The following is a 72,089-nucleotide window of genomic DNA, read 5'->3' on the forward strand; positions in this document are numbered from 1 at the left end:
CGCAAAAGAAAATAGAGACATGAAGACAGGAAATTGTAGCGAAGTAAGGGACCTACATTCTCTTGAACTTGAACTACATCAAGCACTAACGCAAAAGAAAACAAGGACATGTAGACAAAAGGAATTGTAGCGCATTATGCTTTGAAGTCGTAGTTTCGCCAAAAAAAGCAGAAGAGGTGGAAATTATGAGTGGATAAAGCTTCCTAGAAGCAACCTGCAATAATTGAATGTTCAATCCTTGCGGTCTCCAGTCGAAGAAATAAGCTTCAGGGATTGCCCTTCGCGATCAGCTTGTTAAATCTTTTTCAACATAGCCAGCTCAATGAAACAAAATCAAGCAGCACCTTCTAGGATCCATACCATCGCTCCTCCCCCATGACGCAGAGCTTCCACAATGAACTTGCTTCTGGATTTTAAGACGAAATCAAAATACACAAGCAACGAGAGATCAATCCCTTTCTTCACTCATCCATTCCATAGCGAAAAAATCCCGTATCATTCGTACTAGACTCCACAACCCTCCCCTTCTAAATCAAAACGTTTGAAAAACGAGTTTGGTAGTTAAGCAAATCAAGCAAGCAAAGGAAGCTCAGTAAGAGGCTTCCACCCAAAGAGCTTCGCCATGAAGTGCACGTACCTCCTCTAATCCTCAAGTGCCAGAGCCTTTACCATAGCCATGGTTGCTTCCACTGCCTACGGTCTTGGTTTTTTCTTCTCTAGAGCCTTCATAGCAATGTAGCGCGGAAGTGCCACTACCCTCGATCGCAAACTAGAATTTTCGAAGCTCTTCATTTGCATAATGACAAAATGCAAAGCCTGCTCTCGAATCTGGCCCCTTTGATAAGTGTTGCCTCCCGTGCAGGTGAGGAGGACACTGGGGGCCAAGCAACTTGAAGAGATTGATTCCTGTATTCATTGGGTTACCATAGATAGGCTCGAGAACCGTCTTCATAGAAAGAAAAGAGGGAGAGGCTTTGAGACCCGTCATGCGCACCCTTGAGGGCCTTGAGTCTTGTTGTTGCATCCTCTTCACTCTGCATTTTGCTCACAAGAAACTAGTGCCAAGAAAGAAATCTTGCACATCCACGAGTCTCCTAAACCTCCGCCGCCGCCTGCATGATCTTACCCAACCCCCTCTCGTCTTGAAATATGTAGAATTACATTCAAACCAATTCGTCCATCCTGTTGTGCAACTCCACCACTGCTAGATCCGCATCAGGAAAGTAACCTTCCTAGAAAGCAAGAACCTAGAGAGATACAGCACAGGCGGATGAATGTATCTGCAGCTCGCATCATTCTAGCTTTCATGCAACTCCGCTTCGAGTATCTTATTCCTTGTTCTCGTCTTGTTCGAATACCAGAATTTTGCACGGGAATACAACAATATGTCATGTTGCTCGAATCCTACAGCTTCTTGTGAGATTTTCCTTTGAATCCGTTGTCGCTTGGTTTATTGAAGCTCTTTCTCTTTTGCCTCGAGTGGAGCAACCTGGCTCTACGCTCCATTTTGGACAACTCGTTTTCCGCAGCAAAGTCAAAAAGCTATTAACATTTCGTTTCTGACGTTTGCTCTACAAAAACAACACTGCATCACCTTCAGCAAAGAAACGCAACTACAAGTGTGTTTCTACCTATTCTTTTTTGAAGAAATATAGCCGTAAGCATCCAAGATTACGAAATTACAGACTACCCAAGTAGATAGGAAGGAAAAGGTGCTGCAAGAATACCCGACGTCAAAATCTGGAGAAGAGCAGAGTTGCAAAGGAAATTGCTGAAAACAAGAAACGAGCAAGGAAAGAGGAAGGAGCGTGAGGAACTCAAGCTGAGAGAAGCATGGAAGAGACGGGGGTGGAGCAATGGTGATGGCAATGGAAATGGCGATGACGAAGATGGGATGACGCCTTGAAACTACAGAGAATTGGATGCGCCACTAGAGAAGTTACATTAAGTTCAAAAGGATACAACATTTTCTTGCACTCCAAAAAAAAAGAAAAACATTATTGAGATTTAAAAATTGAATTTGAAATCATGACACGTGGCTCCACGAGAAGGAAGTATTCTATTTCATGACACAATGCTACCTGCCTAAAAATCTATAAGAAAGAACAAAACTTCAAATGTAGTGAGAATAAGGACATTCTATCAATGATTATGGAAGATGATGAAGGATACTAGTTTCAATGGGGAGAACCATCCAATACGACAAGGAACTGACATCACCTAAGACCTTGCCTTAGACAATAGATTTTGCCATTACATATTGCGGTTTGCAAATTGGAGCGTAGTGCAAGCATCGATAACTTATAAGCTCAAGTTTCTATCAATCTTGAACTTTTCATGAATTTCATACAATTTTATTCCGATTTATGAACAATCCATAATCCGATTCCCAATAGGAATCTCCTTGTTCCATCACAGATGACAGGCTGCTGAATCTTAGAGCTTTACTACTCCCAAATCTCTCGTCAACTGACAATTCGATAAATGTGAAAAATGTCAGGGCTCAAGAGGCACAATCGTGCTCCATACACCTGAGATTTTTGCCCAGCCTATGCTTCTTTTAGCCATTACTGCCCGTTGATACGGCCTAAGAGACATCCAAGATGCTTGACTGCTGTCTTTCACTCAACTCTCCTCGCCACAACGAGCACATTGAGAACACCTTCAAGAATCTATTGACAGATCTGTACAAGTTAGGTGAGCCCAGTACAGAAAATAGAGACAAATAGCTACAAAAAGCCCTCGGATAGGAAGCAGATTGGACTAAAATCTAGTATGAAAGCCAATTAGTTTTCATAATGATTTTTGCTTATGGAGGTCAGTTTTCGTTGATTCAGCTTTTTTGCTCGCTTTCTTGAGTTGTGACCAAATCAATCTAATGGTTTACATCTCGACACGTGGATCAATTTCAGCTCACCTTGCTTGAACTTGGCCTAGGCTGGCCGCTGGTCTGTAACACTCTTACAAATTTATCCTCAAATTTATCCTCACATGGTGCTCTCCTTTTTATTGTAAATATGCTTTCCTACAAGGGGAGAAGAGTTGGGGGGTTGGGGAATGCTCTATCAAAAGCCTCAAAATCAGCCAAGTCCAGTGAAAAGTAATTATTCCGAGTGGCATAAACAAATTGCTCCCTCAATCTCAACTTCATCATACTAATGATGAAGAGAGTGATGGAAAAATTTCAATACTTAATTACATTTGTGGTTGACTAATTTCTGCGATCACGCACCAGGAACTGTTCCAATCTTCCTTGGTTCTTCCATGGTTCTAGGCACATACAGCTCTTCTGCTTGGGAAAAGTTCATTCCACACAAATTGCTCATTTTGCCCATGCTACAGAATCAATTTCGTCACGGGCATTTCTGTAGAGCTCTAATCTCTTTGCACATGCAGCTCTGCGTTCCATAACAGCTGGATCTTCGTCGAGCAACTGTGCAAGTAGTTTTCCCTACTCAAAAACAATGGAGATTGAAAGATTATGTTGCACTGGCTAGGCAGAAACCAAGACAATGAAATCATCCCAATAGGGTCAGACTTATTGGAGAGGATCAACATACAAATCAAAACTGTGGCTAAGGCAAAGACAGAAGCGTATACCTCCTTTTTCCCAAGTTCTGTATAAAAATTGTCCATGAGGGTCCTCTTTGCCTCCCGGACTTGACAATGCACAACAGCTTTAGGCACAGAGTTTCTCAGTCCATCACAAACCATATTCACATATGCCAACACGTTGGATCCTGTACAAATGATATTAAACATGGATTCAAATCATAAACCATAAATACATAACAAAATGAAGTTGCACATCTCGGCAATTTACCTATACGACGGAGATGCGGGTCACCATAGCGGTCCAACGATGAAGCTGTTGGATTTCCTCCCTTTTCTAGTTCCTGGGGAAGCTTTCGGAAAAACTCCACTGTCAAGTAACTGGACTCCATGTCGACTAATCTAAGAGAAGTTTTTTTGCTGTCATCACGGAATCTCTCAAGAGCAGCGATAGCCGCTGCTCCTATTTCTCCTTGCAGAGTTGGAAATTGTCGCAACTCCTGAGAAACCAAAAAACATTCCAATTAAGCACTATACAAGGAATAGTACTTCATAACCATTACAACTCTGATGATTTTATAGTTGCGAACAGACTTACGTCAGTTTCTTTGACAGACTTTCGCACGAGCTCTTTAAGAATAAAATGCACCTGCACAGAGAAGTAGTTTGCAGAGATTTTTAAAATACTTCATTATGTGATAATCCTTGAAACACCCTACAGACTCATCTTTTCGGGATTTGCTTTCTGCAACAACGAAGAAAATCTAACTTCTTTACAGATGGATCAAGTAATATCTCAAGAATCAGAGAAAGACCCTACTGCATCAACAACAGCTTCTGCGGGCCCCCGAAGTAGAGATAAGGAGCCCTCAATGAGACGTCTGTATCCCTGCTCTGGTGCTATCAAGTGAGGCTGGTAGCCATCTGCTTCACTTATTAGCTTCCGTACATTTTGAATAGAAAGGTGCTTGTCAAATGCCAATTTCTTGAGAGCAGCAGGGAATTGGTTGTCAAAAACACCATAAACCTTCTCACCACCCGATCGCCTGTCATTGAAAATGGCTGATAATTACCTCCAAAATTTTAGTAAAACCATTAAACAATAACATAGTACTCACGTCATCCCATTTGAATTACGTAAGAATCCGTTTACCAACAAATAACTGTCAACGTGTATCTACAGACCAGCTTTTGATGTGTCGTGTGAAGGTGCAAGCATCCGAAAGCCCAAACCCCCACTCCTAACATTGTTTTAAATTTAACATCAAAGAGATTTTGAAAAACCCAAAGAACGGATTCAATTCGAGGTCCTACAAAACAGCTTAGGGAGGGTGGACTGAAGTGGGAACTAGTGCATGGAGGCCACTTCCCAAGAACCAGATCGAAGGGGAGCTGAATCATCTTAATGAGCCCCAAAGGAAACCCAATTGAGCACAAAGCATCACAGGTTCAACAAGACTGTTATGCCCTGCCCAGATGTCACAGAGTGCAACTAACATAACAGAGGCAACTGTTCGAACCATTGTATACTACTATTTTGAGCTCATTACATTCTGCTGAACTCGTACCCCTCCTTGTGCCTACCGCACCTCTTGGAGGAATCAAACTGAACTAATAAAGTGCAGCATCTTTGCTGCCCACATCTGTTCACAGTGTTTGCTGCTGTAACAATGTTTTAGAGCATCCAAATCTGCAGATCTGAATTAGTCCATTGGTATGAGAGCCATTTGAGAATCACGCTTACCATGATGGATAACCCAATCAGCCCATGCTCAAGATTACAGCTATAATTGAAGACACCTGAGGAGGGTGTAGGTCATAGCTCTACCTGTCCGGGAGCATGAGCAACATGCCTGCCTAGCAATTCATCTCCTCTCTTCCATCCCTCCTTCCCCCTTGTGCAACATGAGGGGTAATCCCACTCAGCCCATACCACTTGTGTAACATGAGGGTAAATCCCAACCCCCCCACCTTTCCCCCTTCCTTCCCTCCCTTCCCACAGCCACTTTCAGCCCAATCTCGAGACATTGATGTCCCAAGCTGCCCCTCAGGGGTAACCATTCAGGACCAAGTGTGCCCCCAGGCCCTGGGAATACAGCTGCCTGCAACACGCGTTGCTGATCCCACCAATCAGGATCTCATCCGTCCACCACCAGCCTAGAGGACACTACACAATGCTAGCTCAAGCATCATCCCTGGAAGACCAACGGGACCGCCATTACCTTTCTGACACAAACAGCCACCTCCGCACTGACGCAATCGCCACATGGGGACTTATGTTCTTAGCCTTTCAGGGTGAATTATGTATTTCTAGAGCTTCTTACTGACACTACAAGCTCACTTCGTATGCTAATGTAGCACACAGACGTGGCATGTTGCTGAAGTGTCATACACAAAAGATTTCTCCGTACAGAAAGTTTATCTACAATCGGTTGTAACAGTATCTGTCAAGCTGAGGCTCCACAGAAAAAGTTTATGTAGGCTGCTATAGACTATAGAACTGCAACATCAATTGAGGTTTCATTCCAACTTGGTTAAAATACTAAAAACTGATTGCTTGTATCTGACCATTTTGTCTATACTGACCAAGTTTCTGCCCCCTCAAAGTTGACTCCATTCCAAATCTCAAGTTCTGAACCTGACATCCATTCCTCTTGGTTTAAAGGTTGATAAAAATCATTGAAAATAACTTACACTCCATCCAAATGATCTTTGAAAACTTGATCATTTTGTCTATACTGACCAAGTTTCTGCCCCCTCAAAGTTGACTCCATTCCAAATCTTAAGTTCTGAACCTGACATCCATTCCTCTTGGTTTAAAGGTTGATAAAAATCATTGAAAATAACTTACACTCCATCCAAATGATCTTTGAAAACTTGATCAAAAGCCCGGCACAGCTCCAAGATGGAGTAAAGTTGGGCCTGCATCCATTTCAAAAGAATCACAAAGAGCCAAAGGCTCCAATCAATGCAATCTAAAACCATAAAAGAAAATAAATATAAAGTCAAAAGACACGGCATCCTACAGCCTCCAGGCAACAAATAGCCTGTCAGTGCACGAGTATGCTGGTGTCGTGGGTTTTTTCTTTTTTTTCAAAGACAAGAGGAGGGCGTGCACTCCACCCCCCCGAGCGCATGCACACACACACACACACACACACACACACACACACACACACACTGTGTGTGTGTGCGCGCGCGCACGCGCCTGTGTCCATATGAGGGTATGCTGCACTGCACACTTAGGGAACGTTACATTCCTGTTTCACATCCTGCACATTAGTAGTACTGTGGCATCCATCACTATATAAAGATGTATGTATAAACATGCACCTCAAGTGTCGTTTTAATGTATGCAAGTCATCAGCTCTCCCAATACTTTTCAACATACATAAGACAATTAACCTACTCATTAATCTTCTCTTAAAAACTGTGAATTATTGCATGATAACTTACCCCAGCATCTGTTGCTACAGGTCTACCAAGACTTTTCATCTCCATTTCAAGCTCATCAATACTTTTGTTGATAAGCATTTGAATGCTAGGAATACGTGACCTGATAACGGCCTCCAGATGCTATGGACATGACGAGCGAAATCATCATTTATAACATTTCCCCCCAAAAAAAACTACTATACTAACTGACATTTGGCACCAAAGACTGGCTGATAAATTGCAACTTTCAAAATAAGTAGATTTCACTAGAAGGATATCAAAAAGGCATAACGTGCAGATATTACCTTGGAAAGCATCTGCCCCAAGTATTCAGACCCCATGCGACCAGCCAGATGTTTATAATCAGGGCTAGATGCAAAATATTCACGTTCTCTTCGCCTAGCAGCAATCATGTCAACACTTTTATTAATATCTGCCTGAGATCTATTGACTACTCCCACCCATGGATGTTGTAGCTTATATGATCGACCTTCCAAAGTCTGGCAAAGAGAAAGAAATAAGCCCTCTCTCTCTCTGTCTCTCTCTCTCTCTCTCTCTCTCTCTGCTTTGTACTTTTATGACATATGATGATAGTGATGATAAGGAGGGCCATATTGATATGGACATTAAGTTATGGATTTGTATTGAGGTTCTTGCGACTATGTAGCATGTAGCATGTAGTATGGATGTTGATGCTCGTTTAGCAGCTCCACCCTTTCAGCTTGTTTGTATCTGGTTTGTCACAATCCATTGACCCATCGGTCTTTCGAAGACTCTAATAAACTCTCTCTCTCTCTCTCTCTCTCTCTCTCTCTCTCGCTCTCTCTCTCACACACACACACACATGCGAGCGCATGCATAAATACAAAATCCAAATACGTGTGTACGCACGTGCACACACACCGCGCACGCACACACATGCATGCACATACATATATGTCTACATGTATGTAAATGCGTGGTTTCATGTGCGTATGCATCTATGTACATATATGCATGTGGGCGCCCATCTATCTATCTATGCATGTTTGTGCATGTATATCTAGTATTTGCACCGAGCCCTTGAATCCTTCCACTCCATGCATTATAGAGTGGGGCAGGGGGGGGGGGGGGCTTGCGAGACCTAGAGATAGATGGGGTCCTAGACCTACTTGAATGACAAAGGATTAGAGTAGTCGGCCATTTGGGCAAATATCAGACCATCGACCCAACACCAGACACTTCGGGGCAAGACACCTCTAGTTGTGGAAGGGCCAGCCCTTTGGTGAGGTATAGTGTAATCTGAGCAAGTGGTTTTGTTCATCCTAAATAGGACGCTCGGAGAGATGCGTGGAGGTGCCCTTCTTCTCATACATGATGCGCATTGCTTGTTGCCTCCAGCAAGAGGCGCCCGCTAGGAATTTTCGAGAGTGACATTGGATTGAGTAGTAGATGCCCCAACCGCCAGCCACAGAAGATTACTTACTCTTTTGGATGGTTGCCCATGGGAGTCTACCCATCAACTCCCCGTTGGAGTAGATGCGCGTTGACAAGAGGTGCCATTGATGTGCGCATAGTTACCTTGAGACGATCCCGCATACCTATGGAGCTGCCCTGAACCATGAACTTTGAAGGCAAGGGCTCCGAATAGTGGCTAGGACACAGAGGATGCAGTGGGACTTCACTTGGTTGATTGACGAAGGGAGGTCAAGCCTTCTCCATTGACACAATCACCCCAACTTACAAGATACAAGGACCGGGGGTCTTCTTGATCGTGTGTGTGTGTGTGTGCGTGTGTGTGTGGGTGGGTCGGTGGGTACTTTTGGCAAGTTCTTCTGGTTATTTGGTTTTCATCCAGCTAGACAGGGTTTTGATTTATTTTTTGTTTGGGTGCGCTACTGGGCACTTTGGACTCTATGGATGGACAGAAATCATAAGAGTCTTTGGTGATCCTACTTTTCCATCTTTTGTTTTTTTCAAAAGATCTCTGCGGCAATCGTTTTATGATTGCTTTCAGACTCATTTGATTGACCATGATGTATATATGGCTTATACTGAGATTTCCAGTTGAGTAGTAGTTACTCCGCTTTTGGAGTACCTATGAATGTAATTATTTCACAACAATAAAATATTCTTCTCACCAAAAAAAGTGTGTGTGTGGGTGGGTGGGTGGGTGGGTGTGGGTGTGGGTGTGGGTGTGTGTGTGTGGGTGTAACAGTCAAAGATCTCTTGGGCCGTATTTCCCACTATCTTCAACTGTGTTTCCCTGGTCATCGTTTTGGGAAATATTTCTCGATCTTTGGCAGGCTTACAACAGTACAAGCCCAATACTCTCTTTTTTTCATTGGGTCAGATTCTGGGCACTCTAGACCATTTGGAAGCAGAGGAATCAGGTGTTCTTGGGGCAGCCATTGCTCCAACCTTATGAGTTTTTTAGAGCATCATTACAGCAATCTCTATATGATGCTTGTCATCAGGATGACTTGGATGTATCATCTTTAGAGGTGTTTTCCTACTGCTTTTGATTTTTCAGAGTAGTGTTTTCTTTCTCATTGTAAAAACTTTTCTTGATATAAATACAGTGGTTTCACTTTTTAGACTATTCTCATTGTAAAAACTTTTCTTGATATAAATATAGTGGTTTCACCCAAAATGTATGTGTGTGTGTGTGTGTGTGTGTGTGTTTGTGTGTGGGCCTCTATCTGATGGAGATGCAGCGGCACATAGTGACCCTATTGCACAGATCAGACAGCAGAAGGTGACAGCACCACAGGAGACAGATCGAGCACAACGATATGTCAACGACTTTTATGTCATCAAGTCAACCCCAGAACAGATTGGAGGTAGAGGAGGAGATAGCGGACACGAGGGAAGCATGGACCTGTTAGAGTTCCTCCCCTGTCGCCTTGAGTGAGGGTCTTGGTTGTGGGTCTGCCCGCCCATGTGAGGGAGAGCGAGGGCCTTGTTTGTGGGTTTGCCTGCCCCAGAGGCAAAGGGGGTTCATCATGGAGGCCTACATATGCACGGACCTGTACGGACCTTTCACTCCTGTTTTGAGGACGTGGAGGGGCCGGCATACATCACAGAGGGGCTGCCATCTGCCACACAAGGCACGGGGGTCTGCAGGGCCTGCTCGTCGGCTGTGTAGGGGGCGCCATCAGCCCGCCTAGGGGCTGCCACCAGGCCGCACGTGTGCGCATGGTTGGTGCCTTGTTTGGCAGGCCTTCAGGCCTCACACCAGCCCACAACAGCCGACCTTGCTGGTCGGTTTGTTGCAGACCAGGTCGGCCCTGGTGGTCGGCCACCTACCGCCCCTCTAGTCGGTTCATTTAGGGCAAGGGGCACGCAGCAGTGGAGAGACGGCACGCAGCAATGGAGCCAGAGACATGGAAACCACTGACCAGAGCATGCATGATAGAGGTCTGGCCCATCACTGCTTTACTTGGGAGGGGATTATCCGAGCCGAGGTGTCACCCTTGACATGGCCCACCGGATACAAAGATCACACAGACCACACCCCCCGCCACCACGAGAGATGGCTCGACAATCACAAATACAAGACATTTTCATGTCTCATTAGAGAGCCACCATGGCCCCACGATACGTATTTGGAGCACTAGCTTTTTATGTCTAAGTTTTGAGATTATTAGCTTAGCTTAGTACTCAGCAATGGCCTTAATGAGCCCTTTGCTTCAGCCCGTAGTGGCTTGTATGGGTTACTTCTTTTTTACACGGAGACCCACGAAAGTCCAGAGAGAGGGCTACCTACTATAATAATAGGATACACATGGGAGTCAGCACATATAGGAAGACATTGAGGAGAGACGCTAGAGGGGGGGGGGTAGCTGTCCTCTTTAAATCACTCTACGACCGCTCATTTTTGTGATGCATAGAGAGGAACACGCACGACACATGTGGGTCCCGCTATAGCCACAAAGAGTAAGGGCAATTTTCATTGCAGTATGCTACTTTCTATATACCTTTGTAAGACTAGAATAAGTCCAATCATTCAAATTTAAATTTTTTGTTGTTCTAAAGACAAAAAATCTACACACAAAATAAAAGGGAAAATGAAAGAGAAGAAAAAAGAGGTAAACAAAAACTTTTATGAAAAACAAAAGGAAGACATACTTATAGCAAGCAAAGCAACACTTATGTCGTCATCAGTGCCCAAGCATAACCAGCTATACTAGGTTTCTAAAGACCCGCGGAGTCTCTTGGGCAAACCCAATGCTTACTAAAATACGTCAAATAAACAAAAGAGAAAGAAAACAAGAAAGGAAGAAGGTGACTAAGTAAAAATAAACAAGCAAGTCAAGAAACAAAAAACAAAATCTTCCAAAAGACCTGGAATTAACTCTCTCTCTCTCTCTCTCTCTCTCTCTCTCTCTCCCCCTCTCTTATTTAAAACATAAAAAACTAAAAGGACCCTTTACACTTATGTCTCGCTTCCTACAAAGAGGCAAAATTACATTCCTAACTTAGAAAGCACAACTATCTTTTGAAACTAAAAGAAAAACAGGCTATTCAGCTCCCCGCTTTTTATTTTCAGCTTATGTCCAATCATTCTAAACATACCTAAGATTGATACACCATAGATAAAAGACTTCATATCTAGGATTGTGCGTACTTTTTTCATTATTTTCCTTGGATTATACCTCTTGTGTAATAGTAAAGTGATCAAATTACTACATTGAGTGATAAAAGACTCCTTAGTTATACAAAGGCAAGAAAACTTATGGAATTGGTATGCTACTTTCCTTCAGATATCATATGCCTGTATGGTCACCATAAAAGGGCACGGCCCAAATGAGACGATATATGATGACATCATGGAGTTCTCTAGCCAAGGGGAGATCATACTATTGGGTGACTTCAATGCACGAACGAGGAGCAGACAAGTTAACCTGCATGATGACCCTCTTAGAGTGCTGGAGATTGACCCAGCAAAGCTTAGAATAGTTGTCATCGGGACGTGAAAAGTGATGTAAAGTATCTGTGTAACTCAACCCACGCTTAACTCGGGGTTAACCATGGTTAAGTGTAGTAGTGATTTGGCTGTGAGGGACTGGCTAGAGGAACTGCACACTTCCTAGAAGTTCCTACGGGCAAAGTCTAGGCGCACCAATAGGTCCTAGGGGTAAGGCAAAGGCTTTAAAGAGGGGTCTAAAAGTTGGTCCCAAGGACAACCAACGTTGTCCCTGGTATGGTGGTTAGGACTTTAATGAAGGGACAAATGGCAAGAAAGAAGTGCCATTTGTCATGCATGTGTATGCATGCCCTTCCCCCACCTAACATCTCTCTCCCCTCACCCTCCTAGAGGCTAGGAGGTCTAGCAGAAGCTCCCGGCTGCATTTATGTTGCCTCTGTGCATTTGCTGCTGTTCTGACTCTCTCCCCAGCTCCTGCCACCTCTAGAAGCAGCCCTAGCTTCTAGCACCCATCTCGAGACAGCCATACAGCCTAGCACGAATCTCGAGGTAGTTCTTGGCATTGAATTTCAGCCGTACGGACAGTAGTGTATGAGCAGTCTCCTGCGCAATCCTTTGGCATCTGCTCCACAAATTCTCGTTCACCTCAAGAACAAGCGATCAGCAGCTCTTCAAATTCCAACGATAGAATTCCAGCGAAGGGGGGGGCAAGCTTTGTACGAGCACCTCAAACAAGCAAAGCTCTCTCTCACAATCAGCGTTGAAGGCAACGTAGACCACCAACGACGTGCAATCAGCGCACACCTCCTCCTCTTCTCAAAAAACCCACTCATCTCCCCCCTCCGCGCAGCCCCCTCCACACAGCCCCATCCTCCGCCCGCTGCCTCCTCCTCAGCTCCCTCCTCGCTGTGCCGCCTCCTCCCCTCCTGCTCTGCCCCGACTGCTGCAGCTCCCTCCGTGCAGCCTCCTCCTCCACTCAGCCACCCACTGCCTGCTGCTGCTCCCCCCGCCTGCTGCAGCTCCCTCTTCTGCGCCCCCTCCTAAAATTCAACCCCGCCTCCTCTACTCCAGCCACCCGCTACCACTCAGCTCCCCGCCATCCCTCACCCACCCCCCCCCCTCGCGACCCCTCAACTACTCCATCTACCACTCAGCCACCTCCCCCTTCCCTACTAGCCCCCCCACCTGCTCTCAGCCTACCTACAGCCCCCCCGCCACCCCTCAGCCTCTTTTCAGCCCCCTTGGGAGTATCATGGGGAGGCAGCTCATCATGCTCCCGCTCCCAGTCCTGCAATAAGACTTGCACCGAACACGGATCAATCAAAACGAAATGGGAAAAGATGGCAAGGATACATATAAAGCCACCAAGAAAAAGCAGACGCAGCTGAAACTCGAAGATGTGAACACACAATACAACTGCAGTGGACTTGGAGTGGACAGCAAAGCAAAGGTGGGGCCCACTTCCGCCTCAGCTTCAGCTCCAGCTCGTCTCAGCTTTGATTTCAGCTACATCAGCTACATCCTCATACTCAGCCTCAGCGCCAGCCTCAGCTTCAGCCTCAGCCTCAGCGTCAGCTCCAGCTCTAACCACAGCCTCTACTGTTACAGCTACTGGCTCTGATATACCCCTACCCATGACATCGATTGCCCCATCCTCCCCTAGGATAAAGGGGTTGTCACTGACACCATCTCTCCCTTCTTCTCCTACTACATTCTCTCCCCGATTATGACACCTACTTTGGAGGGGTCATACACTGTTCCGCAGTACTCGACCTTTCTCTCCCCTCTGCCTCTCAGTCAGCCCACACTCCCTCACCCTGCTAGGATCGCCTCATCATCCCCATACCGCACCCATCTTACCCAGTCACCACCCAGCCTCCAATCTCTTCCTCACACTTTCAGGCCACAGTCCTATCAGTACCCGTTAGAGCACGGACGACCTAACCCATCAGAGGCTTGGGAGTATTTGTTGATGGAGATCCAGAGCATCCAAGAGCGCGAGAGGGAGTTGTCACGCTTCGCACGGGAGCAGACACGCTTCACCCACGAGCAGGCACGACTCATACAGGAGTAGTCTTAAGCTATCCGAGTCTAGGCTGATCTTATTCAGGGGCTCAGACAGGAGATCTCACAGCTTCGACAGGAGGTCACTGTTGTACGTACAGTCCCAAGAAGTACCCCAGTCGTGGAGGCACAGATTGCGAGCATGCAATCTATCATCGAGGAGACATCCAGATGGGTCGACGTAGCCAAACGGGAACCTGCAAGGGTAACCGTTTCGGCTACCCTCCTGAAGCACAGCAGAGAGCCAACAAGGCTCTCAACATCATAGTACGTGGGATTCCCCGCACTGAGGCTACTCCGATGGCAAATGCGCAGGTCTTCGTGACCACTACCCTAGGGGTGGCTGAGCACAAGATTGAGAGCATGACGAGTTGGGAGGGACCCCAACCGAGAGCATCCCTTTATCATCCGGTTCATGACGCCCAGGCACAACTTTCGGCTTTACGTCGTAGGTCAATCTTACGAGACCAGCCAGCGATCTCCATGGACAAGGACCTCACTCCACTACAGGTTGAGGAGAGGTGTTTCCTGTTGCAGCAACCGGATCAGGCCCGCAAAGTTCCATGACGCCCAGGCACAACTTTCGGCTTTATGTCGTAGGTCAGCCTTACGAGACCAGCCAGCGATCTCCATGGACAAGGACCTCACTCCACTACAGGTTGAGGAGAGGCGTTTCTTGTTGCAGCACCGGGATCAGGCCCGCAAAGAGGGAAAGTGGACAGTAGTACGAGATGGACGACTCCTTACAGGCCCCCATCGGGCACCCACCTCTCCTCAACCTATCCTATACCATCTGGAACTGTAATGGTACCTTATGGTCAGAACCAGGGAACTTCTCGAAATCCTATACAGGTCATGACATAGTCTTTTACACAGAGACACATTAGAGTCCAGAGCGCCCATTACCAGCAGTCAGCAGGTATACATGGAAGTCTACCTACAGAGATGAGACAAGGGATACAAGAGTTATTCGAGGATCGGGAGGAGTCGCAATCCTTTACAGATCCACACTTTTGGGGACCATCTAAGTGGAGCAGAGAGATCCACACTCCAAGTTTCTTTGGATTCGGATCCAACACATGGATAGCCGGGATTTGTTTATCGCAGTTTGCTACTTCCCTCCCGAGACCTCCCGCTTTGTGAGAGATATTAAAGGGCAGGATGAAACATCCCCATTTGCTGCTCTTTATTAGTCCATCGTTGACTTCTCTAGCCGCGGGGAAGTCCTCCTAGTTGGGGACTTCAACGCGAGAACATGCGCTCGTCAGGTACCACTCCTCGACTTCAGAGATGATTCCACTCTACTGCCAGACATTGACCTTGAGGAGGCAGGTATGCTATGAGTTTCGACTGACAGACGAGGACCGCTCACATCCTATGGGCAAGCCCTATTAGACCTCGGCAGGATGCATGATCTCATTATCTATAATGGTCTTGACAGATGACCCGCATCAGGTGGCTTCACTTGCTTTCCACATGGGGGAGGCTTCAGTGTTGTGGACTACATCATGGGATCCCCTGCCTTCACATCTCGCATCATTGACTTTACCGTAGCACCTCTCCCTCCAGGGGCTGACCATACCTATCTTTTCTTTAGCATTTCTACCCCCCGCCGCACAATAGTTTCTATCCCGTTGAGCTCTTACTCCACTTACCATGATATACGCTTTGATCGCGATCACTCACCTACTTACTCTGCTCATCTGTACATTCTTCTCGCATACATTGACTTTACACCCTTACTAGAAGACCGTGCTGCCCTAGTCACTCGCTCACTACATGAGGCTGCTCTTCATGCCTTTTCCCACACCACCCGTCCACCACCCCCTAGGACCGTACCCTGTAATAGCTGGTACGATGATGAGTGTAAGGCTTTACGCCGTCAGCTCAGATTGGAAACAAAAAACAGCCTTCCGAGCAAATCAATACGCGAGTACCGCCATCTGGTACGCAGGAAGAAACTTGACTTCATGCGTCGGAACGAGGAGGAGCTACTGAACATTCTATTCAGTAACAACTCTAAGAACTTCTGGCGAAGATTTCTAGAGGGGCGGTCCCCCCCACCACTCACTGACACTTAGGTGTGGTCTGATTATGCACGCACGCTCATGATATCCCAAATCAGCCAGCCCCTAACCTATCACATATGCCACGCTCCACATCCTGCACCCTCTTCACTTGGGGGGGGTAAAGGATGCCATAATGGCTGAGCGAAGGATCATGAGGGACTATGCACTGAGTTCATTGCATATGGGATTAACCTCCTAGCCTCGATCTTAGCCAAGCTATTTAATGAAGCCGTTTGCTTGGGGTTTCCACGCACCTGGACCATCAACATTATCTCTCCCATCCACAAGGCAGGGGATCCCATGAACCCGGAGAACTACAGGACCATCATGATTGGACATGTCATGTCCAAGATTTATGCATCAGTACTTGATTCTCAGGTCAGCAAATTTGCAGAGTGTCGAGGACTCAGAGCAACAGGACAAGCCAGTTTCATGCGGGATCATGGGAGCATGGACCACATTCTCGCGCTTAGATATATTGTCGAGGAGGTGAGGACACGAAAGTAGAGGGTTTACTGTTGCTTTGTGGACTTCCGCAAAGCATTTGACACCATTCCGAGAGCCCGTCTCTTACGACGCCTACAGGATCTGGGTTACGACCAAGAGATCATTCGGGTTGTCATGGCACTTTATGAGCGAATTTCAGGCAGAGTCCGAACAGGATCTGGATAGACAAACGAGATCATGAGCACTATCGGGGTCAAACAAGGGTGCCCATTATCACCTACCTTGTTTGGCCTCTACATCAACGAGCTCGAGATAGTGATGCAAGCACAAGGTGGGGTAGGTTGCTCTCTTGCGGGCACGCTGATCCGGATATTACTTTATGCAGATGATGTGGCTCTCTTGTCGTCCTCAGCAGAGGGGCTCCAGAGACACCTTGACGCACTACAGTCCTTTTGTGAGTCTCATGATTTGAAGGTCAACTTGGGTAAAACCAAGGTTATGATCTTCAATACATCCCGAGTCCGTCATGCGCAATGAGCATTTCACTTTTGAGGGGTCCCCTATTGAGGTAGTTTCATCATACACTTATCTGGGGGTTGTCTTTTCCGGACCCACCTTCACCATGAGACCCGTGATGCAAGGGCGCCTGAGCAGAGGATATGCTTCATTGGCTAGACTTGAGAGACAGTGCTTCCGCTCTCATTTTCAGGATCCACAGACCAAAGGGTTGCTTTTTGACTCCTTGGTCTGCCCTGCAGGGATGTATGGCAGTCCATGTTGGAGGCCAGATTTGTCGGATACAGAGTGGGCCAAGGTGGAGCGGCTACAGGTTCTCATGTTATCACGGATGATCCGTAGTAAGCCATCCGTCACCAAATCATTCGAGCGGAGTTTGGTTCACCCCCATTACAGCTAGATGCTGCATTTCAGGTCATTACATATCTGTACCGAGTCAGGGAGTATGATTACACATCCGGGCGTAGGAAGATACCATGGCTAGCACTGTCCTCTTCTATGGCACTTGCAGCAGGGGGAGATCAGAGGTGTTGGTATGCACGCCCAAAGAGATGGTTTGCAGGACTAGGGCTCCACATGGACACACTACCCCCTTTCCAATACAGCATAGATGCTCCTCTCTCTCCCCTCCTATCACACGAGGTCAACCAGGTTATCCGTGAGGATCTACTACAGCTACACACATTCCGGACTTGGTTGGGCCCGCGTGATCTTCCAATGAAGCTGGGCTTCTACAGAGATCACTTCTTACATATCACAACGAAGGGTTTCATTGATCCACCAAGATACACACAGATTTACCTACCCACTTGCTGAGGATCTCCCTTGGGCAGTTCCGGGTCTCTTCACACAAACTTCGCATCGAGAGCGGCCGAGCAGAGCAGTTACCCAGGGAGAGGCGCATATGCACACTATGTGACACGCAGGAGGTTGAGACAGAGAGGCATTTCATCTTCAGGTGTCCTGTTTACTATGAGATCCAAGGGTGTTTCTACTACCTCTTCAGAGATAGTTATGGGATGTTGACTCGTGTCCTCTCCTACCCAAACTAGCGATGTTTGGCTGGTTTCATTCATGAGATGCTCAAACATACTCCGAGCATGGAGATAGGAGCAGACTTCTCCCTTGACTGATACCTCTCAGAGCTCTATCACGGAGTTCTTTCAGCCAGATCACATAGACCCCCATGAGGTGAAACCTCGACGTGGTGCTGCTATTGAGCTCTTTGGTCATTGTATCGTGCTCGTACTAATTGACTGTATGAGCACTAACTATGGATGTCTTTCCCTATTTTCGAGCTTCCTTGTTTCTTCAAGATGCTCATTCCTATGGAGACCTTCCTCAGACCAGTTGGAAGACTTTTATTATAGCTTCTAGTTTGTAGTAGCTGTCCTACTTTGGACAGCTATGAATGTACATTTTTCATAATGAAATATAGACCTTTGTAAGACTAGAATATCTCCATTTGTACAAATTTAGATTTTTTATTCTGAAGTTCCACAATGAAATAGCTCTTTAACCCCCCCAAAAAAAGGGTGGGTGGGTGGGTGGGTGGGGGTGTGTGTGTGTGTGTGTATCATGTTTACACCCCAAAAAATGTGTATCATGTGTATCGATCTATCTTTCTTTCTATGTGTGCATGTGCATGTGTGCACATGCACATGCACTCATGTGAGCACAAGAGTTCACACTGCACATGCACATGTACATACATACATCCATACCTGGATACATATGCATGGGCTCAATTCCAATTTGTCCTAAAATAATTTTTTAGGGTTGTAATTGTCCATCCAGCTTAGAATGAAGGCCAAGATTGGGCCAGGTTAGCGAGTTAGGCCTAATTTGACTAAGGGATGTTTAGGCCTAGAGAGGGGCAAAACCGAGATGAGACTGTATAAGTCACCTCTCCACCCTTTGTACTCGCTTTTGATGTGACATCTAATCCTATCTACTTTCCCCTCCTTCCTCCTACTTGCAGCCTACACTCTCTCTCACAGAGGGTTGACTCACAGGTCATACTTGGGGACATCCCCTCCTTGCTTAGGATCGAAGCCCGACCAACGGGGGTTACAGTGGCCCTGGTTAGACGCAGAGCTACGACCAGGAGACGTACCAGACTACACCCTTGGGGGGGCAACAGCACTCTATTGTTGACCTCATGCCTCCACTTCCACAGCCTCATCCATCCTGATGTCCTGCTGCTGATGATGATGATAATGATGGTTATGATTGTAGGCCATCTTCTGGTGGTTCTAGTGATGCCCTATAGGCCATAATATGTGCCTTGTAGGCATAAATGTAGGCACTTGTAGTGTTAGTGCCTTTTAGGCCACATAGGACACGTAGTCCTATGTGACACCTAGGACACTTAGTCCTAAGTCTAGGTACAAGTACCTTGTACTCCTATTTTTCATTATCCTAGTTTTGACGTGACAGACTCTATCGACTCTTTGCAACCTGCACTCTCTCTTTGCCTATCGATCCTACAATGGTATCAGAGCCACGTTTAGATTCGTCTCCTGCACCCGCTCCTCTCATCCGTACTGCTCTCTGTACCTGCGCTATACATGCGCCGTACAACCGTACCATTCCGTGCCTACTCAGCATCGTACCTCAGATCCTACGATGTACATGCATCGTACCTGATCAACGTCGTACCTATTGTTCACGCGCTGTTGTGCAACGTACCTTCGTCGTACTGTCTTCTGCACATGCGTTTCATACTTAGTCGTACTGCATTCCGTACCTACGCCAATGTACAGACGTACACTCAACTCCGTACCTGAACCACTGTACATCTGCGTACCTGCATTACGTACAACCACCGTACAACTCCATACTGTGCCGCTGTACAACCGCACACTACTATCCATCCGTACATCCGTACACTGTACTTGCATCCGTACACTGTACCAGATTCGTACGTTTGTACGTACACCGTACACTGAACTTGCTCTGTACATCCACACATCTACACCGTACATGTTCCATACAAAACAGTTGTCCGTACAGCTCGTTCTTGTCCCAAGAGTTCCGTACAGGTTTGGCACGTGTGAAGTCTTTTGCAGGACATTGGCAAATTTGGGGCTTTCAATACCTTTCATCTCCTCTAGTTGCAACTTCTTGCAAGAACACTAGAGATTCCGGATTTGGTCTGCAATTTCTTTTTTATTGCAGTACATTGAGTCACATTTGCAGGACATTGAGTCAGATTTTCAGACATTGAGTCACTTTTGCAGGACATTGAGTCAGATTTGCATACATTGGGTCACATTTGCAAAAATTTCAGCAAAATTTGGTGCTTTTCTGCATTTGCCCTCTTTTTGGCCTATTTGCCCTGAATAAATTTGGGGCTTTTGCCAAATTTGCTATTTTTTGCAGTGAACATTGCCTGTCATAGTCACATTTGGGTCAGATCTACATTTGCCCTTTGATTTGGGTCAGAAATTTGCAAATATTTGCTGTCATTTTTGGACAGCCAGCTTTTTGCAGTGATAGCCTTGAGGCTTTTGGGTTTTCAGGTCTTTTTCAGGGTATCACATTGGCTATGGCTGGGAACAATCAAGATTTATTTGGAGTTCTTCGTGAAGATGACAAGTTGGATGGCACCAACTATCCGATGTGGTCTTATCTCATGAAACATATTCTTGTTGCAAAGCATTTGTGGAATATTGTTTCTGGGGCTGATCTGAGGCCAGCCAATGCTACAGTGGTTGCCTCTACTGCTGGTCCTTCTACAAGGGGTAACTCCTCCTGATGCCTCTTCCTCTAGCACTCCTGCTGCTGCTCTTCCAACTCAAGAATAGTCAAGATGGGATGCAAGAGATGCAAATCCACATTCATGCATTGCTTTATCATGCAAGAGAATCATTATTTCACACATCCGGTCTTGCAGGACAGCAAAGGATGCTTGGGATAAGTTGGCTTCTCTCTATCAGATTCGCAATGAAGCTCGTGTTGCATATTTGAGAAGGCAATTACAGGAAGTCAGTATGAATGAAGGTGAGTCAATGGATGCATACTTGACAAAGGTCAAGGACCTCATGGAACAGCTTGCAAACATTGATGAGGTGGTGCCAAATTCACAGCTTGTTAGTACCACATTGAATGGACTGCCAGATACATATCAAGGGTTTGCTACAACCCTTCGATTAGTGGTCATGGGTAATCCAGACCACTATTCTTTTGATCAGCTAGTTACTTTACTTTTGCAGGAAGAGCAAAGTAGAGCTAATAGACAAGCCATTATTCCTGATCATGCATTTGCTTCACAGCAGACAGGAAGAGGCAAGGCTTCCAAGCCTATGGGCAAGCCAAAATCTGCGCATAGCAGCTGCAATTTCTCCCATGCATCTAAAAATACAGCAGATAAGTCAAAGAAGAAAAGATGCAACTATTGTCGCAAGCCTGGACATGACATTTCAGAATGCAAGAAGCGCATTGCTTCGGAGAAAAAGAAAGCAGGATTGACAGTTAATGCCTCTCATGCTATTGAATCCCATGAGCCAGAAGATGCTTCACATGCACATGCTCTACAGGATGATTGGGCATGGGCTGTCCATTGCTCATTTGATCCCTTCAAAGATGATGCATTCTTTACTGCTAATGATGCTCAGTCCTGGTACTTTGATAGTGGTGCTTCCAAGCATGTCACATCTTGCAGACAGCTGTTTCATTCTTTAGCTGATGCATCTCGAGGGGGGACTGTCACATGTGCTAATAATGCTTCATATGCTGTAAAAGGAATTGGAGATGTGCAGCTCACATCCATTTCAAGCCATCCTGTTACTCTGTCAAATGTTCTTTTTGTGCCTGGAATTGAAGTCAACTTGATTTCAATTTCAGCAATTGCCACTTCAGGTTTCAGAGTTATTTTTGATGGCTACAGATGTCTAGTTTATGATCTTCGTGATGATAATGCCATAGTTATCGCTGGCACTTTGCAAAAAGGGCTTTATCACCTTGATCATCATTCAGCTGCACTTTCTATTGAAGCATTGGCTATTTCAGATTCACACCTTGCTAAAAGTCATCTTTGGCATGAGAGAATGGGCCATCTCAATTATAGAGCTCTTGCAAAGCTACATTCACAGCAGATGGCAAATGATGTATCTCAGACTCACACATTTTCCAAACATGTGAGGGTTGTCTTTTGGGTAAAATGCATCGATTTCCTTTTCAAAAGAATTGTCCAAAACTCTCACAAAGGAAATTGCAGCTAGTACACGTGATGTCTGTGGCCCAATGAGAACAAATGCCATTGGGGGGTATAAGTATTTCATGACTCTCATTGATGATTTCACAAGAAAGTTTTCTTATGCTTTCAGAGATGGCTGAATATGGTTGAGAATGAATCAGGATGCAAGCTTGTCACCCTCAACACAGATAGGGGGGGAGAGTATAGATGCATTTCTGTCTTCACGGGGCATTATTAATTCATGCACTACTCCTTACACTCCTCAGCAGAATCCTGTTTCTGAAAGGAAAAATAGGTCCACAATGGAGATGGCCAGATGCATGCTTAAGGCCAAGTCTTTGCCCAATAAATTTTGGCTTGATGCAATAATGTGTGCCAACTATGTGCTGAATAGATCACCTACACGGGCATTGAAGACTATTACACCTTATGAAGCATGGAAAGGCAGGAAGCCTTCACTTTCACACATGAGAGTTTTTGGGTCTCTTGCATATGTTCATGTACCATCTCAACTGAGACATAAGCTTGATGACAAGGCAATCAAATGCATATTTATTGGTTACAGCCAGGAGAGCAGAGGGTATCGGTTATATCAACCAAATACTGGGAAGATTATTGTCAGTAGAGATGTGATCTTTGCTGAACATTCAGCTTCTCCTCTTGTGGACTACAAAGCAAAGCCAGATGTTGACATGTTTGATGCCTTTGAATCTTGGTTACCTCTGCCATCATCAGAAGAGGATTTTGACCAGCAACATGAGCCTCCTGCAGGCCCTCCACTAAGCAATACTCAACCACAACCTCATGCTGATTTGCAGGTTTCTCTTCCAGCACAAAATGATCCCACTACTCATGATGCAATCATTGAAGAAAGAGTTGTCAATAGACAGCAAAGGCAAGTTCCCAGATGGCTTCTTGATACATTGAGGGACAGCAAACAAGATCAGCCTTTTGCTGCCCGGACAAGATCAGGGAACAGACAGCATGGTCACTTTCTTGAGTTTGCACTCCTTGCTACAGCTTTCAATGAAGAGCCTTTGTGCCATAAAGATGCTTTTGACAGCAAAGAGTGGATGGATGCAATGAGAGCTGAGTTACAATCTATTGCCAAAAATGACACATGGGAATTAGTAGATCTCCCTCCCGGCAAGTGTGCCATTGGAACGCGGTGGGTCTACAAATTAAAAAGGAAATCTGATGGCAGCATAGATCGATACAAAGCCCGTCTTGTTGCAAAAGGGTATGCCCAACAACAAGGCATTGACTTTGAGGAGACATTTGCTCCCACATCCAGGATTACTACAATTAGATGAGTCATTGCCATTGCAGCCCATCATCATTGGCAAGTGCACCAACTTGACATCAAGACCGCTTTTCTTCATGGGGATCTGCAGGAAGAAGTCTATGTCACACAACCTCCTGGCTTTGAGGTTGTTAATTCTGAAAATAAGGTATGCCGGCTTAGAAAAGCCCTTTATGGTTTGAAGCAAGCACCCAGGGCATGGTATGCCAAAATTCATGCACACTTACTATCCCTTGGTTTTCAGAATAGTCCCATAGAACCCACTCTTTATGTCCATGGGAGTGGATCTGATTTTTTAGTGCTGATTTTATATGTGGATGATATGCTCATCGCGGGCCCAGATACTCAGCAAATTGCAGCATTCAAGGCTGATTTGCAGCAGATTTTTGACATGTCAGACATGGGACGGCTCCATTATTATTTGGCATTCAGTTTGCTCATGTTGAGGGGGGTATCATGATGTCTCAGTCCAAGTATATTGGACAGCTCCTTGATCGTTTTCAGTTTGAGGATTGCAAGCCAATCTCTACTCCAGTGGACCCTGGCTTCAAATTCTCAGCTCATGATGGGAGCCCACCATGTGATATCACTCTTTACCAGCAGGCTATTGGATGCCTTATTTATTTATGTCACACCAGACCTGACTTGCAGTATGCAGTATCTCAGCTCAGCAGATTCATGCACATGCCCAATTCACAGCATTGGCAGGCAGTGAAGAGAGTCTTCAGATATCTCAGAGGCACTCAGGATTTAGCCCTCTTCTATGGTGATCACGGTTCACTTACCATGCATGCTTACACAGATAGTGACTGGGCAGGATGTTCCGACACCAGAGTGTCACATACTAGCAATTGTTTTTTGCTTGGCAATTCATGTATCTCTTGGCTCAGCAAGAAGCAACCAACAGTTGCCACGTCTAGCTGTGAGGCTGAGTATAGGGCAGCTTTCACCGCTACAGTAGAGTGTGTTTGGCTTCGACAATTACTTACAAATCTTGGTATTCTCCAAACATCCTCCACTATTGTCTAAACTGACAGCCAGAGTGCTTTGGCCATTGAGCGTAACCCAGTGTTTCATGCGCGTACCAAGCATATTGAAGTTCACTATCATTATGTTCGGGAGCGGTTGTCAGCAGGAGACATAGAGTTGTCCTATCTTCCCACAGAGGACAACATAGCAGATATGTTTACAAAGGCACTTCCTCGTCCCAAGTTCGAAGCCTTCCGACAGGCTTTACACTTGGTTCCCTTTGTTACATGATCTGACATCCCTTGTACATTCATAGGTGGTTATATCCTTTTGGATGAACATGTGCCACCATGACCAAAAAATACCAGGTATTCTGAGACGTTTCCAGAGTACTTCAGTCCATCCCATGGAGGGGGGTTTGTAGGCCATCTTCTGGTGGTTCTAGTGATGCCCTATAGGCCATGGTATGTGCCTTGTAGGCATAAATGTAGGCACTTGTAGTGTTAGTGCCTTTTAGGCCACATAGGACACGTAGTCCTATGTGACACGTAGCACACTTAGTCCTAGGTCTAGGTACAAGTATCTTGTACTCCTATTTTTCATTATCCTAGTTTTGACGTGACAGCCTCTATCGACTCTTTGCAACCTGCACTCTCTCTTTGCCTATCGATCCTACAATGATGATGTCGACAATGATGCTGAGATTGATTGATATATATAGTCGAGATATGACTAAGTACTGCCATTTTGCATTTTTTTGCATTCTGCATTGGTGTGGATGCTTGTTTAGTAGCTCCACTACCACAGCTCATTGTATCAGGTTTTTCACAGTGTCATAGACCCATCGGTCTTCCGAAGACTTTAATAAACTTTATTTCTTTCTTTCTTTCTCCCAATCCCTCTCTCTCTCTCTCTCTCTCTCTCCCCCCCCCCCCCCCCCCCACCCCTTCTCCTTCCTTCTCCCCCTGATTCTCTTTCCCTCCCGCTCTTCCATCCCCCTTTCTCTAATCTGCCCCCTACCCCTGTTCTACAAGCAGGAGAGGGATGGAGCTCTTATAGCCCCCAAGGTCTTATCATCCAGATCTGATGGTCGGCCAGATTGTAGGGCTGTTCCATGGGCCAACTTGCAGTTTTACAGACACAATGGGTCCAGGAGTGGTCCACGAGATCTAGGCCAATCAGCCAGATCTGTAAAGACCAGAAGGACGGGGGTAAACAGTTTACCCCTTCCCTATATAGAGACCCCATGGGGGGCTGCAAAAGCACTTGCGAAGGCCTCTGAATCTCACTGAAGGAGACACAGTCAGAGGAGTGCTAGGCAGAGTTAGGAATATCAGAGGAGTTGTCCGGCAGCCCTCTGCTAGAGGTGACGAGATCTCCACAGGAGCATCAACTTGTCAGACTTTGGCATATGTTGAGCAATAAACTGGTCCTTCATTCCTGATCTGAGTGTTTGTGAGTTTAATCTTGTGTGCGCACAATTTATGAAGTTGGATGTACATCAGTGCATCTGGTTGGTTCAAGCTTCTTCCCTTGGTTCTCCACTCTTCCAGTGCATGAAAGGTTTAAAAGATTTTGCTTAGTGAATTCTCTTTGCAGTTCAATCTCACCATGTGACATGGCGTTAAACATGCCTATTCCAAACTTTGGCGAGGGAGTGGGAGAATGTTTGATGGAGCCCACTGTCCAATCTAGAAGATGGATATCCAGAGCTACTAGGTTGCAAGTGCTTTGTGGGAGATACCTGAAGGAGAGGAAAAAAATCCTGCAGATCAAGTAAATGCCCCAGGTAAAGTTATCAAAGCAGATCTAGATGAAATCAGAGAGTGGGTGCTGTGACGCTCCCACTGATAGTAGGGACAACCACTGATTCAATGCTTCTGCACATTCATGTGGCGGTGTCTGCATCTGAGGCCTAGACCGTAGAAGATTTCTACCCACGCATTCTTGCCAAGTAGGGGTGAACATCATGAAGGGGAAACCATAGATTTGAGTTTGAATCGGACGCATCCTAAATAGGTTGCATGCACCATCTTTCTCTTTTCTATTGTCAGCATTCATTTGGAGGCTGAGTAACTGAGGTATTACACTATTCGGGGCAGGGAAACAACACCCATTAACAAGATTTCTCCAGGGTGTGAGATTTATTGATAGTAATTGAAGGACTTTGTCACTTGCAGATTTCCCTTGAGGAAGAAGATGCATCATATACATAGACAAAGAATAAAAGAAGATTTCCCTTGAGGAAGAAGATGTGTCACTTGGAGATTTCCCCTGAGGAAGAAGATGCATCACTTGGAGATTTCCCCTGAGGAAGAAGATGCATCACTTGGAGATTTCCCTTGAGGAAGAAGATGCGCTAGACAAAGAATAAAAGAAGAGTTTTAAATGTTCATTCTGAAAATAGAAGAAGGCAACCAGATGAGCACACATCTAATCAATCTCTCAAAGCGTGATAGGATCAACCAGCTGCTGTTGGTCAGAAGGTAAATAGTGGGTTGCCTAGAAACTTGGTACATTGCCCATAAATTGCTAGAGCATCCTCAATAAAGTGCTTAGAAGCTACAATGAGTTGGTTTTGACCCTAACAACTACAGAGAGATGAAGTCGGGGAGTTTCCAGGAGCTCAGTCCCCTGTTGATCAAGGCCAAGACTGCATGAGGAGGATGGTGACACAAAGGCAACACAAAGGCATTTAATGCTAACATCCAAGGAAAAGGTCAGGGCAAGCAGAAGAAAGGCAATAGAAGCTTCTACAGACAGTGCTTGGACATCTGGTGAGGGAGTGCCAAGAGAAAAAGGCAGGTCAAAAGAAAAGGAGGAGCAGTTCAAGGAAGAAGAACCTAGAGATCAAATATGTAGATCAAGAGCTGATATTGAGAATGGTCAAAAGATCCCAGATCCTTAGTGAAGGTTGAGGACAACTCAGAGCATGCTGAGGACAAGGCTGTTCATTGGGGATGAGGATGGACATGGCCACTCTAAGGCAAAATCTAAGGGTTAGTACAGGAGGTACTTGGCTTGTAGACAACAACAAAGTAAAGACCAAGGGTATGTAATCTCCCTGCATTATTATGTTATTTTGGAGATACTTTGACCATCCTACTACTGTCCTTCATTCCTGATCTGACTGTGTGACTTTAATCTTGTGCGCACACATTTAATGAAGCTGGATCTCAATCAGTGTATCTGTTTGGTTCAAAATTATTCTTTAACTGGTTCTCTGTTCTTCTGCTGCATTGGAGGTCTCGCTAGCTATCCAGATGATAGATTACAAGCCTAGATCCCCCAACAGAATTATCACAATATCAGCAGGTTACAACTTGGATGAGAGCTTCACAAAGTAAGTTTGCAAGTCCACGTATATTGAAAAAACATATATCTACATGTCCACATTCAAACTGTCATGAGAACCGCAGATGTCATAAACTATATCTGCATTGCTCTTAAAGTAGTTTTATCAGGGTTAATATACTTTCTTCAAGTACCTTGTTCGCAACTAAAATCAACCAAAAATAGGTCATTAATTCAGACAGTGTATATCAATAGCTTGCAATAAAGGGCATTCTGTTGATGATAGTTATAGCTGCAGAACATCTTGGTATAAGAACTAGGACTCCCTTCGCCAAAAAAGAGGGCTGTAGATCCTTACATCCAAAGCATTGGTGCCTTTGTCCATAAGATCCAACTTTGTCAACACGCCAAAAGTTCTCTCACCTGCCAATAATACCTATTTGCATTTAGCTGTATTATATAAGAATTATACATCAAAGACATAATACACAACCTTTAAATTGAAGCTCATTTTCAGAATGCTTGCTGGCACTATTTACTCTAACTTTCCAGTGATGAGACCATAGTGTTTATACAACCAGTCCATGAAGACAATTCAAACAATAACTTTGTATGTCCAAATCAATCACCTTCGAAGTACAATCGGGTTAAGGGATTTAAACATTCAGCCATGTCGGAAAGCCATAAATTATAGAAGTGACAAGAAACCTTAAAACTTCAAGCAACTACTTTAAAAGTTTGATCCAGCACCAATCAACATCAATCATATACTACAATAGCCATTTCCAGGCAAGTCACCTACACAGTTTATGATCAAAAGTTTGTACTGGAACGTATATATACCTTCATATGACTAGAATATATCCAATCTTACAAATTTTAAATTTCATCGAAACAATAAAGGAAAGAAGGAATTGTGCAAGTGGCTTAAACAAAATTATAAGTAAATGAAAAAAAAAAAGCCTTAGTACACAAAGCTAGGCTACTGTTCTCATCAGTACCCAAGCATGATGAAAATTCACTTGAGTGGCTCAAACTTTAGCATGATAAAAATCATATCACCTTTAGTACATGTGTGCAAAGCACATGTATATGTGAACACACATGTGCATGTAGAATCGGTGCACTGTTTACCTGTCTTACAATCAAGTTTCCTGATATTGTAATTGCATGCCTTCACTTTGGGGACTACCTCTTGTAATATAAACATACATGGATTTCACCCCCGAAAAAATTCCCACATATGCCACGTGTCCTGCAGCACGACGCCCGCACTAAACCATGCTCCCGTAGCTCAACCCAAGGGTGAAGGCCACCACCTCCAACACCCCCCTGTGGACAAATCCCGAGGTAAACATGTGAGGCTGACCAGCCCTGGTCACGGCCAAACACAAGACTGGACCAATCCACAAAGGCCAACCGCCCAAATGTCACGAGTAGCAAATCTGCCAAGACCACAGGAGGCAACTAACACGCATCAGGGAGTCATCAAGAGCCACCGCCGCCGCTGCCAACACACACAAATCAAGTCGCACTTCAAAGTCGCCCCATGGATCGCGACAGTCCGCTGTCACAGTCACACAATCGCCACATGTCGCTCACATGACTGCCGCGTCAAACACAGTCCACAGAGTATCTCTGCTCTGACACCATGTTGGCAGCCTGCATGGCTGCCACGTATCAGACGATGCGAAGTACGGGGGTCCCACTCACCCGCCTCCTAGCCATGCAAGGCCCCCTCTCCTCCCAAAAAACCCTGGGAGGGATGAGAGAGGAGGGTCTTAATGGGCTAATATATCCAAGGTCACAATGGCCATATTTTTGCTTATGGATTAACTCCCACGTATGCCACGTGTCCTGCAGCGCATGCCCGCCACTAAACCATGGTCCCCTAGCTCAATCAAGGGGTGAAGGTCACCACCTCCAACACATATCATTGGTCATGTAGGTCTTTCCATCATACAGCTTCATTTGTGCCTCATCTTGTAGCAACAGTGAGCCTAGTTCCTTAAACATAATAGACTCGACAGTTCTCCAATAGTGAGAGTAATCACGAACCCTGGGAAGCTATTCAAAAGCTTAATAAGCAGCAACATTGCCAATTGGTTACTGTACACCTTGTGACCAATTGCTGCCAATTGATCCCTGGGAATTCTCAGCTTCACAAGAAAGTTATGGACTGACTCTCCTTTCGTCGTCGTCATGGTAACTGATTCTGGAGCATGATGATTCTCTCTATGCTTTTTGTTTAATGGAGATCCTTCAATATCCCTCATGCCTCCTGCATAGTGAACCCGTTTATCATGGAGAGTGCACCTGCATTCTTCAATCTCCAATCCTTCACATTATGATCTGCTGGAATAGTGGCGTTCCTTGTGGCATCCACCACATCCCCAGCTTTCAGCTCCATTCAATTTCCAAGCCTCACCAAAATGTGGAATGAGTAAGTTTAATGCCATGGTAAGGTGTATTATGACCGCATGTCTTTTAAACTTTCCTGCGCTTGCAAAGCAAAACACACGTAACTATGGAAGCTCCTCCCTTCTCGACAAGGACACCATCCTTCAATTTAGAGGTCTCAGTTGTAGATGTGTTGGACTCTCGCTTATGATCTTGACTTGAAGACCAAGGCTTAACAACCAAGCTCTGATACCATGTCAAAAAATCTGAACATGTGCCACTAGCTCAGAACATTGGCGCTGATACTACGTCAATAACAAAGAGTTGCTTAGCCAACACCACGCAGCGAAAAAATTGGGAGGGATCACAAACGTGATATCAAACACCACGATCACTCTGTGTGCATGCATGAATGGAAAGAGCACTTCAAATCTAGGGAGAGAATACTCAGAAGTACAACTAAAAGAATAGGTATTGATATAGAGAAGTTCAAAACCTGCCACTACATGTACCAACACATACGACATACTATCGCTGAGATAAGGTACCAAAACCGGCCCCATGTGTACCTACTATCATACTCTGGGACTGGAAACAGGCCACTCATGGGCCCATACACAAGGCCAAAGGGCTGAGCAAAGTCCAGCACAAGCAGCAGCATACAATTGGGGGGTTGGGCCATTTATAGGCCTGGTCTCAAGTCGCCCAAAGGACCAATCTGGCCCGCTAAACAGGTCAGCCAGCAGAAGGTTCAGAGGACCCACATAGGGCTGGAAATGCTTGCATTTGCTAGGTCGGCAGTCTTACAGGTTGGTTGGTCAATAGGGCCTATCAAATTGCTGCCCACATGGCACATTGCCCCCTCGGTTGCCTATGGCCAAGAGGGGGTCATCATAGATGCTAGGAAGGACATTGGTTGGGTAAGCGGTGCCAATGGGGTCATGTAGCAAATAATATGGAGTGCCTAAGGAGCAACTCAGCACCTTGTTGCACTTGAGAGGCAAGATGACTAACATGAGGAAACTTGCTGTGCCGACATAGATGAATGCACAAAGGAGAACTCAAGCATGAAAGACACAAGAGATCTTTGTAACTATTGTACTCTGCTTTATTCAAGATGCTGGCATAAATGCCCTAACTACTATTTGTACATGAGTTGTACATGAGTGCCAAATCTGCATACAAGCTGAGCTGAAATACTCCCCTAGCTGCGACTGTGGGAGACGGGGCTACCCTGCTGAAACAAAACACCAAACCGGGCTGCAATGTGCTGCTGGAGGCTGGGAATTGAATGCCAAAATGGAGGGCAAGGCCTCCTTATATAGGGGGCTGTTAGGCCCGACCTAACCAGCCCAAACAGGCCAACCAGCCAGTCGGCTGGTTGGCTTTCTGGTAGGACTCCTTTTAGCAGCCCTAGGGGCTGACCTGGTAGGGGCCAATGCTGCCTATAAAAGGTGACTTCCCCAGCCCCTTTCCCTTGCTTGGAGCATGCCTTTGGGGGCCCCAAAACCTTGCAAATATGCTGCTTGGGGTGCTGCGATTTGCTGACAAGACAGCCAGTTGTCACTGCAACCTGGGCTTGACCTTGGTGCATGTGGCAATGCGATAGAGGAGATCGAGGCAAATGATTTAAAGGTCGGCGAGGGTTTATCCCACACGATTTGAACCACCTAGCACTCTCAAGGACTAGAGTCTTGTGAGAAGTGCAGCAGAACTGAACAGAAATGGAGAGAGAGAGAGAGAGAGAGAGAGAGAGAGAGAGAGAGAGAGCCAACCTCACACACACCAAACAGGAAAGGAGAGAGAGAGAGAGATGAGAGAACTGCAAGTGATCTCAGTCAAAAACCCCAAAGCGGTGGGGAAAACCTCTGCTATAAACTGCTCCCACAAGAGAAGCAAACAACAATGGAAGGGGGGCACATATATAGCCTCCCCCTCCTAGTCCGTTGGTAGTACAGGGCCGACCAGCAGCCTGTAGGTGGACCGACCCGCAGCCCTAGGGGCTGACTGCTCCTCCTAGGGAGGCCGACCCCCTCAGCCCTCTATAAGGTCTGGCAAACAGCCCTACAAGGGGCTGGTCCCCTGCCTCAAGGGAGGGTAGCAAGAGGTAAGATCCTTAGATAAACACATGCGGTGAGGGTACAAAGATTTAGTTATATGAGGAGCTCACTCTTTTTCAGCTCAGCCAAAGGAATAGTAAACTCACCAAAGTGAGGGAAGCATGCAAAGCAGGTGAATGGGTGTTCTATTGAGATGGGCAAGCTTTAATTAAGGATTTCAAATCCAAACCCAAAGACTCTCAGGCTTAAACTGATGTAGTGAAGGGCACTTTAATATAAGACTAGAAACATAGTTGTGAGCTAAAATAATGTCAAGCTAAGATGTCATGTGCACTCCTCGACTCTATGATTTCCAGAGATGTAGTAGCTATTCTTTTATTGGTGTGTACTTTGCCCATGGGGTCTCCCAAAGATGTGAACAGATCTCTCTCTGGAGGGCTGACCCCCCCCTGCATATGACCCAACCTACAGGCCCATGTGGCCGACCAGCAAGTGGGCCCCCCTCAGCCTATAAAGGGCTCATAGGGGCTGCTCTCTTCCTCACAGAGAGGCCACACTGGCATCCAAGGCTGACGAGCACAAGGCATGCCACCATAGTGGCCCCCATCAGGTCTCGAGCCTCCACCACATGGGCAGATCTGGCCTACACTACTCTACTCTCACAGGGGGCGAGCACACCACAACACAGACCCTCTCTCATCTAACCTAGCCTCACACTGGGCGGGCACACCCATAAGCAAGGCCCTCTCTCTCTAGAGTGACATCAGGAGATGTTGACCTCCAACAAGTCTCTCTCAAAGTCGGATGTCATGATTGAGCCTACAAGCTGGGAGAGGATAAGACACTTTGTTTAGAGCCTTGCACCGCACACAATCCATTGGGCTACTTCAGTTACAGCTGCCCGGTGGCAGAGGACCGAAGTAAAGAGCATGATAAGCATTGGACTATCGACCCACAACCAGCCCAAGGAGAGCACACACTGTTAGAAAAGAGAGTAGGAGAGGTCGCTTGCTTAGGCAAATGCCCCCACACACAACGGAAGCTAAAACACAGAGAGACAGCCTAGAAACTCACAGTGGTATATTCAAATCCATCTTCCTTTCCTGAGTGTGTACTATATAGATGTGCAAACAGTAAATGGACAATGCACAAGAGAGAGATGTAGAACCAGAAAAATATGTCTTTCCAATGTGGACCAAATCATCTACAAAAGAGGGGTTCAGTGTGCCACCCTCTATCAGGACAGTGCTCACTATATGCGGAACCCTACACACTGAAAAGACTGTTCTACCTCCTTGGCACTTAAAAACACTTGGCCTATGTTTCTCACTTAGAGCTTATGTGGGCCTCAATGTGTGCCACAATCACGCCTCCCTGGTTGACCTCCTTGCTGCTGTGAAGGCAGCCCAAACTGAGGCACAAGTTTCTTCCTTGATCCTGTCTTCCTTTGCTACTGGAGCTCTTTGTTTGCTGCAATCACTCACTTCTCTTTCTGCACCAGCAGCCTCCTGGTTTGCTCCTTGAAGCAGGCTGAATTGCTCGAAACGTCCACTCAATGAAGGGATAGAATAACCAAGGCAATTGGCCAGTACCCAGCAAAACAGCCAGCCAACCAGCCAACTGGGTCTGTGAACTGGCCAAGACGACTTCCAGCAGCCATTTGCTGCCCTGCCTGGCCACGTGGCAGCCTGCCACTGGCCCACCACTGTCTGACTCTGTTCCAGGCCATTTCCAGGTTCTTTTTGTGGCCAGAACTCCATGCCAAACTGATGCAGGTCTGCTCCTACTGTTCCACCTCCATGCTGGCCCTGATCCAGCCCATTTGCATCTTGTTTAATCATTCACAGGACCGTACAACTGCGCCACGTGTACATGAAGTTCCCTGGCCTGTTCTGAGCATGCTACTCAGCTCCTGCAGCACCAATGCAATGCCCACAGATGGACCTGACGCCCCAAGACAGATCTGCTCCAGTTGACCCTTTCTGGACTGCCCCACCACAAAGGACCACCACCTGTACCAGACTGCTGCGCAATTGTTTCGTTCCGGTTCTGTCCACCAGATACACTCCAAACAGCCAGTGATGCTTCCAGATGCTGCCCACATGACAGCCCATGTGCTGCGCAGCCTTGCCCACATGACAGCCCATGTGCTGCGCAGCCTTTCTTTTCCTGTTAGACCTGCTCACATGGCAGGCTCACTCACTGCCCTCATGGCACCTGTCCACCTCTCCCATGCTGGGGGCTCACAGATGGGAAGGTGACCACCTAAACTCCAACACACAACAGTGGGATAGTTGGGACTCTAACATAGGTAAAGTGGGACTCTGAACAAGGTTCTAGCCAGCTCAAACTGGGTAGTCCAGGTAGCCCGCGTAGTGCCCTTCTTCTCATACACCACTCACATTAGCAAGCAACTCCCATTAGCGGCCCTCTTGCGAGAGAGGCATTGGCTTGACCAGCACGTACCACAAGCAACTCTCTGCATTTCTAGTCATGGGTTTGACCCAACCACTACTTTTCTAACTAGTTGGGCAGGCCATTAGCTTGAGCTAATGAGGAGAGATGGCATATGCCATTGCTGCACGAGGGGGGGTTAGGAAGCAATCTCACACTGCTTATGGAGCTGTCCCTCATCTCAAGGAATATTGCATTGTTCTGAACTCTGTTGACATAGTCTTTGATGTTTTATGCTGAAGGCAGACAGATTAGCAAGTACACTATTACATTGTACAAAGAGCAGTGTGTACACTACCATGCTTTCATGAAGCTCGTCCATTGAGGTAAGTATCACGGGTCTGAACATGTGCACACACGAATGGACATGCATTTTGTGCACCTGCCTTTGATTTTGTTTTTGTGCAAGAATCGTGCACATGCAGTGGTAATATGTGCATTTTGGTTGTGTCCATGTATAGTTGTAGGTGCACTATGTGGAGATAAATCCAGTAAGGTTCAATTGCACGGATGCAAACCAACAAAAAAAATAATTTGAAGGACTTGGCAGATAATCATCACTTTACTTACCTGTGGGGTCAACTTCCCGAGATATCTTTATTGCATCAGATGTTGCAATATCTTGATTTGCAGGAGAGATAGCTAATATGAGGGCATTTGGCTGCACTTAAACAAAAAAGAGGGCTGGTTAGCACCTGCTTCACGAAAGCAGAGAGAACTTCATTTCCCAAAGGTTTCCCCACCCCCAAAAGGTTTTTGAGATTGACAAAAGCAGTAAAACCTGTTACCAGTTGCGTCATGACTGCGAGAAGAATGACAAAGCATAATATATGAGTTTCCCCCCCCCCCCCACCCACCCCCCAAAAGGTTTTTGAGATTGACAAAATGAGTAAAACAGTTACCAGTAGCATCATGACTTCAAGAAGAATGACAAAGCATAAGATAGGTACTCATTTTGTGAGGTTAAAATTTTCAGGCCCATCAAGGAAAATGTGGCATAGCATTTGTATATACTATACTATACAGATATTCTAGGTAATCTGAAGATTACATCAAGCTTGTGATACACGTGAAAACTCCAAATGTTGGTAGAGGTGGATATATTGCAAAGACAAGTTTCAATTAGACCATAACGTAAAGCCATGAATAGAAAACTTAAGAATTCCTACAGGATGCAAGGAGGAAATTCAAAAAGCACAGAAAATGCATTTGTACATCGTTTTGTCCATACATAAAAGCTTTAACTTTCTCTGTTTCTCTTTTTTGTTCTTCTATATGAAAAGTAGCTTTTATTATTACCAGCTTCCACACATATTGCTGTATAGGCTTGTGGAAAACCTCTTGAGCATTATTTCCTACCCTTTGTCCAGAGATACACTCATACCTTGATACACACACACACACACACACACACACACACTGTGTGAGAGAGAGAGAGAGAGATACCTTGTCAATATAGGAGCGCACCATGTTTTCAATGTCAGCTACAATACTTTCAGGTTGTCCCTCTGCAGAGCAGCAAGTCACCCAAGCTTAAAAGAGAGGAATTGAATAAACAAGGTAGGCTTTTATAGTAGCACCTTTTAAGTGAGAGAAGGTGCTAGCGTTTGGGAAGGCACATTACCAACAGCAACCTTCGTAAGCCCAGGAAGATCAATTAGCGTCAAGTTTACAACTGCAAGCAAAGCTGACTGTTAGGGCAGGAAGAAAATTGCTTTGCCATAAACATCCGATAGCCCACTGACAATATAGACCATGTTCCTTACCATTTGGAGAGAAGATGCTGAGATGGATGGGCACAGGTGAAATCTGTTTACTGCGGCCGGTAATTCTATCTGTTTCATCAGATATTTCTTTCCGGACAGCAGCTGGAGAATGCAATGAAATATCAAATCAGATTTTGAAGCGAAGAGAAGTCCGATTGAAAAAGGGAAGCTTCCTTCCGCAGAATAGTAGAGCTCGATTATTTTCCTTCAGTTGGTGTGTGTGGGCGTGTAATAATTAAGATAGTCTTTAATCGTAATAAAAATCGTCTCTCATAAGTGAGTCAATTTTAAAACCATGAGGCCAAGCTTAAAGTCAAAGAAGCTAGATGTTTTCGGAGTTCTAAGTCGGCCTTACCAAAATCTGTGAAGCGACGCTTGGGAAGATGAAGAAACTCCGCGTAGTCAGGACCTTTGTCAGTTTTGTGAAGCTGCAACACTAGAGGCCGTCTTGTAACGATACCTGCATTCATTCGCAGCCGATTCCAAATTCCATTGTGAACTAAAGCTTACAGACTACAAGCCAATAGAGAAAAGGAGCTCAAACTCATCCACAATTTTAAGTTGAATGCAAAGATTACCGGAACCACGTGGCAAGAAATCCCTGCCAACTATGCTCTCGAGAACAGATGACTTTCCTGAGCTCTGCAGAACAAAGTAATAATTGGTAAGTACCTTCGACAGTCGACCTTGTGAGATCTTGTTTGTTCGTGGACCATTTCTCCCGCATGGCGAGATGCTACATCGGGATCCCGACTTTAAAAACGAAGAACATGAGACACAACGCTGGACAAGGCACATACTTGACCTCCGACCACAGCTACCGAGGGTAGAGCTTCCCATAGAGTGGGAAGATTTTTATCACCGCCGTGGTCTCCAAGAGCAGTGCAAGCTCTCTGGATCCGATTCACGAGAGAGATCAAGCTATCCATGGCTTAGATCCGGGTCCAGAGAGCTGGAGAGCAACCTGAAGATGGAAGAAGCGGTAATCTGAGTGCTGTGATGTCCAGCTCTGCAAGCAAGAGTGCTACAGGGCAAACAAATGCAGCATTTTAATCAGAGGGGAGGCCAGGAGGCTCGATCGGAAGGCAATGTAGGAAATCAGGAGGTGGATCAAGGGAAAAGAATTCTTGAAAAGGTAGCGTGCACCGAAATTGCCAAGCGTAAACCGAAATTTCTGAATGGGATCGTTGAGAAAGGGTGGAATTGAGGCAGATCTAAGGAAGGGGAGGGGGATGATACCAGAAATGCTGTGTGCTGGTTGCGCCGAAGAATTCAAGAAATCGCAAACGCATCGACTCCACAAACAGGAAGCAGCAGATCACTTCTATCTAGCAAGGATCCATAAAGGTGGCCGGCCTCCTTTATATATCTTCGTCATTATGCCCGCATTATGCACCTCTAAACACTCCTTAATCCCTCTTCCACGTGGCATACTTCTTTTTTTCCCTATCATTTAACCAACAACCATAATTACCTACTTCTACGGCCTTTTCATACCTTCCTTCACGTTATCACCATTTATCTATATTCTAATACATACATCATTCACATTGTTCTGTCTCTTTTTTTTTTTTCAGAGATTCATTGTTCTCTCTCTTCACTAAACTAGAATGAGATTTTTTCAATAGCATGAGGTTTCGAAAAAAAGACGAAACAACATAAAACGTCGCGCACTAAGCTTGCCACGTGGCATCCTCTCCAGTCTCCCCCCCCCCAACCCCCTGCCAACCACTCTTGCTCATTTTTTATCCTAGAGAAGCTTCTGAGAAATTCTAGAGAAGCCAGGTCCAAGACCTCAATGATTGCCTGCTTGTTGTGACGATTGTATGAATGCGCAGTTCTTGTCCGATTGTTTCTCTTTTATTCACCGCCCATTTTTTATTCTAGAGAAACTTTGGAGAAATTCTGGGAGAAGGTGTAGTGGGTGACACAAGAGCGTGCAATGCACACGCATTTGTTGCTACTTCCAAGTACGTTGTTTCCAAAACTAGGTACAAAATCATGTTTTGAAGCATAAACACACTAGTACTTTTTTATGCATAGAATGGTCCTACCATCTCCTTATCATTCTCTAAGCTTACAATCAAAGCTTTTCAAGAGCTTTCAAACAAGTACCCATATTGCATAGTGTCGATTTAGTCTTGACCCTCAACAAAAAAACTTAAGTAGCATCCCACTGTCCAAGGTTAAGTTAAACCCTTAATTTCAATATTTCTACCTAAAGTACCTATTTCCTCTGGTTTAAATTTTCAAGCATCTTTAACATGCTATTAGAAATCTAGCTCCTTGGATCCAAATCTAAGTGCACACATCTATTAAACCTTAACTAGTAGTGGGAATGGCTACGTGTGTTCCAATCGTATAGGATGTCTCCCGCTACCTGGCAGCATAGGTCCCGAGTGGATGTGCCCCTCGTAGTGGATCATGGGTGTGATTGTGAGTGTGAAAAAAAAAAACTAGGAGGAGGAATAGTGTCTTGATCACCTTTGTTTTACAAAACCCTTGTGGCTTGTAGCATCGCCTTGTTTATTAAGCCCCTCCTTGACCTTAAGCATCACCTTAACTCTATGGCCCTTCGCACATTGCTACTATTTGCATGTAGAAGTGCTTGTTTACATGAACATGAGTCATCATTCTAGTGTAAATTTGCACGCAATTGTTGCTTGCCTAGTCTTTGTTAGTAAACCTCAAATCCAACGTAGGAGAAGTCATCTTATTGAAGAGATCCATGTAGGAACTTTGGTATTCAAGGAATCTGTGGTTTTAATGTGAAAAGGTCATCAATGTCAATAAATTTTATGTGAAAGCATCTCTCCTTGGAAACAAGTGTTAGCTATATCTCGAAGATTTCCCAATAAAAAATGTAGAGACAGTCGTGTTTATACTTCGAAATCTCTCTCTCTCTCTCTCTCTCTCTCTCTCTCTCTCTCTCTCTCTCTCTCTCTTTCTCTTTCTCTCTCTCTCTCTCTCTCTCACACACACACACACATCATCATCATCATCATCGTCACCACACAAACAAGGGACAACACAGGCATCCCCCTTTTACTTTATTCTTGCTCAATAAAAAAAGCATTGTGCCTCTTTGTTTCGCAGGGAATGAAAAAGAGAATGCATGGGCATAGAGAGAGGGGGGCATATAACTCACTGGGAGCTTGAATGTACAAAGAAAGGGGACACAAAGAGCACCCCAATCTTATGTTACTATTCATAGAAGGATGAGTGATTGGGAAGAGCATGATCATTGTATCTTTCTTTGGCCTCTTCCCTTCTGAATCAAGTTTTTGTCCCCTTCTTTCACCCCTCTCCTTCTGAGTTGACTATTATTTTCAATGACTTAGTATTTAGATATATTGGGTTTATTTTTGGTATACACTTAAACCTCATCTTATTGTATATGTTACGGCTCCTTTCATGCTTTGGGAGCTCATCTCCAATCACAAGCTGACATCAACCCACTAGCATGGAATAACCAAGTAATTGTCACAATTACATCATGATTAATGTGTGGACGTCCATTACATGTTGAGAGGTCTTATCAAAAGTTGGCATACAAGCCCTCTCAAGGAACAACCAAGTAGTGCCCAAGGTGCTTTTTGACTCATTCTCATGCATCAAGCTCTCTCATGCAACACTTAATATCTTTTCATGAAGCATGATTGCGACTCGCGAGTCAACATCTAAACCAACAAGCTTGTATCTCTTTTCATGGTGCTCTATAAATCATCCCTCACTATAGTTTTTGCACTGGAAACCATCAATTCTTAACATCATACAATTCAATGCTTCACCTTAGTCCCATTACATCCTACTCATAATCAAAAGATCCACCAATTTTTACATCAATGTGCTCAACATCAAACTTGTCTTAGTTGCCCAATTATTAACTAGGCTATTGGGTGCCCTTTTAAAGCTCTTAACTACGTAATAGTGGTCCTTCCTTGGAAACTCATGGGTCACCTCCCTTGCAAAATATTGACCACCTAATGTGGGGCTTTTTTGTCTCACTATGTCATTAGTGGCCCACAATGACCCTCTTCATGAAGCCTTAAGATGTAAGATTTCATGTCAGATAACAATAACATTGTAGAACAACATTTTGAAAATACCCCCAAACATTGAAGACAAGACAGCATATTAAAAATATGCATGCATGTAGAACAACAATTTGAAAATACCCCAAAATACTGAAGATAAGACAATAGGGGGATGTTTTTTGGTGAGCATCTTTTGGCAAGCTTTCACGAAAAGGGAGAGTGCTAAGGTAATGGATGCTGTTGTATGTATTTCTTTGTTAAACCCATGCTTGTTGAGTGTCCATGCTGCGAGAGGGCTGAAGCAACTTCTTCTAGGTGAGATGGGTGCACATTCTCTAAATCATTATGCATTTTTATACTACATGTGCCCCTATTGGGTTGATGCCTCACTAGCTAAGGCAGACTCCTCAAAGCCGTTGTACATGTGCACACCGTGGAGATGGAGGAAGGGATGTTTGTAAGGATGAATGTGAGGACACGGAGTGTGTAGAGATGGAGCCTCTTGCAAAGGACTCTAAGGCTGAGCTCTCTGCATCTGTGTTCTCACTTGAGGCATCTAGGATCAACTTGCGTTGCCCTTTCAGGGTGGATGGCTAACTTGGTGGTTCGACGGGTGGATCTCTCCTCTTCTTTGTTGTTGACCCTTGTCCACCTATTGTGGCTTGGAACTCTGCCATCATGCAATCATAACATTAAGACAAAGTATAACATTACAACAATATTGTATACTCATTGTTATATCCACTACTAACCTTGCCAAAGATTTGTCTCTATGGAATCAGAAGGCCTTTCACCATCCAATTGATTTGAAAGAGTTCATCAAAGAACTCCTTTCCATTAGATGGATTTGCAATGGCAAAGATCTTTTGAAACTTCGGTCACAGATTGTCCTTAGCCTTCTTACACCCTAATCGCCTCACTTCCCTTTTTTGGGTTTCCGTGAGGGCATCCACGTTTTGAGACTCCATGTACTCATGGACAATGCATCTAAAATCATCCTAATCAATGAGAAGTTTTAATAACGAAAACGGTGCGAGGTAATTGGTCAGATCAACGCATGGTAGAGGTAACCCCATATCGTGATGTGGAAGGTAGGGATTCTTACATTCTTGAAGAGAGTATTACGTTGGAGTATGAGGTAATGTTTGTGCACTTCGAGAACAATCTGCTAAATTCAAAGAGATTCTCCCCATATGTTTTCTCTATTCTCCCTTTCATGTTAAGTATATCATTTCAATGATTAAGGCACATTGTTGAATGTGTCTGAGATTGCTTAGTCTTCAAAATGCAGGCCAACACACAATGAAGAGGATGCATATGGGAGTGCTCATGAGTTTGCAATAAGCATCGACAGTGGGACTCCGTCTCCATAAAAGTGACCATCTGCTTTGAAGGAAGCTCCCACTTTCAAGGCTTCTTGTTGCAGCTTCTCAAACCCTAACACATCTCGTTGCAGTAATGTTTTGGGTGTCGATGATGTTATGAAATGGGTGCCTATGGGGATGATGAAAGGCTCATTGGACAATGTTCCTTCCAAGTAGAATGCCCTAAGAATCCAATCTGCAAGCACCAGTGTTCAGGGTGCCTTTAGTGCCAATGAGAAGCAAGGGAAAGGGTTATTGAATTCACAACTTGGGCCCACATTCACAGGGCACTCCCATGGAGCCAATCAATCTTGATAGCCCTGAACATGGTCCAATTGAGAGATCATAAAGGAGCTTAATAAGTATTTTTTTGGCTACCAAAAGCAATCAAACACTTTGACGAGGCTCTTGCAACAATCACATCTGATAAAAAGAGTGGTAGAACTTCCAAGGATGTACAATGGAGACGTCGTCTTTGGAAAGTTGGCCCCAATGGATGCCATGGAGCACAAGTATGATGGGCACCTATGGACAAAATCACGCACAAGCAACGTAAAATTTGTAGGGGTTGTGCGCATAAGCTATTGTGTGGGTGTTCTTGAGTATCGAAGGTTGCCGTGCCCATGTTACACGACATCAGGGAGGTATAATCGGACATGCTTCAAGGGGACCATGAAGAACAAATGCCCACTTGGACTGCCAACTAGCATCCAAGGAACAATTGCTTGCCATTACTGCAAGTCCAGGGACATGCATATCGATGTGTGGGTGCAGGGTGTATTATGTCATGCTGCATGAAAAGGGTATATGGCACCTCCAAGTTGGCAATGGAGAGGACCTGAGATCTAGTCCAGTCAACCATGACAAGACTACCAGAGCATGAAAAGTCCAAATGACAATTACCAAGGACATACTGATGACTAGCCTAGTAAAGCCAGACCGTGACACCTCAGAGAATGTAGGAGAGCAAGAATTCTTCCACATCTTGGAGGATCTCATTCCCTTGGTAGAGAGTGCAAGGTGAGGGCTACTTTTTAAGTATAGTTGTAAAAACGATTAACTATGGAGTTTTTCTCTAACCCATTTCTAGAAAATAGGTTTCGAAGAATGGTCGATAGGACTCGGATGGAAGTAGGTGAAAGCACACAGGGATATGACAATATTTTGAAGCTCAAGCAGGACTCCATGTACAACTTTTTACATGGTAGCAAGTTTCCAGGTCAAGGGTCCCCTGAGGACAAGTGCTTTGTCATGAAGATGTCTACAATGGGGCCTGCCTTTGGGGTTGACCTTGTGAATAGGATGCGACGGAATGGAAATGGGGATCTGCGAGCTTGGCTCCAATTCTCGAGGTGGGTTACCATGGGTTGCCATGTATATGACCCAAGGTAAGAAAGATCCATTTTTAACATTCCATGATGTTTGTGAGTTCTTGTAGTCAGTTGTAAGCTTATTGTCAGGTTGCACCCATCTAGCTTGCAAGAGTTGCTTACCATCGCAACATGTGAAATGAAGGAGGAGGACACACAATCACAAGTGTTGCTTTGGCAGATGCTATATGACATCTTGACTCGAGCGGGGTATGTTGCAGCCGATTTCTTTCGATTTATGGCAGATGAGGCACAAGCAAAGGAATGCAATACACATAGTTTACAATGATGGTGCCATAATGGAAGGCAGGGAGTGGTCTTGCCTTTTCCATTGGGAGCAAAGCTTGCAACTACACACCATCACGTATGTGAGGCGAATAAGTCAACAAGAGCACAAAGGAATTCGTGAGAGGTGGAGAACAGCCACCACAAAGGAAGAGGCATGATTGCAAAGCCGCTTGATTAGACAATGGTGGAGGGCAGGTCCAGTGCACGACAGTGACATCCCTACAATGGACTCATGGTTGAGCTGCTGGGAAGTACGGATACCGCATTAGGGAAACAATATGATAGCGGTAAGAAATCATCTTATAAGCATCCATATGGGAGGAATTTTCCTTACATGTTCTAACATGCAACACATTGATCTAGGTGGAGAGGAGCGAGGACAAGGTGAACACCCGACGCACGAACATGGCAGAGTCAAAGCACGAAAGATGGCTAGCAGGGGAGGGATTTTGGAGTCATATATCTTTATACGACACTTGCATTTCAGACATGGAAAATGTAGTGCTCCAAAGTGCGAAGCAATATGCTTATAGTAGAGGAAATCATATTGGAGAGGGGCCTTCCTTGGCAATACAACATAGAGAAAGTATAGATGCATGTATACCAGTCTTTTCATTGCTATTCCTATACCAAATTTACCACTAAAACTTTCAATGATAATTTTTTAAAGCAATTGCCAAGCATAGAGTCCAAAAAATTCAATCCACAAGTCTAGATCATGTAACACTACCAAACTAGACTATTTGGATACTGAGGGATCACTTTCTAATTTTGAAACTCTTGTTGTTATTATTATGTCCCTTTTGACCTTTATAAACCTTGTGAAGCATTGGTTGTCTTCCACAAAGATAAGGTTTCAACTTGGAACAAGTAGGATAGTTATAAGTATACATTATATTCTTAGTTTCACATATGTGCAATAAATGATGAATTAAGAATGTGTATGCAAATTATACGAATGCCATAGAAGTTGTAACATTTTAAACCTTAATTCTTCAAATGACATTATTTTCTCTGATTAATCAATGCAAACTAGGTAAAGAGTTAGGCACTTACATCTAAGGCATCATCTTTGCTAATTAGAGAAACATGAATTAATACCATTTTGTCATTTTGCCCTGGCAACATCTAAAAGGCTAGTGCATGCATGATCCCAATAATAATGATTGAAAAATGATATGAGGAAGTTCTAAATTCTTTTGAGTTATCATCAATAGGGTTGTTTCTATATATGATTTACAAATGATGGATTCTTAAACAATAAGTGATCAACATGATTCACAAGAAGGCATATGCAAATGATGGACTCTTACACAATAATGGATCAACATGATTAACAAGAAGGCATAGAGCTATTTCTATTTGTGATCTACAAATGATGGACCCATACACAGTAAGTGATCAACATGATTCACAAGAAGACATATGTTCTCCTTGCAAGTCCTGAGTTGAAAGTGTGGAATAATGTCAAAAAACTATACACTCGATAAGAATCTTTGAGAATGACGAGTGGAAGATTAATCATCTAACTCATTTATTATAAATAAAGAAGTTATAGAATGAGTCTTGTATTTTTGGTTATCAAAGATTCTTGTTGAACATGCCTAGCTTATTGGATTCATTATCATTAATCATATGGCTTCTTGTAAAGGGTACTTTGTATAATTATCACAAATGGGAACAATTGAAGCTTGGTCAAAGTAAATAATCTTGACCTTCCTCATATGATTCAAAAAAGAATTTTTGTGAATGGAATACACTTCGAGGACAAAATGATGCAGTGCATGTCTCTCGAAGCAAACATGCTTCTAAGCTAATTGCTACATATTATGTGTTTTGTGGCAATTACTTGGAAAAATGATGTTAGTCTATGTGATCTCTCTAAACAAACATGTTAGTAGATGTCTCTCTAAGCAAAGAAGATACAATGATTAGTAATTGACTATAACCATCTACTTCTTTATGTGTTTTGTGGCAACTACTTGGAAAAAATAATCCATATTTGACTTGCATAGAGGGTTTGGTGAGTATTTATGGAACTTTTGATTTAAAGAGATACCATTATTTTATAAATACTTCGCCTAATAGCCTTTAGATAAGATGCTAGGAAGTAGGAAAAATAAATGTAGCATTAAAAAACCCCCAATATCTTACAAAGTTAAAATTACTTCAAGATTTCTAAACATGTGTATAAAACCATCCCCTTCTTGCTAGACTCACCCACTCTCATGAGGAGAGCAAACCTACAAATAGACAACTGCCACATGCTAAGGGCACCAAGACCATCACTAAGCCAGGAAAGGAAAGGAGATGGGCATGAGCATAGTCTCTTATGTCAATATTTAGTATTTTCCTTGAGTTACTCGAACAAAAGTTTTCTAGCTCTAGAGTCTATAATTAGACGGTCTCACTAATTTTCATCATTGAGGTATGCCCATGACATGCCAAGGCATTCAGGATAGATAATAAGAGTTTGAATTGCGTCTGTTGATTTTCTCATAGAAGGGGAAAATGTTAGGGTTGTTAACCTTTAAAAAATCTTGTATATCAAACAATACTACAGCAAATTTATTTGGCCCAAGTGGACTCTCTGTCTCTGTCTCTCTCTGTCTCTCTCTCTCTCTCTCTCCCGCTCATTTTTAGTGCTTTACTACATGCTTGTTGCTTGTTGCTTTTGGCTCAAGTTGGTTTCCTTGCATGTTGTGCCCATGTGCATTTTCTTGTCCTTCATTTGAGCTTGTATTTGTTGTCACAATCTTATGTTTGAGCATTTAGCTTTCTTAGGTTTTCCATTTGGCACTACAAGTTGTCTCTAGCCACTTCACTTGCCTAAGTCTAAAAGGTTTTTGAAAGGGAGCTAGTAGGCCTTAAACAAAGAATGAGGGAGAGGCTAACCCCTTGCAAGTGCTAGGCTATGAAAATTGGAGCACAAATGCTGAAATACAGAAGCTCATTAGTTTCTTAGCTAGTAAATGAGGTTCTCCTCTATGGTTGAGTTGTCACATGCTACTAAAACCTAAGGAGTTGAGCTAAGCAAAGATGTTAGATAGGAAAGGGATAGGAATTGAGATGTGCTTTGCCAACGGAAATGCATTTGGCAAGTGTCACTTAGTAGTAGGGAAAGAGGGATCATTGAGTCCTTGTGGTGAGGTGATTAATAAGGAAAGGGGCCTGGCTTGAGTCAAATTCAACTCCATTGAGGCGAGTGCATCATCATAGGCTATATTGACACTAACAAAGACATAGCTAGTTAGGCATCAAATGGCTGAGCACCCTTTTGATGCCGTTGTCGTGAAATTTTACAAGTCTTTGGATGAACATATCTTTCTTTCCTTGCACCTTAGACTACAGTTGTTGAGCTTTTATGTTGCACCACAAGGATCTGTTCTTAGAAGTTAGAGAGAATCCTCTTGTCTTCAAGCGGATATAAAGGAGTAGATTTTTGAAACAAAAAAGGCCACATTAAGTAACATTCTATGATTTTCACAGTAATGCTATGAAACTCACAAGCATACCTATTTGTGAATGATTGCAATCTATTTATCTTCATCTCCCTTCAACATTTTTTAAGTCTTATGTTCCCATCATCTGTTGTGACTAAATAGGAAAACGTTCCTAAGGCATTTTTTGGTGTGTGTGTGTGTGTGTTGTGAGTCACAGAAACTTGTGACTTTCCTTGCAAGTGTTTATAGAAATTAGGTGCGCTCATCTCGAATGAGTGATTCCTCTTTCTCCTTTTTGTTGTTTGAAGTGGTGGAAGGAACCTTCCTAATGGTTCATATCACTTGAAAAGACTCCTAGAAGAGCTATTGCATGTAGTCCTTTGGCGTAGCTGAGATACAAAGCTTTGTATGGAAAGAAGACAAGTAGAAAACAAACCTTGGGTTGGCCACTACCTTGACTTGAGAGCCCTTATAGCTAAGTTGATAGCCAATATTACAAAATTTTCTTGTAAGTTTTCTAAGAAAATTGCTTGTAATCAAGTTTGGCTTAGTTTGCACTAGTATCTATTCCTTTATTTTCTCTCTTTTGACACCCCCCCTTCACCATCAATCACTAAATCTCATTCAAAGAGTGCATTCTATCATTGATGAGTGAACCTAAGACCATGAAAGACTCTAGTCAGCACTCATTAAACTATATTTGAAGCCTTCTCCACTGAACTCGTTCCTTGTATAGTCACATCAATAACTAACATCTAAATCCAACTTTGGCCTAGCTGAAATACAAAGGTCTAGAAAGAAGACAAGTAGATAGCAAACCTTGGGTTGGCCACTACCTTGACTTGAGAGCCCTTATAGCTAAGTTGATAGCCAATATTACAAATTTTTCTTGTAATTTTTCTAAGCAAATTGCTTGTAATCAAGTTTGGCTTAGTTTGCACTAATATCTATTCCTTTATTTTATCTCTTTTGACACCCCCGCTTCGCCATCAATCACTAAATCTCATTCAAAGAGTGCATTCTATCATTGATGAGTGAACCTAAGACCATATTTGAAGCCTTCTCCACTCAACTCGTTCCTTGTATAGTCACATTAATAACTAACAACTATTCTTGAAGATAATCAAAAATGTTCAAAAGGAAACTATTGAGTTCCTTTTGTATTCTAACTCATCTTTGAGTCACAATCCTCAAAAAGATGAAGAGGGGAAAATTCAAACCATTGGCAAGCAAGTGACAATGATTGGGGTTGAAATGTGGTAGGGGAGTAGGAGGAAGAGAAAATTTGGTGGAAGAGAAGGAGGTGGTGGTAGGAGGATATGGTGTGGGAGCAAAGGAGATGATGGCGATGGAGAAGAATTTGGTGGTTGGTAAAAAAGGAGGGGGTGGTGGTGGAGATGGAGGTGATGGTGGTGGAAGTGAGGATGTGGACAAAATTGAGGAGGAGATGGCGTGGGGGAAAAGATGGCAGAGGAGTTGGTGGTGGACGATGGTGCTAGAAGTAGAGATAGTGGTGGAGGTAGAGGAATTAGAGGAGTTGATAGTGTGAAGGAGATGACCGGTGGTGAAAATTTGTTGAGATATGGTGCCATGAGCATATATTAGAGGCTAAGGTATGGTATATGAATGTATTAAAGTAGCCACCCTAGGGTGTGGACTACATGATGTGGAGATGTGGATCAAGGATATCCATAAGGAGAAATGTGGATGAGAGGATCCCACATGTGTTGACTATTCTAAAGGCTCTCTCCATATAAGAAGCCTATCTTGTATTGTTGAAATAGATATGCATTTGCTATCTCCCTCTCATGTCTTATTTAGTGTGCTTTGAGCCTCCTTGATATCTTGCTGGTATTAGAGCTCACATGTCTTCCACAGAGACATGGTGATCCTTGTGTGAGAGTGTGATTGATTGAGAGATTGATACATTGAGTGTTCCATTCACTTCTGTAGAGTGATAGAGAATTTCCATTTGCTCAATAGAATTTCCATTCATTGGTTTATTCATTTTGAGAGAGACAGAGTGGTCATTATTTCGTGAGAGATATGAGAGGAAGAGAGAGATTTTGCTCCATGAGCTCCATGAGAGGTTTCTAAGGGAAGTTCTTAGAGAGAATCCTGAGAGGGAGAGAGAGTCCTATGTTTGAGAAGTAGAGGTAGAGGTAGAGGTAGAAGAAGCAGCATGCAACTCAGAGGCAAGGCGACCCACATGTAATTGCAGCCCTAGCTCACAACCAGCCAATAACAAATAACTGGCAAGAGGGTGACTTCAACACAGAGCTCACGTAGCTCGTCTATACGCCCATGGCTTTTTATGAGCCTTCTACAGCGTTAACTCTTCCAGCCAGCCACCAAGTTGTGGCTCCTACAACTACATCTCTAAATGGCTCACGATGCCAGACCTCTCCAATTAGCCATTGCTCCTACTACCTGCTCCAACGACCTTGCAGCTCATGGGTTGCTACGCTACAAAGGTGCTGACCTCGCTATATCCAAGGCTCCACCTGGCCATCTAGCACTCATCGGCGCCAACTGCAGAAGACAGCTCGCCCTAGCTCCAACTCTGTCTACACCTCTATGGATCTCCTAGCTCTTGGCTCTGTGGCTATGACCCAAACTAAAGGCGGCTTCCTCAGCCTCTCCAATAGAACCAGTGCTACTCGACTGCAAATGCAACAAAGCCTTCAGCCCATTAATCTTCATGTAGTCGACTTCCGTCGCTTCTTCACGATGCCATCATCTCAAAGGTTTCTTGAGTCCTAAGGTTCCCCACGATTGACATGTGTCAACCCTGTTGATAGCCATGTGGCAGATAAGGCAGGTGTGGTAAAGTTAACTATGGTTAGTTAAGAGTTTGCCATGTGGCAGATAGGACCCATGTCTAGTGAAGTCAATCAGATTAACCATGGTTAAGTTATGGGGTTAGTTAAATGACACATCACTATAGTGCCACCTAAGCACGAGTAGCACAGTGTGTCTGCAGCATGTGAATAGCCTGTGCCACATCATTAAGGTCCACTTCTTCATAAAACTTCAAGAAGTCGTAACTTCCAATCCAAGAAGAATTTGCATGCACTCCAAAAAGGAAAAGTGATTGCCTTTTTGAGCTCTACGTGCCTATCAAGTCAATTTTGTTGTATGCAATTAAACACTGCCAGATTTGAAAATTTCTTCAATTGGTAAGACCTTTGCAATGGCAATACGCACCCCAACTGTTGAGAAGTTCATTGGGGAAGGATTTCACACCCGGTCTACACAAATGAGGTATCTCCTAATTCATAAAAAGCTTTGGAAGACTGTAAAAGAAGACATACCCACTGCACAAAAAGATGCCTGGAAGGAAAAAGACAAAGCAGTGCTATCACTCATTGGTTGCACTTGGGTCCAAACATAATTCATCATATAGACTCCAAGGATCAAGCAAAGATGCATGGGATGAGTTGAACACAGTGTTTGGTGCAAAAGCCAAAAACCGAGGAATTCATCTTAAGAGTGAATTCTATGGTTTGCACATGAGCTTCAATGAATTGATGGCACAATTTGTCAACAAAATCAAAAGCATTATGACCCAACTATAAGACATAAATGCAAAAGTAGGGGAAAAAGATGCACTTGCAATTCTCCTTAAAAGCATGCTTGCACAGTACAGTGCACTAACAACCACTTTGAGAATCTCCCAGATCCAAAGTTTGAGGAATGTGTATCCTCTCTTCTTGAGAAAGAAAGAGAGTTGAAGGAATTGACATCGACTCACGTAGCATCAATAATGAAGAACAAGCATTGTTCAGTAAAACATCAACGAAGTGTTATCATTTGTGGAAGGATGGGTCACTATCAAAGTGATTGTAGATTGAAGAACAAACCAAAATGTCACCATTGCAAGAAGCTGGGACATAAGGAAGAAGATTGAAGATTGAAGAACGAGCGGGCAACTACGCGGAGTCATCATCAAGCCATGAGCAGAATGATAAGAACAACATGTATTGAGAAGAAAAAGCCTTGCCACCTCTAGCCCACATGTTTGTAAATCAAGCCTGACCACCTGAGAGTAGCTATGAAAGCACCCAGGGGAGGTGTTGACATGTAAAATCCACACTTGACCACCTTAAGTAGCAATGTATGCACTAAGGGGAGGTGATGAATTTGTAACTCACATTTGACCACCTTACAATAGCCAAAGGATCATGGCACCAAGGGGAGGTGTTGAGATATGGTGCCATGAGCACATATCAGAGGCTAAGTTATGGTATAGGAAGTAGCCACCCTAGGATGTGGACTACATGATGTGGAGATGTGGATCAAGGATATCCTGATGGAGAGGAGGTCTTATCAGAGAGCAACAAAGAAAAGGAGAACACCGAAAATTGTGGGTGCTAACTCACCCAGATCAAGGTAAGCTCTTATTGTGTATGTATGGTACAAAGGGGTATATCTTGGGCCATTGGCCTTTACCCCAACAACCTCCCACTTAAAGGCCAATGCGCCTTTTAAGGGAGAAGATGGGCATCCTAATGTCATCCGACACCCATCAATACTCTGCAATGTGCAAACTGCTCTAAGGAAAGACTCTTTGTAAGAAGATCTGTAGGGTTCTCATCTATGTGAACCTTGACAAGCTGGATACACTTGTCCTCAATCACCTCTCTGATGAAGTGATACTTCACATCAATATGCTTTGTCTTTGCATGGAAGACAGGATTCCGTGCCAACTGGATGGCACTTTGACTATCACAGTGCAAAACTAGAACCTCTCCTGCAATGCTTAAGTCTCCCACTAGACGAGCAAGCCATATAGCTTCCTTGCATGCATCAGTGGCTGCAACATACTCTGCCTCAGTGGTAGACAAAGCCATACATGGCTGCAAATGAGAGACCCATGAAACCGCACCTCCAGTGGATGAGAAAACATATCTTGTAGTAGACCTCCTGGTGTCTACATTCCTTGCAAAATCAGCATGCAAAATCAGCATCTGCATATCCAACAACAGATGTGTCCTTCCTCCCAAAGAAAATGCACTTGTTCTTTGTACCATTCAAGTATCTCATGATACCTTTCACTGCCTCCCAATGCTTCTTGCCAGGATTTGCCATATACCTACTAACAGCTCCCACTGCAAAAGTAATATCTGGACGTGTAGCAACCATGGCATACATCAAGCTTCCTACTATGGATGCATAAGGTATCTTTGCCAGTACAGCCCACTCCTCATCTGACTTAGGGCTGTCCGCTTGGCTGAGTTTCACATATGGAGGCAACGGAGTACTTATGGACTTCCCCCTCTCCATATTGAAACGCTCAAGTACCTTGCTAATGTACTCTTTTTGTGACAAATGAAGGAGTTCTTGTTCCTATCCCGAACAATCCTCATGCCAAGTATGTGACTGGCATCACCCAAATCCTTCATGTCAAAGGTCTCATGCAACCTTTTCTTCAAGGCATCCACATCCAAAGTAGATTTCCCAGCAATAAGCATGTCATCAACATATAAAATCAAAATAAGAAGGCTGCCATTTGATGCCTTCTTTGTCTAGAGGCAATGATCTCTCTCACTCCGTGTGTACCCTTGGGATCGCATAAATGCATCAAACTTATGGTACCACTCCCTAGGAGCCTGCTTCAGCCCATAAAGACTTTTCTGAAGCTTGCATACCATCTGTTCTTTGCCCTGCACAACAAACCCCTCTAGCTGCTACATATAGATGTTCTCATGAAGATCTCCATGTAGAAAAGCTATTTTTACATCCATTTGGACAAGCTCCATGTCCTCTCTGGAAACCAATGCAAGCACTATACGAAGGGTAGTCATCTTCACCACTGGGGAAAAGATCTCATCAAAGTCGATACCCTTCTCCTGCTTAAAACCCTTGGCTACCAACCTTGTCTTATACTTAGGCAATGCATCTGCTGGAGACATCTTCAGCTTGTAAACCCATTTGCATGGCAATGCATGCTTTCCTTTGGGCAAATAAACCAAATCCCAGGTAGCATTCTTCATCAAAGAATCCATCTCCGACTGCATAGCCTTCTCCCACTTATGCTTGTCATTCCTAGACATAGCATCCTCAAAGCATGAAGGCTCACCACAATCTATCAACATGACATAATCTAGAGATGGAGCATATCTCTGTGGAGGTCGTGAGACTCTAGTGGAACAACTCAACACTTGCTCACCATGAGCATCTTGCTGTCCCAACTGATTTTCTTGCATAACGTGAGGTTGTCCACCTAGATGTGGCTCTCCCACCTCACGATCTATGGGCTGTCCATGCCCTGCATCATGTGGAACAGATTGTGCATGCCTCTCATATGGTGGTTGTCCATCCTCTTGAAACACCACTCTGCGTATCTCAACAGTCTGTTCTGGCTTCTTGTGCATCTTGTTCTCATTAAAGATAATATCATGGCTGCGTACTATCTTCCTGGCTTCTTGATCTCACAATCGGTATCCCATCTTGCTTGAATCACCATATCCAAGAAAAATGCACTTCCTTGACTTTGGATCAAGCTTGCTGTGTTTTTCCTTAGGAATATGAACATAAGCTTCACAGCCAAATACACAAAGATGCCCATAAGATGGTGGCTTGCCTAACCAAACCTCTTCTGGCACTTTCCCATCTAGTGCCTTTCTAGGCGATCTATTGATAAGATGTACTGCTGTCTTGATAGACTCAACCCAAAAGCCATGAGGTAGATCGGCATTAGAAAGCATGCTTATATTTGTTTCTTGAATAGTTCTATTCATATTCTCAGCAACCCCATTCTGAGAAGGATTCTTAGGAGTAGTCAACTCCTGCTTGATGCCGCGTAGCTCACAAAAATTCTTAAATGCATGAGAGGTATACTCTCCTCCATTATCAGTGTGCAAGCATCTGAGCTTCTTGCCCGACTGATTTTCAGCAAATGCTAAGAACTTTTGAAATGCATCAAAGACATCACTCTTCTTCCGAAGAGGATAGAACCACACTTTCCGTGTAGCATCATCAATGAAAGTAGCAAAGTAAGAAGCACCACCCAATAAGACAGTAGGCATAGGTCCACACACATCAGTGTGAACCAACTCCAATGGTTCAAGCCTCTTCTTGCCCAAAGATTTTTTATGTGAAGACCGTGTTTGCTTCCCATACATGCAATGCTCACACATGCTAAAATCTAAAAAGTTAAACACGGGAACATACTGCCAACCAGAAAGTATCTTCATTCCTGTCATGCTCATGTGTCCCAACTGACGATGCCACAAAGAGACGGATGGCTGCTCGGTTACATTGATTACATTATCTCTTATGCTTGACACATGCATTGAGTACAACGTTCCATGCTTGGAACCTCTAGCAATCACAAGTGACCCTTTGCTAATTTTCCATGTATTGTTGCCAAAAAACACATGATAGCCATCATCATCAAGCAGCCCGCACTTATCAAGCTCTTTTTCAGATTTGGAACATGCCTAACATTCTTGAGCATTAGGAAGAGACAAGTGGATTTCTCCCACTCCAACAATGTCACATGGATAATCATTTCCAAGTCTCATGGTTCCTTTCCTTCTTGCATCATAAATGGTAAACCACTCCCTATGTGGAGTGGTGGCTCACGGTTCCTTTCCTTCTTGCATCATAAATGGTAAACCACTCCCTATGTGGAGTGACATGGAAAGATGCTCCTGAGTCTAGTATCCAATTCTGTGACAATGCATCATCACTAGTCACAAGAAAAGCATGCTCAAACATAGATAGAGGCATAAAGAATGTCACCCTCATCACTATTATTACTTATGGCATTCACTTCCTCTATATTGATCGTGGATTTCTCTTCCTTCTTGGGTTGCACATTAGCTTTGTCTTTGCCTTTATCATTCTTCCATTTGTAGTAATCCTTTTTGAAATGGCCTTTCTTCCCATAATAGAAGCATTCCAAATCCTTTTTGGAATGGGATTTCCCTCTAGATTTGCTTCTAGACTTGCTTGTATTTCTGTCGTGGTATTTCCCCTTGGAATATGACCTCCCTCTCATATTGAGAGCACTTGAACTTTTAGTTCCAGCATTGTTCTTTCTATTTACCTCCTCAGTGAGAAGGCTACTCTCAACATCACTGCTTGTCAGGCCTCCTGCATGGGCTAAATTGCTTATAGCAGTCCTAAAAGTGTCCCAACTTTCAGGAAGGGTGACCAATAAGAACATTTCCTTAACTGAGTCATCAAAGGCAATTTTCTAACTTGAAAGTTGACTGAAAATTGTGTTAAACTCATTTAAATGGCTAGACATTGAAGTCCCTTCTTCCATGCAAAGATCTATGAGTTTCTTCAGCCAATACACTTGACAAGCGGCACTCTGCTTCTCATAAAGATCATGCAACTTTGTCCACACACCATAGGCACCACCTGCAGTATCTTTCACATTGAAATACACCGATTTTGAAAGTGTAACCATGATCGTGGAGCGTGCAAGCTCATCCAATTCCTTCCACTCTTCATCATCTTCCCAATCCTTTGGCTTTATGCCTTTGCGTTTTATAGGCTTTACTTGCTTCTTCTGCACCAGAACATTGTAGATTTGCTCCTTCCAATAGGAGAAGTTTGTGCCATCCAACTTCTCAATGTTAAATAATGCATTCTCTGATGTCGAAGCCATCACAATGGATGATAGAACAACCAGGATACATTGCACCAATGTACCAAACTCAAGCCTAAAAAATATCAATTACAATGACAACAGCCACTCTGTCATTGTCACAAATACATGTTCTGCTATAAGTGACCTCAGGGCATCCCAAAACTAGCCAATAGCTTTTGCACGGTAGCTCTAATGCAAAAAAGGTAAACAGAAGAAATGTAGCTTGTAGAAAACTCTACAACTTCTCAGTATACAACAAGTCCAAAATCCTTACAGATTTCGTTATATCTGCTATTGGAAACCACCACCTGCAAACTTTTACTGCTGTAATAGTAGTCTACAACAGTTTTGGCCTGTTTTGAACTGTCAATATCTTCCCAACCGTAACTCGGTTGCCTTTGCTATAAACACCAAAGTTGTAGACAAATAATAGATCTACAAACTTCTAGCTTACTGTAAGTCAAAATTCATTATGGATTTTTTGATATTCACTACTGAATGCAGGCCCCTGCTCACTTTTTCTAGCTGATGTCATAAACTGTCAAAACTATAAATCATGGCCATACCGGGCATCATAACTTTTTCTCTAAGTCTTGAATTGAAATGATTTTAAAAACAAGACTGTAGATTGTCCAGAAAACTAAAACTTCTTAGTTCAACTCAGAAGACAATTCCTCATGGATTCTCTGATATTCACTTCTGAAAACAACCACCTGCTCACTTTTTCTAGTTGTCACAAGACTGCAAACTGCCAATCACCAACCTTTTCTGAAGCATTTGAGGCATATCTCCAATGAAATAGCCCAACAATTCTGAAAATTGTTGTCCAAAAAATTCCCTTAGTGGGAAGAGTATTGCACTCACAAACATAATCCCTTCTTGGGATACAAGACAACTTCAGAAAAACACTGCTCACTTATGCTCACTTTCTCAGCTAAACAAAGGCTCAATCAGAATATGCTATAAGCACCATGTCGTCTCCTTTTTAGAGAGAGTTGCATGTTGTAAGCTGGGAATACAAACTAGTTGCAAGCCTTTGTCTTTTTAAAACGTTGTTTTGTCTCTTTGAATGCGCATTTGTGATTTATCTCTTTTTGACTTTAGTCAGATGTGAATCTGACTTTGGTAGTTCCATTACCAGAAGCAGATGTGTGTTGGTGTTTTTATCCCTTTTGAAGACACCAGTAACACTATTGGTGAATCTCTACTATGTTCAAACTCCCAACCAGTTATGCTGCTACATAGCAATTGTGCAAAAGAGTGACAACACTACGATCCAAGACGACTCAAATAGCAAAAAACAACAAATCGAATGAATACAATCAACAATGGAGTGCTTGGAGAAAGGCTACTTCAATACAAAACAAAGACGACACTGTAGCTCGACAAATCCATGTATTCATAACACAAATTCATACAAAAATCCAACTTCCAACGGACTACGGTAGGAGATAGATTATGACTTTCTGCTAGCAAGAACTCATGGAAAGAACACGCTTAAGAGTCTCCAGCAACCTCTAAACAAGCCAGAAGAACTATGACGAGGTGCAAACCACTAAAAAGCGTGTTCTCGGATTGGGTCTTCGACAGAAGCGGATCGATGTTGGACTAGTTCTAACTAAACAAAGCAATAGAAGGTTGTTTTGAAGCAGCTCATCAATAAAATCAAGATCAATATGATTACATCGACAACAAAGTACTATGCAAGATTTCAAATTATCAAGCTCCATCCACATTACAAGCAATTAGTGGGCAAGTCTGCAGTACAAGAAGTCTGACATAATCCAATGACATTAGTTCTTCTTCTCTTTTCTTTCATGTTGGATATCTCGGCTCATGTCAGAGAGATTTTAGGAGCCATTGTCACTAAGATGAATAGGATACGTCTACTTCACATGTAATCGACCTCATGTTGAAGCAGCAAATCAAACTGACCAGGATTAATAGGATATATCCCATGATCCAGATTACACATCAAGTGGAACAAGCTCGTTTGATAGCTCACTCCACAACAAGATGAATTATACAAATCTCATGCTGAACTCAATACATTGATGATATCTACATTGGCATAGGAATTCCTTAAAAGAACTCTTGCAACCAATATAGTAGCAAGTGTGGTTGTTGCAGCCCAAAGAAGATTGAACTTTTACCCACTACTTGCACAACCAAAAGGGAGGGTACCAGCCAAAGCTCTAACTCAAAATCCAGCTCCACCAAGAATGCAGAACCCATTAGTGAAAGCAGCCACATTCACAGGCAGAAAAGGCCAAGACCCCGACAGCCATGTTGGGTAGTTTGAGACAAGGTGGACAGCAAGCAGCTTTGGTGGACTCCCTGACGACCCCAAAAAGGAGCAATTTGCAGCAACCTCCAATGGTAAGGCAATGAATTGGTTTATGTAGTATGGAGTATCTCATTTTGCCACATCATATGATGAGTTAAAAACTACATTTTTAAGTCATTTTTGAAAAGAAAAAAAGCGAGAAGATATCCTCAAGAAGCTTCGGAACATGAGGCAGAAAGATCTCTTAGTGGAGGATTATGCTGAGATGTTCCAAAATTTGAATAGAAGACTCATTGCAGCCCATAACCAACTCAGGAGCAATTGGGAGATTACTTCTACAAAGGATTAAACAAAGAATTAAGAACTGCAGTAGTTGGTAGAGATCATCTTGGTGGTGCTAATGACTTCAACAACATGATTGAAGCAGCCCAAAGGGCAGAAAGAAGACTTGGTACTAAGTCAAAGGCCAAAAAGCAAAAGAAAAAGAGACATTCCGACTCTGACATAGACTCTGAGACAGAGACAAATACTGATGCAAAGGAAGAAGATAGTGAGGAAGAAGAATCTAAAACATCCGATGAAGAAAATGAAGAGGAAGAACACACCAAGAAAAAGAAAAAGAAAAAGGACAAGTAGTTCCAAAAGTAAAGAAAAGACAAAGACTAAGAAGAAATCAGACAAGCTGTCAAGACAACTCTCCAAGTTGGAGCAAATGATCGAGGACCTGTTGCAGAGTTTAAAGCCACCCCTAGCCCCACCCAAAGTTCACCGTGACTTTTGTGGGAAGGACAACCATGAAACAGAGAGATGCTGGTACAATCCAAGTTCTAGAGGACGAGTCCCACCACACATTCAACACATCCAAAATCAAGCCCCACCACCCATGGTAGCTAATCAGGTTGCAGTAGGCAGGCAACGACAACAAAGATTCCACAATGTAGTACCAAGAAGACCAAATCAGCAAAATTGGGGAAATCAACAAAGACAAAACCAAGATCAAGCATGCATATATTGTGGCTTGGATGGCCATAAACAAGGACCACAATGTGAATTGTGGTGTAAGCATAGAGAAGAAAGAGGAATACTTATCATTTAATACAATGGAAGAGGTAACCAAAGCCAACAGCAGCAGCCACCACCAAGTGTCAACATGGTTTACTTGGTTCTAATTACTGATGACTATAATATGTTGCACAGGCTGAGCAGCTAGGAAGCTTGGTACTAAGCGTTTGATGGCTCTACGTGAGTGTTTGTGGAGGTTGGGGCCATGTCAAGTGAGTTGGAGGAGTTGCTATTGTGTAGCTAATTGGTGGCTCACCATGTAGCTTTAGTCACTGGTGTCGGTTGAGCTATGCCTTACCCATGGAGATGTATTTTGGATGTTGAAGGCATGTAGGGAGGTCGCTCGTCGACCCTGGAGGCCTCTCTTTCATGCACGCTTGGAGCTCACTTTTGCTATTTACAGCAGTATTTCAATAGCGGCTCATCTCTTGGTGTATCATCCCTCTTCGTTGGTGTCTTGCCAGCCAGCAAGGGAGATCTTTATTTGCTGATCATCACATCGATGGGAGACTCCTCCAATTCCTCATATAAGCAGGTTGACCTACTCTCTTGAAGCTGGGCGACCTCTCCAGGAATCATAGAAACATTGAGGCATTGGATGTGACACTGTCGGTTGAGTTGCGCCTTACCTATGGAGAGGTATTTTGGATGTTGAAGGCCTATATGGAGGTCACTCGTCGACCCTGGTGGCCTCTATTTCATGCACGTTTGCAGCTTGCTTTTGCTATTTGCAGTAGTTTTTCAATAGCGGCTCATCTCTTAGTGTATTATCCCTCTTCGTTGGTGTCTTGCTAGCAAGGGAGATCTTTATTTGTTGATCAGCGTCGATGGGAGACTCCTCCAATTCCTCGTATAAGCAGGTCGACCTGCTCCCTTGAAATTGGGCGACCTCTCTAGAAATCAGAGAAACATTAAGGCATTGGCTGTGACACTGTTGGTTGAGATATGCCTTACCTGTGGAGAGGTATTTTGGATGTTGAAGGCATGTAGGGAGGTTGCTCATCAACCCTGGTGGCCTCTCTTTCATGCACGCTTGGAGCTCACTTTTGCTATTTGCAGCAGTGTTTCAATAGCGGCTCATCTCTTGGTGTATCATCCCTCTTCGTTGGTGTCTGGCCAGCAAGGGAGATCTTTATTTGCTGATTAGCATCAATGGGAGACTCCTCCAATTCCTTGTATAAGCAGGTCGACCTGCTCTCTTGAAGCTGTGCGACCTCTCTAGGAATTAGAGAAACATTGAGGCATTGGCTGTGACATAGTCTAAAGGTACAAAGCCACTACCTGGGCTTAGAAGATACAACAAAGCCCATGAATTGGCCCAACCAGGCACAAATCAGAAACAAAGCCCTACAACAAGTACTTGTCAACAATGCACGACAACATGCAAAGATAGCCCACCACAATAACAAAGGCAAGGGTAAAGTTGATCCGAGGCAAGTAGGAGCCCACAATTTGACAGTTCTCTACCAGAAATAGTCCAACAACAACATGTAGGCAATAATTTGCAACAAAACAATATACTTAAAAAAGCAGAAGTACAATGGATGCATAGGCATCAAGGCAATCTTCCTCCAGCCAAAAATATCTTCCAAAAAAGGAAACAGAGCTCATTGGTGGAACAAGCTCAAAAACAGCTAAACAAAAGGATAGCAGTAGCAAAGCACAATTAACTGAGATTAAAGAGGAACAAATGGTTCCCATGCACAATGACACATTGAATGACAAAAATAAGATGCAATAGAATGCAAGTGATCAACAACAACAGTCCACACTACTCTTCAAAAAGCTCTTGGACTTTAAGGTCCAAATTACATTAGATCAACTTTTGAATTTGGTTCCAGCATATATCAGAGTTTATACTCTGAGAAGAATACTCACATACATAATCATCCAGAAGATGAAGATGAAGAGGAAACACTAGATATATATACTTCCAGTGCTTATAGATGGAGGCTCAGAAGTGAACATCTTATTTGAGGATTTGTTCAAGTAGTTTTGTTGCAATGAACTTGCACCATCCCCATTTCATGTCAAAATGGCTGACCAAAGAAGAATTCAACCACTTGGATTTCTTAGGGGTTAAGAGATAAGCATTTTGGGACTAACATTCACAGTGACATTTGTGGTACTGAGAATGGAAGAAAAAGATTGTGCATATTCCATGCTCTTGGAAAGACCATGGTTGAAAGATGCCAAAGTAAAACAAGATTGGAGATCAGAAAGAATCACAATCAGGAAAGGAAAGAAGAAGTTCAAGATCAACCTCTCTTCAAGGAGAACTTTTCCAAAACAAGCACAACCACTACAAGTAGAAGGTATAAATATGATTGCAGAGTTTGATGAAGATGAAGAGGAGGTCTTCCTTAGAAGAAATCCTAATGTGTTCCCCATCTTTGAAATTGATGTGATAAAAATTATGGATCAATATACATACTTAGGTCAACAGGAAAAGCTATTCGACTCATTGCCAGCAACTGCAAAGCAGAGTAGTGTCAGATCGCAGTCAAAAGCAAAAACTATCAAAAGCAAATCAAATTGTGACAATCACTCAGATATAGAGGATGCCTTAATAGAAAGCAGCCACAAATCTTCTGCACAAGCCATTCTTGAAGCTGAATGTTAGTTTGAAGAGCATATGAAAAGGAGTGCAAGGGTCAGACACGATAACCTAGAAGAAATGAATCTGGGGGAGCCTGACAACCCCAAGACAGTATTGGTCAGTATAGGTATTACACCACCATTCAAAATGGAACTCAAAGACTTATTGATAAAATACAAAGATATATTTGCATGGCATTACACAGACATGAAGGGGGTAGACCCAAAGTTCTGCCAACACAAGATCAATGTGAAAAAGGATGCCATTCTAGTGGTGCAAAAAAGATATAGAATGAATCCAAATTATGCAAAACAAGTGAAGGAAGATATAGACAAGTTGCTAAGAGAACGATTCACCTATCCTCTCACACATGTTACATGGCTATCACCCATTGTAATTGTCCCTAAGAAGAATGGAAAACTCAAAATCTATGTTGACTACAGAAAGCTCAATGCTGCCACCATTATTGATCCTTTTCCTCTACCATTTTGTGATTCTTTATTAGATGCTGTGGCAGGTCATGAGATTTACAGTTTTCTTAATGGATTCAGTGATTACAACCAAATCGGGATGGCACCTGAGGATAAAGACAAAACTGCATTTGTTATAGAATGGGGAGTATTTGCTTCCAATGTGATGACCTTTGGACTCAAGAATGCTCTACCAACATTTTAAAAATACATTCAGGAAGTATTTGCTAACTATCTTACAAGTTTTATGAAGGTTTTTCTTGATGTCTTTTTAGTTTTTGGCAAAAGGATGGAGCACTTGCATGATTTGGCCTTATGCTTTGCAAAATGTAGGTTGGCTGGACTCAGCCTTTTAATCTTGCCAAATGTGCATTTGCTGTTAGCAGAGGCATTCTCCTTGGACATATCATCTCTCAACAAGGTATGGAGATAGATCCCAACAAGGGATCTTCTATCCAAAAAGCTAAGCCACCCAAAAATATAAAGCAACTTCAGAGATTTGTTGGTCAAAATCAAGTGGCACTACAGATTTCTCAGATATTTAGCTGATATATGCTATCCACTTACAAAATTGACAAGAGAAATGGAACCCTACATTTGGATTGAACCACAAGAGTATGCCTTCAACATATTGAAAAAGATGCTAATGCTTGCTCTTATCCTCCAACCTCCAGATTGGAATCTCCCATTTGAAGTTTTTGTTGATGCTTCAGATACAGCTATGGGTGTAGTCCTTATGTAGCAAAAAACAGCTAAATGGTTCAGACCTGTGTATTATGCCATCAAAATTTTGACAAAACATGAGAAAAACTATGCAGTCATAGAGAGAAAACCCCTAGGTAAGATCTATGCATTGCATAAGTTCAAAAATTATTTGTTGGGTAATAAGGTCAACTTCCACGTGGATCATCATGCACTTATTTACTTGGTCAACAAACAACAATTGATAGGCAGATTGGCTAGATGGATGTTCTTGTTGCAGGAATTTGACTACAGCATTGTACATAGACCTGGGAAGCAGCATGCCATTGCTGATTATTTGAGCAAGCTGACATGAGGGAAAGCTTCAATAGGTATACCTGATGAACTACCTAATGCAAGCATTTTCATGGTAAGAGAGAGGGGGGGAGCGAGAGGGACACAGAGAGAGAGAGAGAGAGAGAGAGAGAGAGAGAGAGAGAGAGAGAGAGGGGGGGGGGTGTGGCGGGGGGATTTTGAGCTCAAGAGAGGAAGGTTGGGAGACAAAGGAGAGTGAGAGTATATATATATATAGAGAGAGAGAGAGAGAGAGAGATAGAGAGAGAGAGAGAGAGAGAGAGAGAGAGAGAGAGAGAGAGAGAGAGAGAGAGAGAGAGAGAGAGAGAGAGCTGAGGTATAGATAGAGGGGAAGGAGAGGGAGGGTGATACAAGGAGAATAAATAGAGGCAAAGAGAAAATAGAGAGGGGGTCCAAGGGAGAGGGGAGAAAAAAAGGGGGGGGAGAAATAAAGAGGAGAGAAGAAGGAGAGGGTGGGGGGTGTGAAATAATGAAGGGCCAAATTTAAGGAATCAAAGGGGAGAAAGAGTGTGTGTGCATGTGTGTAAAGAAATAAGTGTCTATGTGTGTGAGATACATTTACTAACAAAAATCGAAAGATGACTGCGTTTATGACAGTGTGTATGTCTGTATGCTGAACATGTCATAAGTCGCCGTGGACTGTGCAACTACTCTGAGGCATCCGAATGTGAGGCTAGTTGATGTAGTGATGGAGAAAAAGTCCGATATGTTCTGACATATGAGAGTGTCACCAACCCAAAAGTACTGACAACAATAGTGAAGGTATGCTGTAGTAGAATTGTAATATCTATTGAATGATACAGGGTCAAAGAAGATTGCATAGTCGATGTGGACAGAGTGATCCAGGGGCTAAAACTTTGGGGCGAAAGGTGCACGTATGATACACTGCTCTATTGACAAAGAGGCCATACAAATGACAAGGTATAAGAACCTGTCCAACCTCTATGCTCAACTGTCATGAGCTGAAGGTCGTCTGATGTGTGCATAGCTAAACATCCATTGGCATAGAGGGGCAGTTGAGTCTCCCGTTGAGCACTGAGTCGAGGGGTGTTGCCTTGGTCGTTGAAGCTCGGTGGCTAGAGAGCATGGAACACAATAGAGGCGAGGCGCTGGGCAAGTTGGAGAGCTTGGATGATATGCTCTTGTGGGCATTGCTATTGATTGGGACATGAGTAGGAGTTAACCATTCATTGGTGAGGAGGCTCACTAAGGAGCTACTGGTCGCTTGGATATACTAGAGATTATAGGTGCTGTAGGGAGGCTAGCGGACACGTTAGCCCATCTAGGATGTAGAAGCTCATCATGGAGTCCTTCGGGAGTGCCAGTTGCAGAGCCGTTTAGGTTGGAGCTATGGAGTCACCTTATATGAGCTCATTGCCTTGTAGTGGATCGGAGCATGCACATTTCTTTTGTAGATGTGCATTTCCTGTTGTTGGCTGAAGGGCTGAAGGAAATTGAGCAAAAGAGATTACAATGTACATATACATCCAATAATAGGTTATATAAAAATTAACAACATGTATTGAGCATTTGCTCTTGAGATGCCTTTGTTGCCTTAGGATTTAGTTGAAGCATGATGGTTTGGTTGTTGAAACCTTAGTCATTGTAGAGGTCTTGAGAGTTGTAGAGTTTCTTGTGATGCCTGGCTTCTAGGAGGTCTTTTTTGGACTGAGAGAAAGAAGATGGCAGCCAACAATAGGATACTCGAGGGAGAACTAGTCTCTCAAACTCTTAGAAGAAGAAAGAAAGAATCTCTCAAGTAACCTTAAACACTCAAAATAGAAACATATGAGCATACTCAAAAGAGCATATCTTGAGCTCCAAGAAGTAGAATCCTAAGCTTTCCATCTTGAATCGAAGATGAGAATGAGATCTACATGAAGAGCTAGAGATAGAATGGAAATGCCTCAAGGAGAGTGCTTGTGCCTTGACTGAGCAAGGGCTTGCATGCCTTGACAGAACAAGGGCTTTCACTCCCTCTGATGGAAATCTTTCTCAATGGAAGATGCCTCATGAAGGAGGGCTTGACACTCACGAAGGGAGTGGGAGCACTTGGTGCACTGATACCATGATAGCAGAAGTGAGAGAGGGAGAGAGAGAGGAGTGCACGCTACCTGTACACTAAGTGTATTGAACATGAACATGAAGATATACAAGTGAACCCCTTAGGGTTAGGGTTATGGTTTGCCCCTATGGTATTAGAGCAGTGCAAACAAGCACTACAATGCACAGAAGTCTCTACCTGTCACTTCTACTGTAGTAGCGAGACCTTATAGCTTACAGTTACCTTAAACAGGTGGCCAACTTCATAGCGAGTCACTGCCATCAACGACCAAGCCTCCACAACGCTGCTCTCCTTCCACATGAGCCCATGCTCTACAATAGCTCTCTAGCTTCGGCATGCATGCAAGAGGCGAGCTCCTCAAAGTGGCTTGTCTTTGACCAATGGCAACCTTCAGCAACCAAGCAGCCTCCAAGGCAATCTCCAATGGCACCGACAACCTTCTCAGCCTACGAACATGGCTGCCAAGATGCTCCTCCATCTCTGCAACACTCCAAGCATCTTCAAACATGAGAGCTCTTTTGCAGCAACCAACAAGCCATACCTCTAGGGCATTAGGGGCAAACCCTAGCCCTAACCCTAAGGGGTTCACATGTATATCTTCATGTTCATGTTCAATACAACTTAGTGTATAGGTAGCTATATCATGTGCACTCCTCTCTCTTTCCCTCTTCACTTTCACTATCAAAGGACACATCAAAGAAGAAAAAAATTGGTGGAAGAGTTGTGATGCATTTAGAACCATTATTACTAATTGTAGTATTCAACCAGTTGTATGAAGAAGTTATGTAAGAATATTGTGTGCTTAATAAGGTCATTATGTAAAGGCCATGCTAGAACATAATACTTTTTTTAATATCCAATAAATCAATAAATGTTCCCTTCTTTCATCTTGTGAAGGTGGCATACTTAAATGTTCTATGTCTTATATTTCTTTATTCAAACATATGAAAAATATGCGTGGGTTAAGTGCCATGAAATAAGCCAGGTAAATAGATAGTTCTATCACAATTTTAACAAGAAGTCATGTAGCAGAATTTGTTTTGCTAAGATTTCTTTATAAAGTTATATTTGATCAACATGTGGCAAAATCTGATGGGCATTCTTTGGCTAAAGGTGTTATGAAGGTCAACCATTGAGTTGACTATCTTATTTTCCCTTTATCACAAGAGAAGGATAGGAAGTAATGTTTTTATTAAGCCCATATTTCCAGCATCATCTTGATTAGTTATTGTCATTTGTAAGGAATTAGACAATGCCGAATGTTCTATAAACCCCTATAAGACATTTCCATGGCCAAAGAATTTATTATGGTCGAAAGTTTGATGGAATTGGGTTCCATACCTAGCAGGCATCAATCCAATACTTTCTTATCTCTAAGGGAGTGTGGTCTCTTATGAAGGGATTGAGGAAGATTTGATATGGAATTGAGGAAGACCGTAGAGGATTATGAGAAGGTGCAGTCAATCATCACCTTACACATCAACAAATATCTTATCCATCATGACTCGGAGCTTACGATGGCAAAGGATATGTGGGAGAAGCTTTATGGTGCAAAGGGAAAAAATTCTAGAATCTCTCTTGAAACCCAATTTTATGATTTGAATATGCAAGAGGGAGAAGACCTTGGTGCCCATATAGCTAATTCAAAGTGCATCATGGTTCAATTTTGGTGTCCATTAATTCAAAGGTGGACATAGAAGATGCTATAGCAGTTCTCCTCAAGTCTATGCTGCCTGAATATGATAGCCTTGTAATCACTCTCTCAAGAATATTCCAAACCCCACCTTTGAGAGGGATGTATTTCCTCTCTTTTAGAGAAAGAAAAGAAAGTTTGGGATCCAGATAGGGCCTCTTCATTGGCATCCACCTCCTCAAAACCAATTTGCAAGTTCTTTCTATGACTTGAAAATAATATCTAAAGTGTACCTTTTGCAACAAGAAGAGGCAAAGTGAATCCTGGTACTTCAAGAAGGATCCTATGAAAAAGAAGTGTGGCAAATGTGGGATCATTGGCCGTCTTTCCCATGAGTGTAAAGGAGGTAGTTTGTCTAAGGAAGCAGGCAACTATGCTCAAACCACTTCTCCAAAGCTACTTGAAGCAATCCTTTAAGCCTACGTTTTCTTGTAACCCTATGGTAAAAGCATATTTCATGAAAGTGTCTCTCTCTATAAAGGCAATTGATGCACTATTGCATTGAGGGGGTTTGTTAAAATATCCCTCTCAGGGGAACCATTCCTTAGGACTCATGTAATTTACATGCATGAATCATGTTGGTTCACAAAGGCTTATCCTCATCCTTATCTTGAGGGAGATATCTCTCACCTACATCTAGAAATGGAGAGTACACTTGTGGCTTTGGACCACTCATATGGGCTGCAATTTTATTGTGCCAAGACCCATTCAGATATACTTTATGTGTGGTTAATTTCTTTTCTTATCTCCTCTTCTTGCACCATGCGTGTTGGCTATGTGGGAAAAGGGCTCCAAACTTTTGGAACAATTGAACTGAGCACAGTATTGTTCTCAATAAACAACATAACAACAGGTGAACATAGCAAACAAGAAATGCATAGCATTACCATACTTGACCATAAACCTCATGTCTCTTAGAGTACATGTCATCTACAACTTTCATCTTAGTATATATGTATTATTCCTCTATTTTGTTTTCTCATGGAGCTACTTCAATCCCTTTGAGGAAAATACTATTAAGGACTAAGTCATCATGGACCCCATTCATAGCACATAACAACATTATTATAGAGATGCTAGAGGAATTTGCAATGATATTGCAGTATCATTGTAGTTTTTAAGCACTTCTGCATTGCTTCTAGCACCTTTCACTCAGCTCATGCATAATGGGAGAGTCACTAGAATTTGTTGTTGCTGAGTGCACAATAAACTTAGCGATGCAGGGAAGTACCTAGTGGTAAGACAACGTATTAGCATCCAATTTCTTGTGTTATAGAGTTCTTTTTAGTTTTCCTTCTCTATTGCAAGGCTGGAATGTAGTTTGACTCACGGTGAGTTCATCTTGCAACGCCACATTGCCATGGAGGCACACAAGGAGGACCTAGGATCGATACCACAAGAAAGGTGAAGGAGTTGGAAATCATAGCTCGGGCCTTCAAAAAGTAACCAGGAGAAGAAGTTGCTTTGCGCAACCCCTAGACATACTCTCCTCCAAAATATGAGACACCTCCTCTTGAATGGTCCCCTAATGGACTTGAAGGAGTATGCACAACAAATGAACCATTACTTGGGAGTACTTTGCCAGTGGAAATGTTACCCCACATTTCCCAATGTAAGAAGTTTTGAAAGTTTAAGCCACATGTGCAGATGAATCTTGATAATGAGACTTCAGAAAAAGAAAGTCCACAAGAGCCTCAAAAATTGGTTAATGATCCTATGCCACCTAGTGCCTATAGCCCATGTCAGGCTAGTTCAACACCATCAGAGGTTGATCTTCAAGAAGTGCCATAGTACTTCAAGAACTACACAAGTAGTAGTGTCCCCATAGCAATGCCAAGGCTAGTGCAAGAAATCGATAACATTGGAGAGACTCCAATCTTTGAGGGATCGGCCAATACTTGCACAATAAACCTCGCCCTTGAAGGGGAGGAATAGAAATTGTTATTCATTGGGAAAAAGCTCACACAAGAATAGGAAACAAAGCTAAAAGCACTTCTAATGGAATACTAAGAGTGCCTAGCATGGTCATACAAGGAAATGAAGGGAATTTCACTAGAAGTGGTAGTACACATGATACCTATTAGGGAAGGTTCCCAACCCTAAAGTATGTGGACCTTATCAAACAAATCCAAAATATGCCACCATGGTCTATGATGTCCCGGAAAAACTCTTAGGTGCCGTATTCATCTATGAGATAGAGCATACTGATTGGGTTTCACCCATTCTCATCGTGCCTAAATGCAACAGGAAAGTAAGGATATGTGTTAACTTAAAGAATGTGAATGCTGCCACAATCAGGGATCACTATCCCCTACCCTTAATAGAAATAGTGTTGGAAAAGGTGGTTGGATCAGAGATATACAACTTCTTGGATGGCTTTAGTGGCTATAACCAAGAACAAATTTCCCTTGCCAACCAATCAAAACCGGCATTTTCTCTATAGAAAGGGTCAGATTTTCCTATAGAGTCATGCCCTTCGGCCTATGTAATGCCCCGGCCACATTCCAAAGAGTCATGCTCACCGCTTTCGATATGCCATGATAGCTAGACCACTTTACAAATTGTTGGTGGAACTCTTATGGACAAAAGAATGTGACCAAGCCTTTGAGCTTTTAAAGTGGTGCCTAAACATAGCACCCATCCTTATCTCTCCCAATTGGAATATTGATTTTCATGTTCATACTGATGGCTCCAAGTATGCAATTAGGAGTGTGCTTTGCCAACTGGTGAATATATGAAAGACTACCCATTCTACTTTGCCAGTCGTCGACAACTCAATGATCCAGAGATCAACTATACCACCATAGAAAGAGAAGCCCTAGCAATGGTGTATAGTGTTAAGAAATTTCAACACTATTTATTGGCAAATGAATTTATCTTCTACATTGACCATCAAGAATTGCTTTATCTTGTGAACCATCCGTGTACAACAGGAAGAAAAACCAGATGGCTCCTCTTGCTTCAAGAATTCCATTTCAAAATAGTGGTCTGCAAAGGTGCCCAACACTACATTGCCGATCACATGTCTCGTGTCAAGTCGGGAGAAGAAGCCACTGGAGTAAAAGATGACTTTGACAAAAACCTTAAAGCCAAAGACATCAAGGAAGGTGACCTGGATTTGCTATACAATGCCAAAGTCCACAAGGGCAAACTCAAAAATCTAGGTCAAGGACCTCATAGAGTTAAAAAAATGAGTCCCATCATAGGTTGAGTTGTGAGGAGTTTAAAGGAATCTTAGCACCTGCGCTACCTATCAACACTTACTATTGGTCATTTACAGCTATGATTTACTAACACACAACTTTATTTTAATGGGGCAGGTTGAGCTCTTTCACCGATTCAAAAAAAAAATTCAAGAGTTCAAGATTCAATTGCATTCATTTGAATATTTGAAGCCTCTATTTGTGCACAAGTTAAAGGACCGCTACACCTGTTGCTGCTATGAATACCATGTGCAGATGTCCTTTTTGAAAGATGAGCTGAATGCGATGTGCAATAAAAAGTTTGGCATTCTGGTTGGTATTGTTGAGGTTGGGGCGGATTGTTGTGCATGTTGAAGATGCAACTATTTTCATCATGACCACCGACTGTGCAGATGTCGCACCACAACCTTGGTGGTAGATTGGATTGTTCATTAATCCTGGCTCTTAGAATGGGACATTAATTTTCTATATGATTGGCCATGCAATGTGGACACCATACATTTTCTCGCCTTGGATAAGTTAGAGGTGTGGACATGTGAAGCTTTTGTTCCATGGGATGTAGCATTTGTTCTCTTAGCTTTGTGGTTATGGCCTATAGGTGACCTTCATTAGATGTTTCTGCAACAACTGACTTGGGTTTTTCATATTTAGAGCACTGGGAATAGGAAAATCACTGCCTCATGTGACACATTTGTGACGTCACCTTATCTGCCACATGGTAATGCCACATCATTGCTTGCCACATGATTGCATGCTACATCATCGCTTACCACGTCAATGCGTGCAACATGGCAGAGCCAAGTCATTTGCCTATCTGCCCCACCATCACTGACACATGATAGTGTCACAACATCCGCCTGTCATGTCATCACAAACACATGGCAATGCCCAATACATGTGGCAATGCCACATCATCAGTCTGCCAGTGTTGTACCATTCCCTACCCATAGCCCTCACCATTCACTACTCAAAGCCTCAGCCATTGCCTCGTGCACTTGCTCTTCCATCATCACTATTGGTGTTAGAGTATGTCATTCCATCCTCTATGTCAATTGCCACTGCATAAGCAGCATTGAATGTCTCATAGCTACTAATCCTTTCATGTCCCATATGTAATAAAACTAATAGAGAGAGAAGAGAAGAGAGGAAGAGAGGAAAAGAGAGGAAAAAAGAGAGGGGAAAAGAGTGAGGAAAAGAGCGAAAATAAGAGAGGGGAAAAGAAGAGGAAAGGAGAGAATGAAACAAAGGAAAAGAGAGGAAAGGAGAGAAAGAAAGAGAGGAAAAGAGATGGAGTTTACGAAGAAGAAAAGAGATGATGAAGGGGAGGGTAGCACTTCATCAAAGAAACGATGAAGAGTGTCTTTACAGTTTATAAAGTACTTCAATTTAGAGAAAGTTAGCTACAATTTTTGGTGTATGAGAGGGATCCCTCTCTTGGATATTTGTTGTAATCCCACTTGGATATTTGTTATGATATATGTTGTATCCCTCTCTTCGTTATTCGTTATGTTGTATGTTTTATAAAAGCGAGAAAAGTTAAGGGATAAAGTTTGGAAAAGAGAGAAGGACAGAGAGGAAAAGAGAGAATAGAGGATAAGAATTACACATAGTGTAAGGAAGCTCCCAGAGGTGGAAAGAGAGAAAAAGATAGGCTCCAAACACTAGTGCAGCTTGACATTGAGCAAGTATTTATAGACTTAATCATTCTTTGAATGAGAGTGACATAAGTCTGTATATACTTACTTAGTGTCAGGCTGTTGAAGCTTCACGTGGGTGGAAAAGAGGGAAAGAGAGGGAAAGAGAGGAAAAGAGAGAAAAAGAGAGGAAAAAAGAGAGGAAAAGAGAGGAGAAAAGAGCGGGAAAAAGAGAGAATGAAAGAGGGGGGAAGAGAGGAAAAGAGAGGAAAAAAGAGAGGAAAAGAGAGGAGAAAAGAGAAGGAAAGAGAGGAGAAAAGATAGAAGGAAAGAGAGAAGGAAAAGAGAGGGAAAGAGAGGAAATGAGAGAAGAAAAGAGAAGAGGAAAGAGAGAAGGAAAAGAGAGGGGAAAAGAGAGGAAGAGAGGACCAATTGATAGGAAAAGAGAGGAAATAAGACACGGGAAAAGAAG

The 72,089-nt window shown here is 43.4% G+C and overlaps 1 protein-coding gene across 3 annotated transcripts; it reads right to left on the reverse strand.

Annotated features, from left to right (window-relative positions):
• Nucleotides 1–2,192: 2,192 nt before the first annotated feature.
• Nucleotides 2,193–37,766, reverse strand: LOC147897850 (phragmoplastin DRP1B-like). 3 transcript variants are annotated; one of them, XM_087380412.1, is made up of 17 exons: nucleotides 37,678–37,766; nucleotides 37,239–37,402; nucleotides 37,017–37,080; nucleotides 36,794–36,898; nucleotides 36,439–36,540; nucleotides 36,297–36,347; nucleotides 36,119–36,180; nucleotides 35,243–35,333; nucleotides 28,117–28,181; nucleotides 7,293–7,487; nucleotides 7,009–7,128; nucleotides 6,404–6,474; nucleotides 4,373–4,598; nucleotides 4,151–4,201; nucleotides 3,824–4,052; nucleotides 3,601–3,740; nucleotides 2,194–3,451 (listed from the first exon to the last, which is right to left on the reverse strand). In XM_087380412.1, the coding sequence occupies exons 2-17, from the start codon at nucleotides 37,365–37,367 to the stop codon at nucleotides 3,323–3,325; spliced, it is 1,830 nt and encodes a 609-aa protein (XP_087236538.1). In that variant the 5' UTR covers nucleotides 37,368–37,402; nucleotides 37,678–37,766; the 3' UTR covers nucleotides 2,194–3,322. The 3 variants fall into 3 exon arrangements, with proteins under 3 accessions (XP_087236540.1, XP_087236538.1, XP_087236537.1); XM_087380411.1 differs by having other exon boundaries at nucleotides 37,239–37,462; nucleotides 37,678–37,762; XM_087380414.1 differs by lacking the exon at nucleotides 37,678–37,766 and having other exon boundaries at nucleotides 2,193–3,451; nucleotides 37,239–37,370.
• Between the last annotated feature and the right edge of the window lie 34,323 nt (nucleotides 37,767–72,089).

Source organism: Dipteris shenzhenensis, chromosome 10 (genome assembly GCF_047967505.1).
Source record: "Dipteris shenzhenensis isolate YYH24624 ecotype China chromosome 10, Dip_SZ_1.0, whole genome shotgun sequence".
NCBI lineage: Eukaryota > Viridiplantae > Streptophyta > Polypodiopsida > Gleicheniales > Dipteridaceae > Dipteris > Dipteris shenzhenensis.

Coding starts and splice junctions, on each gene's coding strand:
- LOC147897850 (XM_087380414.1), bottom strand. CDS start 37,367: ATGGATAGCTTGATCTCTCTCGTGAATCGGATCCAGAGAGCTTGCACT. Junction 37,081..37,238: donor TAGCTGTGGTCGGAGGTCAA/GTATGTGCCTTG, acceptor TTTGTTCTGCAG/AGCTCAGGAAAGTCATCTGT. Junction 36,348..36,438: donor CAGCATCTTCTCTCCAAATG/GTAAGGAACATG, acceptor CTTTGCTTGCAG/TTGTAAACTTGACGCTAATT.